The 72,089-nt window shown below is 35.8% G+C and overlaps 2 protein-coding genes across 3 annotated transcripts; both read left to right on the forward strand.

Moving 5' to 3' along the window:
- The first annotated feature begins 18,721 nt into the window (after positions 1 to 18,721).
- On the forward strand, positions 18,722 to 26,840 carry LOC142358583 (poly(A)-specific ribonuclease PARN-like). Of its 2 annotated transcripts, none has more exons than XM_075410004.1 (4): positions 18,722 to 19,191; positions 21,996 to 22,312; positions 22,456 to 23,114; positions 26,395 to 26,840. In XM_075410004.1, the coding sequence occupies exons 1-4, from the start codon at positions 18,734 to 18,736 to the stop codon at positions 26,734 to 26,736; spliced, it is 1,776 nt and encodes a 591-aa protein (XP_075266119.1). In that variant the 5' UTR covers positions 18,722 to 18,733; the 3' UTR covers positions 26,737 to 26,840. The 2 variants fall into 2 exon arrangements, with proteins under 2 accessions (XP_075266119.1, XP_075266120.1); XM_075410005.1 differs by having other exon boundaries at positions 21,996 to 22,135.
- Positions 26,841 to 26,899: 59 nt separating this feature from the next.
- Positions 26,900 to 42,855, forward strand: LOC142358584 (uncharacterized). The gene is made up of 4 exons (XM_075410007.1): positions 26,900 to 27,248; positions 27,642 to 27,928; positions 29,894 to 30,114; positions 42,617 to 42,855. The coding sequence occupies exons 1-4, from the start codon at positions 26,970 to 26,972 to the stop codon at positions 42,751 to 42,753; spliced, it is 924 nt and encodes a 307-aa protein (XP_075266122.1). The 5' UTR covers positions 26,900 to 26,969; the 3' UTR covers positions 42,754 to 42,855.
- The last annotated feature ends 29,234 nt before the right edge of the window (positions 42,856 to 72,089 follow it).

Consider the following 72,089-nt stretch of genomic DNA (forward strand, 5'->3'; position numbering starts at 1 on the left):
GAACAATTTTGAGTACACTGACGGAAACTGGGATCCTGAAATTCAAAAAGCGTTCATCCAAAGCGTGTTGGAGACACCTGACGATAGCGATATTGGCTACGTATTAGAAGTGGATTTGTCGTACCCAGATGAACTTCATGATCTTCATTCAGATTTTCCCTTGGCCCCAACAAAACAGAAAGTTGACGCATGCTGGTTGGGTGACTATCAGGAAGAGCTTTTAAATGATATGCAGATGAATGCGCCGCCTTCGAGTAACAAATTGATCCAGACCTTGTTCCCCAAAAAGAACTACATTTTACACTATCAAACATTGAAGCTCTACGTACAGTTGGGGTTGAAAATTGAAAAACTACATCGATCACTCGCTTTTAACCAGTCGAAATGGCTAGCGCCATATGTAAAGTTGAACACTCAGAAGCGAAAGCAAGCCAAGAACAAGTTCGAGGAGAACTTCTATAAATTAATGGTGAACAGCGCATTTGGGAAAACGTGTGAGGGGAAACGCAATCGCATAAAAGTAAAACTGGCTCGAAGTGAAGAAGAGACACTGAAATGGACCAGCGCTCCACAGATGAAGTCGTTCAAAATCATTGATGCGAACTTGGCAACGATAAGCTTGAATCAGACTGAAATAGAGTGGGACAAACCAACTATCGTAGGGGCTTGCATCTTAGATCTTTCGAAGAAATTCATGTACGACTTCCACTACAATACAATGAAGAAACACTTCAATTGTAAACTACTGTACTCGGACACGGACTCGTTTGTTTATGAAATTTTTTCAAACGACTTCTTCGCAGACTTGAAGCGGAAGACCACAGTGAAGGAGCTTTTCGATTTCTCAAACTTTCCAACTAATCACGAGATGTACGATCAAAGCAACGCAAGGGTGACACTAAAATTTAAAGATGAGATGGGAGGCAAGATGATTTCTGAGTTTGTGGGGTTGAAGCCGAAGCTGTATTCAATCAAACTGGCAGATGGTTAGTCAACTTTTTTTTTCAAAACCTAAAAAAGCCAAGAAAACAACAAAAAGCAGAATGAGTAAAGAAAAACCGGATAAAAAGTATGAAAAAGAGACCTAGGATTAAATTTCCAAAAAACGAAAAAAAAAGTGAAAAACAAAAACTAGAATGCACGAACTTCTATTTTAGGTCTTGCAAAGCAGTCAGCGAAAGGTGTGACTCAAGACGCCAGGCGCATGATGACACATGAATTATACAAACAAGTTCTCACAGGAGGAGAAACTGTTCGACTTATCAACACCAGAATTGCGTCGAGCAAACACCAACTAATGACAGTTGTGTGCAACAAGAAGTCACTCTCGGGATACGATGACAAGCGGTATTTTTTAAACGACAAGATCACAACTCTACCATTTGGCCACCACGCTCTGCGCGAGGAAATGTTCATGCGTAACGTAGTACAGGATCCAGATTGGGGTTCGAGTGACGAGGAAGAAACTGTTGTACACGTTGCCGAGTCATTAACGCCAGAAAGTCAACTACCAACTCAATACACAGGTCCCCAAATGTCAGCTGAAATCTGGTCTCCGCCGGATCCCGGTCTCAATCAGCGTGTTTACAGTGACGATGAGCTTGAAGCGGACATTGCAGATTTTGCAAATCTGACTCAACAAGTGATTGAGGGCGAAATTGAAAGATGTTCCTTTATAGACGATCAGGCTGCTGAATCAGGTTCGTCGCCTAGTCTTCTAGACCCAAGACCCGTATCCCCCATTCATGTTTCTACTAACTCTTCAACAGAAGAGCAACCCATCAACCATCCCGGACCCTCAAAAAGTATGAAAAAGTGCGCAAAACGAACGCTGGAGCTGATATCGGACAAAGAATCTATCAATGAAGATAGAATAAAGAAATGGAGAGTAGTACAAATTGACTCTGATAGTGACGACAATTAAATTCTGTGAACTAACTCTGCTTTAGTTTTTGTGACTTGTTTTGTTTTTCCCGTCTGAATAAAAAAGTCTTTTCAACTCGTTACAGAAAAATTGTACTGCATAAATCTTTTAAAGGTCCCGCATAGGCAGTTTCAGTTTATATCTAAGTCATTTTCATCCTCAGTACTTTCAATCCGTAGTATAAGTCTTTTAAAAGCTTCCATATAAGCAGTTGATCAATTTATATCTAAGTCATTTTTATCCTCAGTACCTTCAATCCATAGTATAAGTCTTTTAAAAGCTCTCATATAAGCAGTTGATCAATTTATATCTAAGTCATTTTTATCCTCAGTACCTTCAATCCATTGTATAAGTCTTTTAAAAGCTCCCATACTAGTAGCTGATCAATTAATAACTAAGTTTTTTTGTCCTCAGTACATTCAATCCATAGTATAAGTCTTTTAAAAGCTCCCATATAAGCAGTTGATCAATTTATATCTAAGTCATTTTTATCCTCAGTACCTTCAATCCATTGTATAAGTCTTTTAAAAGCTCCCATACTAGTAGCTGATCAATTAATAACTAAGTTTTTTTGTCCTCAGTACCTTCAATCCATAGTATAAGTCTTTTAAAAGTTCCCATATAAGCAGTTGATCAATTTATATCTAAGTCATTTTTATCCTCAGTACCTTCAATCCATTGTATAAGTCTTTTAAAAGCTCCCATTCTAGTAGCTGATCAATTGTTAACTAAGTCATTTTCATCCTCACTACCTTCAATCCATAGTATAAGTCTTTTAAAAGTTTCCATATAAGCAGTTGATCAATTTATATCTAAGTCATTTTTATCCTCAGTACCTTCAATCCATAGTATAAGTCTTTTAAAAGCTCCCATATAAGTAGTTCATCAATTTATATCTAAGTCATTTTTGTCCTCAGTACCTTCAATCCATAGTATAAGTCTTTTAAAAGCTCCCATATAAGCAGTTGATCAATTAATAACTAAGTCATTTTTGTCCTCAGTACCTTCAATCCATAGTATAAGTCTTTTAAAAGCTCCCATATAAGCAGTTGATCAATTTATATCTGAGTCATTTTTGTCCTCAGTACCTTCAATCCATAGTATAAGTCTTTTAAAAGCTCCCATATAAGCAGTTGATCAATTAATAACTAAGTCATTTTTGTCCTCAGTGCCTTCAATCCATAGTATAAGTCTTTTAAAAGCTCCCATATAAGCAGCTGATCAATTAAAAACTAAGTCATTTTTGTCCTCAGTACCTTCAATCCATAGTATAAGTCTTTTAAAAGCTCCCATATAAGCAGTTGATCAATTAATAACTAAGTCTTTTTTAACCTCAGTGCCTTCAATCCATAGTATAAGTCTTTTAAAAGCTCCCATATAAGCAGTTGATCAATTAATAACTAAGTCATTTTTGTCCTCAGTACCTTCAATCCATAGTATAAGTCTTTTAAAAGCTCCCATATAAGCAGTTGATCAATTTATATCTAAGTCATTTTTGTCCTCAGTACCTTCAATGCATAGTATAAGTCTTTTAAAAGCTCCCATATAAGCAGTTGATCAATTAATAACTAAGTCTTTTTTAACTCAGTGCCTTCAATCCATAGTATAAGTCTTTTAAAAGCTCCCCCATAAGCAGTTGATCAATTTATATCTCAGTCATTTTTGTCCTCAGCACCTTCAATCCATAGTATAAGTCTTTTAAAAGCTCCCCCATAAGCAGTTGATCAATTTATATCTAAGTCATTTTTTCCTCAGTACCTTCAATCCATAGTATAAGTCTTTTAAAAGCTCCCATATAAGCAGTTGATCAATTAATAACTAAGTCTTTTTTAACCTCAGTGCCTTCAATCCATAGTATAAGTCTTTTAAAAGCTCCCATATAAGCAGTTGATCAATTAATAACTAAGTCTTTTTTAACCTCAGTGCCTTCAATCCATAGTATAAGTCTTTTAAAAGCTCCCATATAAGCAGTTGATCAATTAATAACTAAGTCATTTTTGTCCTCAGTACCTTCAATCCATAGTATAAGTCTTTTAAAAGCTCCCCCATAAGCAGTTGATCAATTTATATCTAAGTCATTTTTGTCCTCAGTACCTTCAATCCATAGTATAAGTCTTTTAAAAGCTCCCATATAAGCAGTTGATCAATTAATAACTAAGTCTTTTTTAACCTCAGTGTCCTAAGTCGATTTATAACAAGCGGCTGGCGGTTGCGAACAACAAATATCTACGAAATTTCAACCCCAAAGCACCCTCAACCTTCATAGTGATGATTGATGCAAACAATTTGTATGGGGGCATAATGGAAAAGTTTCCATTGCCATTGAACAATTTTGAGTACACTGACGGAAACTGGGATCCTGAAATTCAAAAAGCGTTCATCCAAAGCGTGTTGGAGACACCTGACGATAGCGATATTGGCTACGTATTAGAAGTGGATTTGTCGTACCCAGATGAACTTCATGATCTTCATTCAGATTTTCCCTTGGCCCCAACAAAACAGAAAGTTGACGCATGCTGGTTGGGTGACTATCAGGAAGAGCTTTTGAATGATATGCAGATGAATGCGCCGCCTTCGAGTAACAAATTGATCCAGACCTTGTTCCCCAAAAAGAACTACATTTTACACTATCAAACATTGAAGCTCTACGTACAGTTGGGGTTGAAAATTGAAAAACTACATCGATCACTCGCTTTTAACCAGTCGAAATGGCTAGCGCCATATGTAAAGTTGAACACTCAGAAGCGAAAGCAAGCCAAGAACAAGTTCGAGGAGAACTTCTATAAATTAATGGTGAACAGCGCATTTGGGAAAACGTGTGAGGGGAAACGCAATCGCATAAAAGTAAAACTGGCTCGAAGTGAAGAAGAGACACTGAAATGGACCAGCGCTCCACAGATGAAGTCGTTCAAAATCATTGATGCGAACTTGGCAACGATAAGCTTGAATCAGACTGAAATAGAGTGGGACAAACCAACTATCGTAGGGGCTTGCATCTTAGATCTTTCGAAGAAATTCATGTACGACTTCCACTACAATACAATGAAGAAACACTTCAATTGTAAACTACTGTACTCGGACACGGACTCGTTTGTTTATGAAATTTTTTCAAACGACTTCTTCGCAGACTTGAAGCGGAAGACCACAGTGAAGGAGCTTTTCGATTTCTCAAACTTTCCAACTAATCACGAGATGTACGATCAAAGCAACGCAAGAGTGACACTAAAATTTAAAGATGAGATGGGAGGCAAGATGATTTCTGAGTTTGTGGGGTTGAAGCCGAAGCTGTATTCAATCAAACTGGCAGATGGTTAGTCAACTTTTTTTTTCAAAACCTAAAAAAGCCAAGAAAACAACAAAAAGCAGAATGAGTAAAGAAAAACCGGATAAAAAGTATGAAAAAGAGACCTAGGATTAAATTTCCAAAAAACGAAAAAAAAAGTGAAAAACAAAAACTAGAATGCACGAACTTCTATTTTAGGTCTTGCAAAGCAGTCAGCGAAAGGTGTGACTCAAGACGCCAGGCGCATGATGACACATGAATTATACAAACAGGTTCTCACAGGAGGAGAAACTGTTCGACTTATCAACACCAGAATTGCGTCGAGCAAACACCAACTAATGACAGTTGTGTGCAACAAGAAGTCACTCTCGGGATACGATGACAAGCGGTATATTTTAAACGACAAGATCACAACTCTACCATTTGGCCACCACGCTCTGCGCGAGGAAATGTTCATGCGTAACGTAGTACAGGATCCAGATTGGGGTTCGAGTGACGAGGAAGAAACTGTTGTACACGTTGCCGAGTCATTAACGCCAGAAAGTCAACTACCAACTCAATACACAGGTCCCCAAATGTCAGCAGAAGTCTGGTCTCCGCCGGATCCCGGTCTCAATCAGCGTGTTTACAGTGACGATGAGCTTGAAGCGGACATTGCAGATTTTGCAAATCTGACTCAACAAGTGATTGAGGACGAAATTGAAAGTTGTTCCTTTATAGACGATCAGGCTGCTGAATCAGGTTCGTCGCCTAGTCTTCTAGACCCAAGACCCGTATCCCCCATTCATGTTTCTACTAACTCTTCAACAGAAGAGCAACCCATCAACCATCCCGGACCCTCAAAAAGTATGAAAAAGTGCGCAAAACGAACGCTGGAGCTGATATCAGACAAAGAATCTATCAATGAAGATAGAATAAAGAAATGGAGAGTAGTACAAATTGACTCTGATAGTGACGACAATTAAATCCTGTGAAATAACTCTGCTTTAGTTTTTGTGACTTGTTTTGTTTTTCCCGTCTGAATAAAAAAGTCTTTTCAACTCGTTACAGAAAAATTGTACTGCATAAATCTTTTAAAGGTCCCGCATAGGCAGTTTCAGTTTATATCTAATTCATTTTCATCCTCAGTACTTTCAATCCGTAGTATAAGTCTTTTAAAAGCTTCCATATAAGCAGTTGATCAATTTATATCTAAGTCATTTTTATCCTCAGTACCTTCAATCCATAGTATAAGTCTTTTAAAAGCTCTCATATAAGCAGTTGATCAATTTATATCTAAGTCATTTTTATCCTCAGTACCTTCAATCCATTGTATAAGTCTTTTAAAAGCTCCCATACTAGTAGCTGATCAATTAATAACTAAGTTTTTTTGTCCTCAGTACATTCAATCCATAGTATAAGTCTTTTAAAAGCTCCCATATAAGCAGTTGATCAATTTATATCTAAGTCATTTTTATCCTCAGTACCTTCAATCCATTGTATAAGTCTTTTAAAAGCTCCCATTCTAGTAGCTGATCAATTGTTAACTAAGTCATTTTCATCCTCACTACCTTCAATCCATAGTATAAGTCTTTTAAAAGCTCGCATATAAGCAGTTGATCAATTTATATCTAAGTCTTTTTTGTCCTCAGTACCTTCAATCCATAGTATAAGTCTTTTAAAAGTTCCCATATAAGCAGTTGATCAATTTATATCTAAGTCATTTTTATCCTCAGTACCTTCAATCCATAGTATAAGTCTTTTAAAAGCTCCCATATAAGCAGTTCATCAATTTATATCTAAGTCATTTTTGTCCTCAGTACCTTCAATCCATAGTATAAGTCTTTTAAAAGCTCCCATATAAGCAGTTGATCAATTAATAACTAAGTCATTTTTGTCCTCAGTACCTTCAATCCATAGTATAAGTCTTTTAAAAGCTCCCATATAAGCAGTTGATCAATTTATATCTGAGTCATTTTTGTCCTCAGTACCTTCAATCCATAGTATAAGTCTTTTAAAAGCTCCCATATAAGCAGTTGATCAATTAATAACTAAGTCATTTTTGTCCTCAGTGCCTTCAATCCATAGTATAAGTCTTTTAAAAGCTCCCATATAAGCAGCTGATCAATTAAAAACTAAGTCATTTTTGTCCTCAGTACCTTCAATCCATAGTATAAGTCTTTTAAAAGCTCCCATATAAGCAGTTGATCAATTAATAACTAAGTCTTTTTTAACCTCAGTGCCTTCAATCCATAGTATAAGTCTTTTAAAAGCTCCCATATAAGCAGTTGATCAATTAATAACTAAGTCATTTTTGTCCTCAGTACCTTCAATCCATAGTATAAGTCTTTTAAAAGCTCACATATAAGCAGTTGATCAATTTATATCTAAGTCATTTTTGTCCTCAGTACCTTCAATGCATAGTATAAGTCTTGTAAAAGCTCCCATATAAGCAGTTGATCAATTAATAACTAAGTCTTTTTTAACCTCAGTGCCTTCAATCCATAGTATAAGTCTTTTAAAAGCTCCCCCATAAGCAGTTGATCAATTTATATCTAAGTCATTTTTGTCCTCAGCACCTTCAATCCATAGTATAAATCCTTTAAAAGCTCCCCCATAAGCAGTTGATCAATTTATATCTAAGTCATTTTTGTCCTCAGTACCTTCAATCCATAGTATAAGTCTTTTAAAAGCTCCCATATAAGCAGTTGATCAATTAATAACTAAGTCATTTTTGTCCTCAGTACCTTCAATCCATAGTATAAGTCTTTTAAAAGCTCCCATATAAGCAGTTGATCAATTTATATCTAAGTCATTTTTGTCCTCAGTACCTTCAATGCATAGTATAAGTCTTTTAAAAGCTCCCATATAAGCAGTTGATCAATTAATAACTAAGTCTTTTTTAACCTCAGTGCCTTCAATCCATAGTATAAGTCTTTTAAAAGCTCCCCCATAAGCAGTTGATCAATTTATATCTAAGTCATTTTTGTCCTCAGCACCTTCAATCCATAGTATAAGTCTTTTAAAAGCTCCCCCATAAGCAGTTGATCAATTTATATCTAAGTCATTTTTGTCCTCAGTACCTTCAATCCATAGTATAAGTCTTTTAAAAGCTCCCATATAAGCAGTTGATCAATTTATATCTAATTCATTTTTGTCCTCAGTACCTTCAATCCATAGTATAAGTCTTTTAAAAGCTCCCATATAAGCAGTTGATCAATTTATATCTGAGTCATTTTTGTCCTCAGTACCTTCAATCCATAGTATAAGTCTTTTAAAAGCTCCCATATAAGCAGTTGATCAATTTATATCTAATTCATTTTTGTCCTCAGTACCTTCAATCCATAGTATAAGTCTTTTAAAAGCTCACATATAAGCAGTTGATCAATTTATATCTAAGTCATTTTTGTGCTCAGTACCTTCAATCCATAGTATAAGTCTTTTAAAAGCTCCTATATAAGCAGTTGATCAATTAATAACTAAGTCATTTTTGTCCTCAGTACCTTCAATCCATAGTATAAGTCTTTTAAAAGCTCCCATATAAGCAGTTGATCAATTAATAACTAAGTCTTTTTTAACCTCAGTGCCTTCAATCCATAGTATAAGTCTTTTAAAAGCTCCCATATAAGCAGTTGATCAATTAATAACTAAGTCTTTTTTAACCTCAGTGCCTTCAATCCATAGTATAAGTCTTTTAAAAGCTCCCATATAAGCAGTTGATCAATTAATAACTAAGTCATTTTTGTCCTCAGTACCTTCAATCCATAGTATAAGTCTTTTAAAAGCTCCCATATAAGCAGTTGATCAATTTATATCTAAGTCATTTTTGTCCTCAGTACCTTCAATCCATAGTATAAGTCTTTTAAAAGCTCCCATATAAGCAGTTGATCAATTAATAACTAAGTCTTTTTTAACCTCAGTGCCTTCAATCCATAGTATAAGTCTTTTAAAAGCTCCCCCATAAGCAGTTGATCAATTTATATCTAAGTCATTTTTGTCCTCAGCACCTTCAATCCATAGTATAAGTCTTTTCAAAGCTCCCCCATAAGCAGTTGATCAATTTATATCTAAGTCATTTTTGTCCTCAGTACCTTCAATCCATAGTATAAGTCTTTTAAAAGCTCCCATATAAGCAGTTGATCAATTTATATCTAAGACATTTTTATCCTCAGTGCCCTCAATCCATAGTATAAGTCTTTTAAAAGCTCCCATATAAGCAGTTGATCAATTTATATCTAAGTCATTTTTGTCCTCAGTACCTTCAATCCATAGTATAAGTCTTTTAAAAGCTCCCATATAAGCAGTTGATCAATTAATAACTAAGTCTTTTTTAACCTCAGTGCCTTCAATCCATAGTATAAGTCTTTTAAAAGCTCCCCCATAAGCAGTTGATCAATTTATATCTAAGTCATTTTTGTCCTCAGCACCTTCAATCCATAGTATAAGTCTTTTAAAAGCTCCCCCATAAGCAGTTGATCAATTTATATCTAAGTCATTTTTGTCCTCAGTACCTTCAATCCATAGTATAAGTCTTTTAAAAGCTCCCATATAAGCAGTTGATCAATTTATATCTAATTCATTTTTGTCCTCAGTACCTTCAATCCATAGTATAAGTCTTTTAAAAGCTCCCATATAAGCAGTTGATCAATTTATATCTGAGTCATTTTTGTCCTCAGTACCTTCAATCCATAGTATAAGTCTTTTAAAAGCTCCCATATAAGCAGTTGATCAATTTATATCTAATTCATTTTTGTCCTCAGTACCTTCAATCCATAGTATAAGTCTTTTAAAAGCTCACATATAAGCAGTTGATCAATTTATATCTAAGTCATTTTTGTGCTCAGTACCTTCAATCCATAGTATAAGTCTTTTAAAAGCTCCTATATAAGCAGTTGATCAATTAATAACTAAGTCATTTTTGTCCTCAGTACCTTCAATCCATAGTATAAGTCTTTTAAAAGCTCCCATATAAGCAGTTGATCAATTAATAACTAAGTCTTTTTTAACCTCAGTGCCTTCAATCCATAGTATAAGTCTTTTAAAAGCTCCCATATAAGCAGTTGATCAATTAATAACTAAGTCATTTTTGTCCTCAGTACCTTCAATCCATAGTATAAGTCTTTTAAAAGCTCCCATATAAGCAGTTGATCAATTTATATCTAAGTCATTTTTGTCCTCAGTACCTTCAATCCAAAGTATAAGTCTTTTAAAAGCTCCCATATAAGCAGTTGATCAATTAATAACTAAGTCTTTTTTAACCTCAGTGCCTTCAATCCATAGTATAAGTCTTTTAAAAGCTCCCCCATAAGCAGTTGATCAATTTATATCTAAGTCATTTTTGTCCTCAGCACCTTCAATCCATAGTATAAGTCTTTTAAAAGCTCCCCCATAAGCAGTTGATCAATTTATATCTAAGTCATTTTTGTCCTCAGTACCTTCAATCCATAGTATAAGTCTTTTAAAAGCTCCCATATAAGCAGTTGATCAATTTATATCTAATTCATTTTTGTCCTCAGTACCTTCAATCCATAGTATAAGTCTTTTAAAAGCTCCCATATAAGCAGTTGATCAATTTATATCTGAGTCATTTTTGTCCTCAGTACCTTCAATCCATAGTATAAGTCTTTTAAAAGCTCCCATATAAGCAGTTGATCAATTTATATCTAATTCATTTTTGTCCTCAGTACCTTCAATCCATAGTATAAGTCTTTTAAAAGCTCACATATAAGCAGTTGATCAATTTATATCTAAGTCATTTTTGTGCTCAGTACCTTCAATCCATAGTATAAGTCTTTTAAAAGCTCCTATATAAGCAGTTGATCAATTAATAACTAAGTCATTTTTGTCCTCAGTACCTTCAATCCATAGTATAAGTCTTTTAAAAGCTCCCCCATAAGCAGTTGATCAATTTATATCTAAGTCATTTTTGTCCTCAGTACCTTCAATCCATAGTATAAGTCTTTTAAAAGCTCCCATATAAGCAGTTGATCAATTTATATCTAATTCATTTTTGTCCTCAGTACCTTCAATCCATAGTATAAGTCTTTTAAAAGCTCCCATATAAGCAGTTGATCAATTTATATCTGAGTCATTTTTGTCCTCAGTACCTTCAATCCATAGTATAAGTCTTTTAAAAGCTCCCCCATAAGCAGTTGATCAATTTATATCTAAGTCATTTTTGTCCTCAGTACCTTCAATCCATAGTATAAGTCTTTTAAAAGCTCCCCCATAAGCAGTTGATCAATTTATATCTAAGTCATTTTTGTCCTCAGCACCTTCAATCCATAGTATAAGTCTTTTAAAAGCTCCCCCATAAGCAGTTGATCAATTTATATCTAAGTCATTTTTGTCCTCAGTACCTTCAATCCATAGTATAAGTCTTTTAAAAGCTCCCATATAAGCAGTTGATCAATTTATATCTAATTCATTTTTGTCCTCAGTACCTTCAATCCATAGTATAAGTCTTTTAAAAGCTCCCATATAAGCAGTTGATCAATTTATATCTGAGTCATTTTTGTCCTCAGTACCTTCAATCCATAGTATAAGTCTTTTAAAAGCTCCCATATAAGCAGTTGATCAATTTATATCTAATTCATTTTTGTCCTCAGTACCTTCAATCCATAGTATAAGTCTTTTAAAAGCTCACATATAAGCAGTTGATCAATTTATATCTAAGTCATTTTTGTGCTCAGTACCTTCAATCCATAGTATAAGTCTTTTAAAAGCTCCTATATAAGCAGTTGATCAATTAATAACTAAGTCATTTTTGTCCTCAGTACCTTCAATCCATAGTATAAGTCTTTTAAAAGCTCCCATATAAGCAGTTGATCAATTAATAACTAAGTCTTTTTTAACCTCAGTGCCTTCAATCCATAGTATAAGTCTTTTAAAAGCTCCCATATAAGCAGTTGATCAATTAATAACTAAGTCTTTTTTAACCTCAGTGCCTTCAATCCATAGTATAAGTCTTTTAAAAGCTCCCATATAAGCAGTTGATCAATTAATAACTAAGTCATTTTTGTCCTCAGTACCTTCAATCCATAGTATAAGTCTTTTAAAAGCTCCCATATAAGCAGTTGATCAATTTATATCTAAGTCATTTTTGTCCTCAGTACCTTCAATCCATAGTATAAGTCTTTTAAAAGCTCCCATATAAGCAGTTGATCAATTAATAACTAAGTCTTTTTTAACCTCAGTGCCTTCAATCCATAGTATAAGTCTTTTAAAAGCTCCCCCATAAGCAGTTGATCAATTTATATCTAAGTCATTTTTGTCCTCAGCACCTTCAATCCATAGTATAAGTCTTTTCAAAGCTCCCCCATAAGCAGTTGATCAATTTATATCTAAGTCATTTTTGTCCTCAGTACCTTCAATCCATAGTATAAGTCTTTTAAAAGCTCCCATATAAGCAGTTGATCAATTTATATCTAAGACATTTTTATCCTCAGTGCCCTCAATCCATAGTATAAGCGTTTCAAAAGCTTCCGCGCTATCAGATGGAAATGAAAAAAGTAGCTGATGTTTATTGTCAAACAACAATTCCTCTTTGTCTCGAAAAAATTAGGAACATGTTCATAGTTACCTCCGTAGATCATCTGTGTCGATTGTAGCAATCTGTCATAATCTACCCTACAACTGGTCTAAGTGTCTAAGTGAACTCAGTGAGTGTTTGTGAATGGTGGTGCGTGTTAAAAGTTTGTGAACTGGTGCCGTCTAATTTTCGCAATGGGGTTTCTCTAAACCAGCAAGGTCCGCTTCTCAATCATTGGGGTTGCCAAAGTTAAGAAGGCAAGGAGTTTACTGGCGTCAAGCGAGTACAGTTCCTGCTACTCTTTAGACTGTTTATCTCAAGACTTTGTACTCCAGACAAGATATTAAAATTAATTCCTAATATATATAGAATTTATCAACAAACAAAAATATAAAGGTGAGCAACATCAGAAATTGGTGATGAATTAAAATGCCATGAGACAAAGAGGAGAGTTTTGAAAATATAAACCCCAAAAAACTGGTCAAAAAGATGAAAAAATTAAAAGGACTAACTGAATTATTCCTTTCCTGCAGTCGGTTTCCAACTTCCTCTCCTCGTTGCTCTCCAACTTGCTCTCCACTTTGCACTCCCTTTTGCTCTCCACACTACTTTGTTCAGCCACAAAAATGTCACCAATACCCTTGATATGTACAAGTTAAAACTCGCTTAGGTATCCACTAGGTAGCTTAGGATCCAATACACAAGTTATTTTTCACCATTTCTCTTGATATGTACAAGTTAAAACTCGCTTAGGTATCCACTAGGTAGCTTAGGATCCAATACACAAGTTATTTTTCACCATTTCTCTTGATATGTACAAGTTAAAACTCGCTTAGGTAACCAGCAGGTAGCTTAGGATCCAATACACAAGTTATTTTTCACCATTTCTCTTGATATGTACAATTTAAAACTCGCTTAGGTAACCAGCAGGTAGCTTAGGATCCAATACACAAGTTATTTTTCACCATTTCTCTTGATATGTACAAGTTAAAACTCGCTTAGGTAACCAGCAGGTAGCTTAGGATCCAATACACAAGTTATTTTTCATCATTTCTCTTGATATGTACAAGTTAAAACTCGCTTAGGTATCCACTAGGTAGCTTAGGATCCAATACACAAGTTTTTTTCATCATTTCTCTTGATATGTACAAGTTAAAACTCGCTTAGGTATCCACTAGGTAGCTTAGGATCCAATACACAAGTTTTTTTCACCATTTCTCTTGATATGTACAAGTTAAAACTCGCTTAGGTAACCAGCAGGTAGCTTAGGATCCAATACACAAGTTATTTTTCACCATTTCTCTTGATATGTACAAGTTAAAACTCGCTTAGGTAACCAGCAGGTAGCTTAGGATCCAATACACAAGTTATTTTTCATCATTTCTCTTGATATGTACAAGTTAAAACTCGCTTAGGTATCCACTAGGTGGCTTAGGATCCAATACACAAGTTTTTTTCATCATTTCTCTTGATATGTACAAGTTGAAACTCGCTTAGGTATCCACTAGGTAGCTTAGGATCCAATACACAAGTTATTTTTCACCATTTCTCTTGATATGTACAAGTTGAAACGCGCTTAGGTATCCACTAGGTAGCTTAGGATCCAATACACAAGTTATTTTTCACCATTCCTCTTGATATGTACAAGTTAAAACTCGCTTAGGTATCCACTAGGTAGCTTAGGATCCAATACACAAGTTATTGTTAATTGTTACCTTCATTGTTGAAAGTCAAAACTTGATTAAATACCGCTTGAGGAAAATTTTTTTCTGCTTGACAACTCATTGATAAAAAATGTAAGCTGTCTATTGTCAAAAATTACAACTCAGTTTCTCTGGAACGGTTCACCAGAATTATCTTTATTAGCTTTACCTAAGGTTGAAAATACTCGTACCAAATTTTATTTAAATTTGAAACATCGCTTCATAAGATTGTTTGCAAAGGTTTTCACAACCCTGGGTCTTTGAGTTCTTTGAGTCTTTTTTCTATTTTTCTTCAAACGGAACCGAGGTTGCGATACTTGCGCTAATATTGCTCTTGGTTCGCTCTGGTTGTCGATCGTAGGCTGTATATAATCGCAGTCTATGTTTTCCTGGTCGTTGTTTGTCGTGTCTTGTTGGGAGTTGTCAGTCATGATCAAATTAGAGTCGAGATTTTCAACTATTTCTGTAACCAATATTGGTTCCTGTTTCTCGTCAAGATCTCCTTCATCATCAGATAGGACAACCAGAAGCACCACCTCTGACTCGTCATGCTCGTCCGGGACTCTGTCTCTATTGGAGTGTGTTGAAGGTAAACAGTTGGAACAACTGCAGGGATTGAGATCAATGAAGCCAGTGTTTTGACAATGTTCCATTTCTGAGTTTGACTATTTTAAAAATTTGGCAAACTTCAAGATCCTAGCTATTCAAAAACATTGACCTTGCAAAAGGTTTTAGAAACACTTCAAACCATTGTTCGATCACTATTTATGTTTGATACAATTCGAAAGGCTCAAAAATATAAAATTCAAGAACATAGGTTTGCCAAATTTTTGTCACCCGTGTCAATTTGCTGATGATAAGCCAAAATAAAGAATCAAAATTTGGTTTCTTTCACTTTGGAATGTTATGCGATGAAGTGTGAGAAAAATGATTAAACAAGAATTGTATCTCAGTTGTCTAGACAAAACTCAAAGGTATTTGAAAAATGTACGCCGGTTCTCTGTTGATATGGTTGTCTGAATTTACCGAAGTCGATGATTAGTACCTAAACAATACGGGAAGTAACAAACTTTTGAACTATGGGAGTCCCTTATACTGTTCTCGGTAAAATTAGACAACATCGAAACTTATGACCAGGTAGTTAACAGAATAAATAGAACGGGCTTCGTCATTGTTAGTCCAAAACAATAAAGCTTATGAACAGTGGCTAGATTGTAAAGCGCTGTAACTAAATAAATAGAACAATAATTAAATGAGTTCAAGCGGAGAACGAAATTAACCTTAGTTATAAACATTGGCTAGACGAGGTTGCAAAGGGATGTAAACAAAAAGAACAAACAGTTAAACGAGTTCAAGCGGAGAACAGAATTCAGCTAAATGTTCGGAGTACCGAAAGTCAAAAAGCCGAAAAAAATCTCTAATATGAATATTAATACCATACCCTCCCTTGGATGGGGGGATCAATTCTAAAATTTTTCGAAAATTTGTATTTTCGGCCAAAAATGAGGGGGTCGGTTTTTTACAGTGCGTGACCCCCCCCCCCCCCCTAGTACTACTACTAGTCATTTACTTATACTATTTCTATTGATCATTCGAACTAATAACTGTTCAGAAAAAGAAAAATTTTCAAAGATCAGTATCAGCGATTGTTTGATTATAGCGAGAATCCCGGCAATTTTTTTAAAAAATGTTTTGTCCCGATTCTATATCGCTGCTAGCAAATACTAGACTGTAGTACTATTTTCATGATTAATATTTTATCAGCTGAAAGCGTTATTTTTCACTAAAATTTAGTCTAGTTGTCGCCAGTTTTGAAAGGTTTTCTTTCATCTTTATTTCATCCTTATCATGAGTGTCACTCTTCCTCAAAGGCTTGATTTTTTTGTTCGTTAATGAGTTGAAGACAGCTTTTTTAATTGCTCTCGAACGAACTGTGAAACAAATTTTGTAAACGCTTGTCTTTTTATGCAAGTGTCTTTTTTGTCCTAGAACATTTTGTCTTCTTGACTGGCTTGCTTGAATTTCTTTTTGAGTGATCTAACCTGATCTCTTTCGAAGTAAAATTTGTTGCTAATATAAAAGTGACCGTGAGCAAACAACAATCAGCGCCATTGGAGCTGCCTTGTTAAGATGTTGGACTAGAATCCATGACGTCCTTCGTTCGAACCCCTGGGATCGGTTTTTTACACCCATAAAACAGGTCTAAGCTAAACCCCTCTAAATTAAATCGCTCTGCCTGTCGTGTCAATGTCTATCAGATTTCATGTTTTTAGTAAGCCTGAGTTCTTTTGGAAGTTTTAATTGAGTTATCTCTTTTTCTACCAATAGTAAGAGTCGGAATAATTTTTAATAGCTCTTGGACAAATTTTGAAGCAATTATTGTAAAGGATTGTCTTTTTCAAATGCAAAATTTTCGTTTGACCGTTTTTGCGCTTTTGTTCTAGAACATTTTTTGTCGTCTTGAGTGAGTTATCCGCGCGTGAATTCTTCATGTTTTAGTGATATAGTTTGCTCTCATTCCGAAGTTAAATTTGTGCTGAAGGAAAAAGGTGAGTGGTTGAAACATGAAGTCAGGGGTTTGAACCCCGCCGGGGTCGTTGTCTTTTGCGCCTATAAAAAAATTTTGAACGGAACCCCTCTAAATAAATTGCCCCATTTGTCGTTTCAGAGCAAGTCATCCGACGTTAGTTGGTTTAATTTATGTTAGTTATTGAGCTGAAATGTGTACAGTTGGTACATTATAACAAATGATATAAAAACGATGGAACAGAAAATAAACCAATAAACCAATCCTTTGTTTTTACTGCTGTTCAATGATGGATTTTGTGATGCAAAATTTTCTTTTCAGAAATATCAAGGGTTGTTCGCTTGGTAGCTTTTTAAATTATGGCAGTAAAGAGGAAAATGAATAAAATGTTGTATGAAATATTATTTTGTTGCTAATGTAAAAGCGGTTGTGATCGAAAAATAGTCTAAAGCCATTGTGGCCTTGCTGTTAAGATATTGGACTGGCATCCTGGTGGGCGTGGCTTGAACCCCTGTTGGGCTGGTGGTTTTGCAACCGTAAAAAGTTTCTAAGCTACTCCACCTGTAAATAAAAACGGCCCGCCTACTGTTAGAGAGCATTTCGTCTAACGTTGGTCGGTTTATTTTTGTAAGATTTTGCCTGTTTCAATGAAAATAGGTCTACTGTCACATGACATAAGCATAAACAGCAAGGACTAAGCATGTCATTTTGCAACTTATTGTTTGTTGTAACAATGGCTGTTGATTAGTAATGCGTAATGACCAGGATGCGTAAAAGTTTTATGAAAAAGTCAGTGACATTCTCGTTGTGGTGCATATTTGAATATTCTCAGTGGATTAGCATTCATTAATGTCTGTAACTCTTGGCGCAAGTCGAGTTAGGGTATAAAAATGTGCCGAGATGCTGTTCTGAGGATGTAGCGAGGTCTGAATATAAATATTTTAGGAAACGTTGCACAGTTTTGAACGTTATCTGCTCCTGGGCTCAAGTTTTTAGGGCTGTTCGTAAGACTTATGACCAATTGACTGTTAAATCTCATCTGATTATTTTATCAGTTGGGGGTTTAACTAAGGGGTGCTTCAAAAGATTTTGACTGCTGGCTAAACTTTTTTCGCTCGGAGTCGTTTGAGGTGATTTTAGGTACGTTTTAAGTATTTTAGGCATGTTCAGATTTGTTCAGTTCTGTCGAAGACGCTCAAGGTCGTTGCCAGAACTCTTCCAGTTCTGCTTTTTTAATGGAAGTTACTTCAATCGTAAAGTCAAAAACGGCACGTAGAAAATATATAGATGTTGGTTTGTAACTTTATTTTCTTAACGTGGTTGCTGATGCTAAAAGTTATGATTTTTACTGTTATATTGTTTTTACTGTTATTTTGTCTCTTTCAAGATATAATTCAAGAGCCTTGAAAAATAGTAATATCTTTGACATGTTTATTGAAAGAGAATTTCTTTTGAATTTCGTTCGAAGATGTGAAAAAATTTTTGAGTTTTTCTAACCTATTTGGGTCAGCTTCTTTCTGAGGTTACTTGTTATCTAAATTTACCGTTAAATTCATTGAGAAATTGCTTCTAAGAAATTATCTTTTCATGTCAGATGCATCTTTCGATAGCAACATTTTGTTTCAAACTTCAGGAAGTGAGGCAATCAGTTTTCGTATTAAGATAGTTTGTCTCTAAAATGTCTCCTCTGCTGCCTATTTTATTTGGCTGTTCTTTTGAGTACGTGCTGGGCTCAAGTTGTTTTGTTCATTTCCATAAGTCATCGCTCTATATTTTAGATCTAAACATGGTTGATGTTACAAAGTTCAACTTTGGAGCGATCCGCAAGTCTATAAAAGATGTGATAGACTCGTGTGATTTTATTGCGATGGACCTCGAATTAAGTGGCCTCAACGAATCCAACTCCAAGAACAGTTCGGACTTGCCTGAAAGTCGGTTTCTAAAGTGTAGAAGAGATGTACTGAAATACAGTCCCATACAAGTGGGAATTGCATGTTTTGAGTACGACGCATCTCAAAAGAATAAGTACATTGTTCGTCCATATAATTTCTACGTATTCCCATATCACAACAGTTTTCAATATCCTGAGAAGCGGATTCAGTTTCTGACTTCATCAATGTGTTTTCTGTCAACGCATGGGTTTGATTTCAACAAGTGGGTCAACAGTGGGATTCCGTTCCTTTCAGTAGCGGATGAGAAACGGATGAAACAGCAAGCAATGCAGTCATCGGAAAATATGCGAAAAGGAGCTTGGTTTTAAATAAGTTGAAAAAGAATTTAGTTGCAGCATCTCTAGTCTGTTGAAATTGTAACCCTCGACGAAAACTCGGATCTAATCGTTCACGAATGCCGCTATTCTTGTGCCATTAGATAGTTTTTTTGTTTCGGTCGGCTTGCAGATATGTTTTGCACTCTTATTGATCGCAATGCAATAATCTTGTATGCTTTGATCAATTGAGTTTTTGGTGGGCAAAAATGCTCTTTGCAGAGCTTGTATCGAATTATATTTAAAAATTATGCTTGTTAACAGATCTATGAGACACTTGCGCAAAAATTTCGAAAAAAAATTTATGAGAAAAGCTCGTAAATTGTTTAATATTTTGTGATCTCACATTAGAAATGACATCGAAGCTGATTTTCTGAGGAAGAAATAGCTCTAATTATTTGTTTTGGCACATCAATATCTCATTCAAATTGCTTTTAGATTTTTGCTGTATACTAATAAACCATAACAATATGCAGATTTTGCGATCGGAATATGGAACGAATAAAAGTTGATTCTGAGAAAAATATTCCTAGTTTGATTTGCAACATTTCACAACTGCGAGAGATTGTCATAAACTTTTTAGTTGTGCTGTCAATTTTTTTATCTAAAATTATACATAAATACTGACCATGGTCGGTATGCTTAATAAAACTTACTTACCAAAGAGGTTGAGAGCGACAGTCTTTTTCAAAACTCATCAGGTTGCTTTGGTCTTAGTTTACGGTCAATTCATTTTAATTAAACCGTTCAAAAGATTTCATAGAAACTTCAACAAATATTTGTTGTTTTTTTTGTACTACTTGAAGAAGAAGTCAACAAATTTCGTTGCATCTTTTTTAGTTACCTGTTATATGAACCGAAACAATTTTTGTTCTTTTTCCCAATTCTTTTAAGTAATTCCCTCCTAGGTTTAATACGACAATTTTAGGTTTGTTTTGTTACCTGATTGCTTTTTTGTGTTGTGATTTTTTTAACACTATTTTTCATTTGTAGCCTGGGTTTTTAATTGACTTTTTCCTCCTTCAAGGAACAAACTTTTCAACAAGCTTGCCTATGGTTGTTGAGACGGATGAAACTTCTCGTCAACAGAAGGCAAATGAAGATTGTTTTTTGACAAGCATGATGCAAGAACGAAAACTTGAAGGGATTTTCCGACTACTCACGTTCTCAAAAATTCGGAAACCAAACATCTTTTGCTATAGTGTTTTCGATGTTCAAACTTTTCAAAGCGAACAAGGCAAAATGATCGGGTATTGTATTAATCAGTGTTTTTGTTGTTTATGTGTTCAATGCAAGTTTTGCTTTGAGGAGTTACTCTAGTAGGATATTTATTGAATATATTTAAACCAATTGACGTGGTAAGATTCGAATACTTGTGATTTGTTGCTCCTATGATATCAATATTGACGTTCCCGCATATTAGCTGTTCTCCTTTTAAACTTTTCAAGAACATAGGATGTTCAAATAGATCTGGAAATGCGTTGAGTTTAAAAGATGGAGGTTTGCATGCCACTCTTACGGCTTGCAATACTTGGCCACCTGTAATATACTCCAAATTAATATCGCTTTTTTGATTTTACTCTAAGGCCATTTTTCGAAAACAAAGCACAGCCTCGCCCTGTTTTGGATGTTTTTGACAATAATGGGCTGATATCCATCTTTTTGATATAACGTAAGTGCTTGAACTTTATCACTCAGACACGTTTCTTAAAGAGCAGTAACAGTTGGCTTTTCAAAAAAAAAACCTCTGAATGAAGCTAATAAACTGGTCATGATGGCATCTGTATGAATAAACCTTGCTCCAATTTATTAGAAGCGAAAGAAAGTGACAACCAAAGCGAACAAAGAATCAGAGAACCTCCTAGGTTTAAACCTCCTAGGTTTAATACGACAATTTTAGGTTTGTTTTGTTACCTGATTGCTTTTTTGTGTTGTGATTTTTTTAACACTATTTTTCATTTGTAGCCTGGGTTTTTAATTGACTTTTTCCTCCTTCAAGGAACAAACTTTTCAACAAGCTTGCCTATGGTTGTTGAGACGGATGAAACTTCTCGTCAACAGAAGGCAAATGAAGATTGTTTTTTGACAAGCATGATGCAAGAACGAAAACTTGAAGGGATTTTCCGACTACTCACGTTCTCAAAAATTCGGAAACCAAACATCTTTTGCTATAGTGTTTTCGATGTTCAAACTTTTCAAAGCGAACAAGGCAAAATGATCGGGTATTGTATTAATCAGTGTTTTTGTTGTTTATGTGTTCAATGCAAGTTTTGCTTTGAGGAGTTACTCTAGTAGGATATTTATTGAATATATTTAAACCAATTGACGTGGTAAGATTCAAATACTTGTGATTTGCTGCTCCTATGATATCAATATTGACGTTCCCGCATATTAGCTGTTCTCCTTTTAAACTTTTCAAGAACATAGGATGTTCAAATAGATCTGGAAATGCGTTGAGTTTAAAAGATGGAGGTTTGCATGCCACTCTTACGGCTTGCAATACTTGGCCACCTGTAATATACTCCAAATTAATATCGCTTTTTTGATTTTACTCTAAGGCCATTTTTCGAAAACAAAGCACAGCCTCGCCCTGTTTTGGATGTTTTTGACAATAATGGGCTGATATCCATCTTTTTGATATAACGTAAGTGCTTGAACTTTATCACTCAGACACGTTTCTTAAAGAGCAGTAACAGTTGGCTTTTCAAAAAAAAACCTCTGAATGAAGCTAATAAACTGGTCATGATGGCATCTGTATGAATAAACCTTGCTCCAATTTATTAGAAGCGAAAGAAAGTGACAACCAAAGCGAACAAAGAATCAGAGATGCGCAAGTAATCAAAGACGCCGAAACTGAGAATGCCTGCTTTTTAAAAGCAACTCGCGACAAACTGAAGCTTCTCAAAGAAGATAATGCTGAATGTGAGTTGAGAGACATCAACTCTTTTGAACGGAGATTGGTGTTTAAATTAATATCGGCTGAGTTTCATGATGACAATCTGGTTGCAATTTCTAAAAGTGTAGATGACCAGAAGGACAGCAAAGCGAAGTATATCCTTGTAAAGAAACTCAGCATTGGGTCAGAGGGTTCCAAAATTGGTAAATTGATTTTTTATCATTAACAGTGTAATTTGTTTTTCTTCGTGTTAAGTTTGATAAGTATTGAATTTGAGGTCTATCGAAATCTCTTTTAGCTCAAAAGCTTAACTTAATTAGTCAATATATTTGAAATTGCGTTTTAGATTTTCAGCTGAAAACAAAGCTGGATGAATTGGAAATGTGTGTGGGATTCACGCATATCATGAAAATGGTCTCAGAGTCGGGAAAAGTTGTAGTGGGACACAACATGTTATTGGATATCCTTCACTTGCATCACACCTTTTTCCATCCAGTACCAGAAAATTACGAAGATTTCAAGATATCAACAACTTCAATATTCCCAAAATTGTGTGATACCAAAGTTCTCGCTTCAACAAAGCCGTTCAAAACGTATCTGAGCTATACTGGATTGGAACAATGCTACTCAGCTGTTTTCCAGAAACCGTTTAAGAAACCTCCCGTTGCTTTCGCTGAGGGTTTTGATAAGAAATATTGCTCAGGAAACGCTGCCCATGAAGCCGGATATGATGCGTATATGACCGGCTGTGTTTTTGTCTCCTTTTTGAATTATATTGGATCTCTGGTAAAGCCACCAAAACAACATGTACCTTGTAGTAGTGATTTATTGACTCCATTTGTGAACAAAATATTTTTGATGCGAATCGTGGATCTATACTACATGGATTTGAGCAATGATGACGTCATTCCTACTCGTGATGATATGTTCTACTTGACGTTCCCAGAACAGTGGAAAACGAGGGACATCGTAAAGCTGTTCGAAGAATTTGGAACCTTTACAAAGGTAGTTGTTCCGATCCCACTTCGTGCTCAACTGGGTTTTTTAGTTCATTCAGTTTGACTGATCGATATAATCATCATAGAAAGTTGTGAGTGGTATCCGAGATTTTTGAATTTCCTTTTTGAGCAGTTATTAAGGTTTAAATTTTTGTGAACATAAATGTGATTTGACGTTATTTCGTTCACTTCTAGCGTCATTTTTGTTCAATTTAAGATTTTTTTGGAATGAAATTGTGGTTTCAATTTATATATTATGCCAAGAGTACGCATTTTTAATAGACGCGCAAGGATTCAGTTTATATATTATGCCAAGAGTACGCATTTTTAATAGACGCGCAACGATAGAAAGGCTAGTTTTAGTATAATCGTGGATGCTTTACAATCAAAAGGATTCAATTTGTATTGGCGGCTGTTTTTGTAAAAAATATTTTTGAATTTTTTAAATTTCAAATTGTAACGGCTGCTCTCCTATCAAAGTCGAGTAAAACTTTACACCGCCCAGTTCGTTTCAGCGGTTTTAAATCTGTCCGGGTATTGTGTTTTTGCAGTTAACTTTTGTGAACTGTATTATCCGCTATACTGTAGATTACCGTTGCATTACTTGTTGCTCAATTACTCCTGATAACTAATTGCTCAGCTTTGCTGTATAACAAACTTTTTTCTCTCAGAATAACAAAATAATTCAAATTGAAACAATCAAATTTTGCTCGAGTTTTGGTTAATAACTCAACTTATAAATCGAAATAGCAAAATCCCAGATGTACAGCTCTAGATAACTGTCTTAGGAACTGATTGGGACAATGTGTTTTTATAATCAATGTCTCAATATTTTCGGAGACCTCTGAGCGATAATAATCAAAGTTAACAAATGTAACAGTTTTCGCACTTTGTGCTTTTTAATTCACTCAATTGCTCAATAACGCAATCAGTGAACAACGCTAGGCTTCGTTAAAGCCAGTAAGAGGAACTGACTCTATGCTTAGCACTTTGTTCCTCAGAAAGAAAATTTTGATAATATCAAAGTCAATTCTCTTTTCACAAGTCAAAGTAAAATTAAAACTGTACAATCATTAATATGATCTACAGAAACAAGACACGATAACAAGTAATTTACCGCTCAAGAAAGCGTGCTTCAATACGCACTGTATGTCAGATTAGTAAGACAAAATTATTAAGTTTCCTCTGATTTTTGGTAGTTCAAGCTCTATTTATACTGCCGTACATGTCAAAATAGCATCTCTGATTGGTTGTAGATTACTATGTCGTATTCGATTCTCTGAATATACTGAGTTTGGATTCGGGATACCGTATACGGTGCCCCGATCTCTCTGAATTGGTATGAAAATCGCAAAATTCATCGAATCTGGCTTACCAAGTTGGGTATCTCTTGCTCCGTTTGAGCTAAATTTGTGAGATTGTGAACACTTTGAATACGTGGCAATAATAGCGTAGTTCGAATTTGAGTTTCAGTTTAACTTCATGTATCACGATTGTGTATAGCGAATCTGTATAGCTTCAGTAGAATGTAGCATTAAATTTTGCTTGTCATGCTATTCTGGCTTTAATGCTTGGAATGACCGTGAAGCGCTATTCACTGTGGTTATTGAGTTAGTAAGCTCAGCCGCCACACAAATAATGGCAAGTCGATTATCATATCAAGATTTCATTACAAACAGAATCAATCCAAGTTCAAATGATGCCCAATGAGCATGAAGTTTGTTCTCAGAGAACAGCTCATGTTTTGAAGTGTCGACACAATGTTTTCCTAAATTTTTAGTAAATTTTTTCTGTATTTCTTACACTTTTCGTAGTCCTCCTGTGTCATTGATAAAAATTTCATTTGTTTTCCAACATGGAATAAGTTTACCTATGTAAAGCTTTGAGTTGATACCGAATAGCAGTTATAACTTTGAAAAAAAAGTTTAATTGTTCAACTGTGCCTCCTTCTTCTTTTCTTATTTCTGTCAACCTGAGGCTCTGTCAAACTAATGATAAGACCCCTCTATTTTCTAGTGAAATGAAAGTTAGCGGTGGGTGTTAGAAATGGTGTTAGAAAGGGTTACAAATAAACACGTCAAAAATATTTTGATTGAATAGTTTATGCTTTTGAAAGCTTCTATTTTTTTCTTGCATTTTTTGAATTTTGTCTGTTTTTAACTGTTTTTCTCTTGTTGTAGACGTCGGATGAATTCTGAATAATGGAAAAGCGTGATCGTTTTGAGATAAGCGTGAACCTTTTAAGGCCTTAAGTTGCCTGTTCGGGGTTTCATAACTGTCATAAAGGTTTTATTAAAAGTTTGTTTTTTTATAATTGTTTTTCTGTAATTTTTTTTGGAAGTGTTGTCTTATCACAATGATGACAAGACCCATTGTCATTGAAAAAAAACAATCAAATTTATAAAAATTGACTGAATAGATTGTTTTGAGTGGCTTCAAAAATTTTCTCGCACTACTTCTTTAGTCGGAATAATTATTCTGATTGGTATTTTTGATTAACTTGGAACTTAGTGATCAAAGACAGGAGCCATGTTCTTGCGTGTAAAGCCAAAATCAAACTCCCTGTTGTTTTTTAAAGGATGTTTTCCGACTTGGACATTATGTGTTTTCAAAAAAATGGCCCCGTCAATTACAGGTCCCATTGATGTTCAATCGAGACCAAGTTATTATATTTTTTCCAGTTAAGACCAAATAATTTTGGCGTCTTCAATATATGGTGATTTTGTAATTTTTTTTGCAAATTTTTGGGATTTCTGTAGTCTAATCAATCTAGTTTTGTCTAGCTCTCATGCCCATATAATGCGGCAAGGCATTGTCTTCATTTAATTGTTTGTTTGTTTTGCAGTTTTTAAACACCAATTATTTTTGAACAGTATGTGAATAGAAGGAGAGTTTCGTATCTCCTCTTCATTTGGTAGACAATTAAGAAAATTCCAATTCATTTGGTAGAAAATTTGGATTAGCAAGGTTGGAACGTTATATGCAAACGCACATTACCGAGCCTTCTTTTTTGAATAATACTTTTTTATTAATATGAAGCTTTTACGTGCCCTGAGATAGATTCTTTTTGGACAAGAGGAGAAGGTGGAATATAGAAACCCATTTAGAAAAATTTGAAAGGTGATTTTGTCTACTGAGCTCCATTTTTGCGTAAAGTGCGCTGATTTTTCAGTATGTTTTGCCGCGTCTTTCAAATTTTCTGAAATTTTGCAGACGAGATTTTTCAACTATATCAAGCATGAAGCGTGGAGTTTATTGCGAAGGCGTTTTGTACTTTATGTATTTAGATCAATTGGATCGATGACACTTCTTGCGTAGCCCAGGTGGAAGGAATGAGGGATCCAGCCAATACTGTAAAGAAATCGGTTCTACTACGGGGAGCTGATGTCGAAAACTTTTCAATATCAACATTCGCGGAATACATGTTGCAATGTAAAGCAGAAACTGAATCTAGGGCAAATGGGAGTAAAGTTAACATGACCAAACGTGCGAATCAGGGAAGCGTAGACCTTGAGACTTCTTTATCATCCGCTAGTCTTAAAAGGTCATCTGATAGCAGTGTTGGTGAGGATATGGGAGAACTTGTTGACTCGCCTGAGCTGACAGGCAAAAAGATCAGAACTGAGTGATAAAAATTGTTGTTGTCTGTTTTGTTTTTCAAGACTTACCTTTAATATTTTTGCTTTCTATTCATTTCAACAGTAAGCTAATCTAATTGAGGGGTATTAATTGAGTTTCTCAAGTAAAGTGAGAAGTGAAGTGGTCAATTGGCTCAAATTTGCTCGGCTTTTATTGCTGCTGAACTTATTTATAACAACACGTGTACAATGCTGTGTCTTAGCCTATTTGAATTTAAGATTCGATGGATGATTTTTTTGATGATTTGCAAAGAACGCCGCGTGTTCCGAACGTTGACAACTCTACAACGGAGACGGAAAATGTTAGCAACAGTCAAGAGCCAGGAGTTAATGAGGAGGGCAACCTTAACAAGGATTCCAATGGTGCTAGTCAACAGACGTCTGTGGATGGCACTATTGAGAATCAGTCTACATCTTTGAAAAGAGAGGATTCAAAAGTGAAGGACGTAGCTGCGATCAAAGGGATGCTGAGTGAAATGGGAGTTAGCCATTATGAGCCTGAGGTTTGTTTTTTATTATTAGTAGTTTTCCAAGTTTGTTTTCAAGTAGTAGAGTTTTTTATATTATTTTTGACTGTTTTCCGTGTCTCACTTGATTTGAAATATAACAAAGAGCCGTCAGTCTTGCGATTCGGGTTTGTGGGCCTTTCGGGTTTGACAATTCAAGCAAGTTTTTGGGCTTTAGCATTTGCAGCAAATTTTTGCATGCAGTCTTGTGACCAGAGGAGTTCCAACTACTCTGAGGTTGTTTGTTCTTGGTTCTAGTCCTTGAGCTGCATAATGACGATATTCACTTGAGAATGTGTAATCTCGGTATTAGTTTTCGAGAATGATAGTGTTAATGTGTACACGGATGACACTCCTGATTTCATTTTAACATAGATCTTCTGTGCTCAGGTTGTGGACAGTTTGCTAGAGTATGCATACAAGTACATGCACAGTGTGTTGGACGATGCCAGACTCTACAGCAGGCACGCGAAAAAGACGGAGATGGACGTGAGTGACATCAAACTGGCTCTGCAGCTGCGAGCGGGCCAAGATGTGGTGCAGCCAGTGCCGAGGGAACTAATGAGCGAGGTGGCCAAGAAGAAGAATTCGGTGGCTTTGCCGCAAGTGAAGAGTGGCTTGGGGTTGAGATTACCAACTGATAGATACTGTCTAATTCAGCCCAATTATAAGCTCAAGTTAGTCCTCTCAAGTTAATAACTGAAGGTCTTGGCTTTTTCAACATGCGTTATTTGCGCGTATTGTACGTTTTTGTGCAATCAACTGGACGTTTCGAGATAATAGCAATCTAATTAAAATTGGTTTTTCTGGTAGCTTGTATACGACAGTGATTATCTTTATTCATAGCCTTTTTGGTCATTAAACTTGTGCATCATGAATTAATGATTGCTGATGGTAATTTAAAAAATCTTTCAATAACCCAGAAGCTGCATTTTAAAAAGGAAGAGACTTGCTGTAAGAGTGCACCAAAGTCAATATCGAGAGGCATTGCTTTATTGTATTTGCGAAGCTGTAAGCTGAGCGTAGCTATATTGCGATGTTCTTGGTTTTCTTTAATTGCTCTCGAACGAAGTTTGAAGCAATTAGTGTAAACGTATTGGTCTTTTTACGATTTGAAGAGAGAGCAGTATTAACAGAAGTTTGTTCATGACTTGGATTTTGACTCAGCCCTAAACATTGTGTCTACCTTTTTGAAAATTTTCTGTTGAGTTTATCTTTATTTTTCGTTGGAGTCATTTCCGGTATTCCTTGGGGTCATTTCCGTATTCATTTCGTGGAGTCATTTCAAGTATTCTACAGGCTATGTATTTTAGCTGACTTTAAACTTGAATCTAGACTTGAATTTTGACTTCTTTTCGAGCATTTACCTCTGTTTCTGAAAGTTGACTTCTGTATTCGCTTGGATTTAATTGAATAATTAAGATCTGGTGGTAATATTTCAGGTGAAAAGGTCATTTTGAGAATTTTAATCCCACATAAGTCCCACCTACTTATCTAAACTACAGATCAACCACCTACCTATCAAAGATCCTTTCAGCTATCAGCTATCTCCTACCTAAACTCGCCACCTACCTATCCACGCCTAAACATCCCCCTAACCCCTCCCCCTCCTACACCACACATTCGTTACTTTGGTTCTTTCTAGCCATATATTGCTCTTGCTCTTTTCTTTTATTAAAAAAAAATTCTGAAACAGGTAGGGTTGGTTAAGAGTTTTATTGCATGACGCTTCGATTTGTTTACGGTATTCCACCGGCTGTTTTTATGCTAATTTTTGCCAGATCGTTTTCGACTTTCTGAATGACTTTTACGCGCGTGACTTCGTTTTGCGTGATCTAAACTCTGTCATTTGTAAATGTTAGCAGGTGAATTCAAGTAGAGGCCGTTCTCAGCGCCGAAAAAAGTGCGAAAACTAAAAAGTGCGCTGAAATGTATTTTTGTTACTCCAAATTTTATTGGTGAGTATAGTGGTAGATTAAAAACCGTCTGAAGTGCTTTTAATGAATTTAATTACTCCCCCACCACCTACTGAAGGAGGTTGCTCTAGATTTGAGCATTCACTAGTTGTTTGAGGACAATTCTTCCGAAGTTGGTGGGTTATGTTTTTGTTTCTTCGTCTGACGCTTTTTTTGTTTTAATTTCATGGCAGAGCTGAAAGTCAAATTTTCCGATAAACTTCCTCTCACTAAGGCATTTGCCCGGGTGAAGTAGTTTCTCACCCTCTCTGCAAAAGTATTTAGATCATTTGCGCGATTAAATTTTGATCATACGTGACTTATTCAATAAAATGAGTTACCTCACTCAACAAAAATGACTTTTGCACTTAAGTTTAATCTGAATTAGCTGAAGGTCAAAGGAACTAAAATGTGTAATAAAGGTCCTTGATAAAAAATGCTTCTGCGGAGTTAATTTTAGCAAACCTTAAGAATTTGTCGCTGAATGTTTTTACATAATATTTAGTGCGGCGTCGATAACTTGTATCTGTATCTCTTTCTATCTGTGTTATACGGCACGCAAGTCTATTTTGCAGCTATTCCGGCAATCTGCGGTCTATGTTACAATATGTTGTTGTTTTCATTACGTTTTACACTGGAGCAGTTCATACATCTGTGCTTTTTGGCAATAATGAGTTCTTATTTTAGACACCTTCCCGTTATCAACACGGCAACGAGGGCTGAATCAAGTAAGCCTTATGTACGACACCACAGCCGACAACAGGCATTAGGTGGTCAGTCGAATGCAGAGTATCAGAAAGCGTTCCGACCCATGAGCTATCAGTCTCCACTTGGGAAGCAGCAGCAACAACCTCCTCACGGGCAAACAATCAATGTAACACCGCACACTCGTCATCAGTTTCACTCAGGTTTGCATTATTCTGCTAAACTGCCATATCGATGCTTTTTTATGGCAAAATTTCATTAAATTAAGATTTTTTCTCAATATTTATTTTGCAAAAGAAGAGTTGCAAAATATGAAAATAAATTTTCCGTAGTCGAGAAACAAAAAAACTTATAACATTCCAAAGTACACTACACATATATAACGCAAGATCGACGCTACCAGGACGCTGTTGACCCTATGGTTCGTTTCCAACCGCATGTTGGAAGAGTTGTGCAATTTTCAACTGTTCTCAAACGAAGTTTGTATCAATTATATTAGTCCTGTGCTCTTAAGCGATTTTTCGCTTGACCGATTTTTCGTCTCGCCCATTTGACTTCTCGAAAACGGGATAAACAGGTAAACGCTCGGAGAGCAGCAAGTTCTCTTAGAGCCTTAGACCTAAACAGTACCTGAAAAATGTTATCCAACCAAATCTGTTTTGGGGTGTCAATTTCATCGCTCCCGCACACCACCATTCACACGCCCTCCTCTGCCTGGCGGTTTGGATCCCACTCTCGTCCCAGCTCTCCAAATCCTACCCCCCCCCCCCCACCACCACCACCACTACCCCCCCCCCCCCCCAACGCTAGCATCTCTGAGCCCCAGCAGCGTACTACCGAAGCCAACCGCTCGCCGGTCGTTTGAGTGCAATTTGCCTGACCTTAGTCGGTTGTTTTTTTTCGATTCCAAAAATTTGAATTGTGTTGGTGCGCTCTTTTTTACAAATCGAAGAGGAGTAATGGTGACCTATTTTAACTCATTAGAGAGTTGTCTTTTTAAATTCAATTTTGAAGCAGGAAATGAACCGCGGGACAAATATTGTAGTGGTTGGATTGATAAAAAATGGAGAGTAGAGTGAAAAGAGAAAGGTTTTTTGATCGTACCGATGATTTTGAGAGAGCGAAAAACTGGGGTAAAAATTCTCTAAGCGAGCAAAAAAAATTTGCGTGCGGCCTTTTCGGTCGTTTTTTTTATTAATAGCCGCCCTCATCTTCTCAGCCGGCTATTATTGCGCTCGTATTTTTTTTACAATTCAAAGAATTTGAATTGTATTGGGGCGCTGTCTTTTTTTTAAAGATCTGTTCACACATTTTCATGATTTTTGAAGTCAAATTGGAGTAGTGATTTTGGTCACGCCGAAACAGGAAATGGAGCGAAAAAGCGAGTGGTTTTGCGGCGTTGAATTTTTTCGCTCTAATTTTAAAGTAGAGTGAGAATATGGTGTTTGAACAAAAATTCGCTTTATCGGTAGTAATTTTTTGTTCACATGCGGCAATTTCACTTTGATTTTTACTGTTTTTTCGATTTTTTGGATAGGATTTTTTTCTAAATGATTTTTCCAATCCATTCATAGTCCGTTCTAGGTCTAGTTTTCTGTTTAGTCAATGAAAATTCTTTGAATTGTACGTCAGGACTTGTCCTGCTATGTTTTTTTTAAGATCTGCTCACACATTTTCATGATTTTTGAGGTCAAATTGGAGTGGTGATTTTGGTCACGCCGAAACAGGAAATGGAGCAAAAAAGCGAGTGGTTTTGCGGCGTGAATTTTTTCGCTCTAATTTTGAAGTAGAGTGAGAAAACGGTGTTTGAACAAAAATTCGGTTTCTCGGTAGTGGTTTTTTGTTCACATGCGGCAATTTCACTCTGATTTTTACTGTTTTTTTTTTCAATTTTTCGGATCGACTTTTTTTCTAAATAGTTTTCCCAATCCATTCACAGCTCATTCTGCACCTAGTTTTTTGTTAGAATCAAAATTACATATCTCACTAGTGGTTTTTTGTTCTCCCTAGCAGCATTTTGACATTGATTTTCTTTAATAGCCGCACAGCTATAGCTGCGGCTATTATTGGCCTTCTCTTTTTTTTTATTTCGTCGTCATGATTTTTGTTACGACCATATGACGTCACAGCCACTTTTTGTTTATTCGTTCATGCAATTTCAATTGCATGTGTGACGTCATTTTTCGCTCTTAGTGGAGCGAGTTTTTTCGTTCATGCGCGTGATTAAATTTTTGGTCACACTTGACTTACCTCACTCTCAAAAATGACTTCCTCACTTTAAAATTGACTTTTATTTACTTTAATTCAAAGAGATAAGGTCAAATGGGTGTGTGTCACTCTAAATGAAGGTTATTTGAGATCAGCTAATAGAGGCAGCAATAACTTGTACAGATTTTTAATCAAAATATAACAGATCAGCCTTCAATGAAAAGACAAATTTTTTTGGTCTGTCTTTTTTAATGTTTTTTTTAGACTGCCGATCTACGAATCTATTGCGGCTATTTTCTGGCAATCTGCCAGCTATGTTTTTTTTCTGATTTTTTTTTTAGAAATGGTTTTTCCAATTCACTCATTGTCTGTTCTAGATCTAGTTGTTTGTTTAGTCAATGAAAATTCTTTGAATTGTACGTCAGGACTTGTCCTGCTATGTTTTTTTTACTTCGTCAAACTTTTTTTCGCTTTACCATTTTGCCGCTTTTTCGACATTTTGCGTGAAATCTTTTTGACTTCTCTAGGCTAGTTTCTCTCTTCTCTCATTATGCTAAAAGTTAATTTGAATATCAGTTGCTAGCAAAGCAATTCAAAATGAACAGAGTCGTTAAAAAATTTAAGTCAGAAATAGAAACGGGATAAACCCATAAAGCCCAATTTTAGATGCCCGTTATTTGAACGTCGTTCCTATAAGTCTTAGTTACCACCTCTAATGCTTATTGGTGTTGATAGTAGCCCCTGTAGCCTCTGTCTATAAGAAACAGAACTATGTTCAACTACGAAATGCCATCAAAATAAATCGGACTTAAAAAATATTTTTGTACAAAAATCTTTTTTTTTTCAATATATTCTATTCGTTCAATCCCAATCATGCTTATTTGAAGGCGGCTATTTTCCGGCAATCTGCTGGGTATGTTTTAAGTATTTTGCTTAATAGGTTACGATATGTTGTGGTTAGAATATTGGTAATGTTATCAAGGCGTATAAAATTGTATTAATAATTTCAATGAATTTTAAACTAATTTGGAGCTTTTTGGATTTTTTAAGAATTTTGAAGATGTTCCAGCGATTTCTGTCAAGTGTTTTGTTTAATTTCTTTATTGGGATTTCAAATGATCGAAGCTTTGTGAATGTAAGATAGTTTTTGCGATAAATATGACAAAAGGTGAATTCCTTTCTTTTTTTTCAGAGACCTTTAAGATCTACTAAAGCACCTAATAAAGATTCTAAAATATAGTGCGTCCAATAAGTTTTTTTCAATTTCACGAGAGAAAGCTCATCATTAGTGTAAAAGCCTATCGTTATTGTGAAGGCCTCTAGTTATATTGAATTATTTTTCTGGATATTAAGTTAGTTAATATTTAATTTTAAGTACTTTTTTATTTTTATCTTAAATAAAATTGATTTAACTGGGTTTCTCCAGCTGGTCTTTTAGATGGTAGTTATATCAAAGGCTAGATTTTGGTGATGATGGGTCTTCGATTCGACTCCAGAAATTCTTCAAGAAAACCAAAAGTTTAGTTACATAAATTTTCTAAAGTTGTTTCGGTAGAGAATTTCGAAGAGCCGATAGATGAAAGAGCTTTTTTGTCATGCTTTGTTTTGAAACAGAGCGAGAAATGAGAATAAAAAAGTTGCGATAAACAATTGACTTTTTTTGCTCACGTGCCGCTCTTTAAAGTTTTTATTTTTCTATGACGTCTGAAAGGTATAATTTTCAGATCGTTTTGGAAGCTTTGAAGATTTTTGTTTATTAAAGGGATTTACGCTAATTCAAGGATTTTTTCTATTTTTTCGGGTTTTAAGACTATTTTAGATCGCTCTTACTTTTGACTTCATTTAAGTCTAATGCAGGTAAGCGGTTTCTATTACCAATTAAATAGAGGTTTTTTCGGTACCAAGCAATTTCTTAGAATATACGCATAAAATTGAGGAAAAATGATGCATTTTTTCCGAGTTTCTTAGTTTTCCCCTTCGTTTCAAAATGAGATTTGTGTGCACTTATAGTGGCTTGTCCAAAGTTGTGTGAGCTATTTTTTGTCTCTTATGAAACGATGAATTCTGTTTGTATTTTTACAAAATTAAAACCTATATAATTTATTGGCTACATTTTTTTTTTGTTTTAACTTAGATTGTTTCTCTAATTAATGTATATCTCCATCTGATGCTTTCAGATTTATGAGCCATTTTGTCCCCTTTTTGCCATTTTTTTGTATTCCCCTTCAACTTTTATAACATTTTGAGAGCTTTATGGATGGACCTTGTTGATCGGGTGGTGGCTTTGCTCGTCATTGGATTTGATTGGTTTTTAAGGTATGTTTGATAGAGAGCATTGTTTAATTTTAGTCAGATTTTGCCTCGTGTTCATCTGTTTAACAATTCAAGGTTGTACAGTGTAATTTTTGAAATAATTGATGAATATTTTCGGTTAATTGCTCTCAAACCAAGCTTGTCTTTTTTCATGCGATTTCACGCATTCGTCAGTAAAAATGGGATGAAGAGATGGCGCTCAGAGTGCATTAATTTTTCTTATAGCCTTTCAGCTCATTAGTCTCAAAGTATGCGATTCACAGAAATGTTTTGGAGAATTATGGTGTCAAGGGAGGTTCTTATAGGTCGAGCCCCCACACCTCACCCCCTGATATTAGTCGGCTATGTTTTGATTTTTTTGTAATTGCGTTCTTTTAACTGTTTATTGTATCTAAATTAAGTGTATTGGGTGGGTCCTTGATTGAGCAGAATAATTTTCAAAGGGATTTTCAAAGAAATTGTTGTGAAGTACCGTAGTAGCATTTTTTTATATTTTTTTTACAATTTCTTGATTTTCCTTATTTTTAATTTCCCTTTCCTCGATTTTCTCTGTAAGTTCTTTTCTCTGTTTTTTTCTATCAGTTTGTAGTCGATTACCGCTTGAAAATTATTTTGTTTTCAATTTTTGCCAATAGTTGTTTTGCAGTCGCAACTTGTGAAGACAGTGTTTCGGATATTTATAATTTTTTTGTTATTCTTTGGTTTTTCATTCTAATTCTGCTGTTTATTTCAAAATGATAAGTGTAGTCAATAAGACAGTTAATTTTTTAGCGCGAGACTTTTTGAGTCTCTACTTCGGTTCGGTTCAGGGTCTTCCGGGTAGTTTTAAGATCTGTTGAGCCTTTTTCAGTTTTTTGTCAACGATAAAACAGAAAATTGTGATTTTAATCAGGATGTAGTTAGTAGTCAGAGTTATGAAGATAGTAGTTCTATGGCGTAAAATCAGTATTTAATTACTTTTGAAATGGTGTTTAAATAGCTTTTTGGTTTTTTGGTGCAAGGTTTTTACGTGCGACAATTTGACTTCTGCTTTTGTTGTTTTCGTCATGTTCTGCGCAAAGTTTTTGCACATTTGCTCCTGTTGACACCTTAATAGCCAACTAATGGCTTTTATAAATTCAACTCCTTTTGTTTTAATGACTTATTCGTGATTTCTCGATTTTGCACGTTTCTATAGTGCTTTTTGTTGTCGTGTTTCTGATTATTGACAGGTCGCAGTGGGGTAAATTTGAGGTGATTGACCGATTTGAATCAAAATCTAACTGTTTTAACGACTTTGACAATAAATGTTTTAAAAAACATTTTTTTTTTGTTTTTTATTTTTCTTTGACTTTATTTAAATTTTGACAGCTCTCATTGCATCTCATTTTCATATAGATTTTGTTGGTTTCTATTGATATGTAATTTCTTTCACAACCCTGACAACTTGTTGACAAGAAACTTTGTTATTTTTTAATGGCCGCACAGCAATAGCTGGAGCTATTATTGGCTTTCTCTTGGTTTTTTACAATTCTCTTGGTTTTTACAATTTTCATGATTTTTGAAGTCACATTGGAGTGGTGATTTTGGTCACGCCGAAACAGGAAGTGGAGCGAAAAAGCGAATGGTTTTGCGGCGTGAAATCTTTGCGCTCTAAGTTTAAAGTTGAGTGAGAAAACGGTGTTTGAACAAAAATTCGCTTTCTCGCTAGTGGTTTTTTGTTGAGTTTTTTCTAAATTGTTTTTCCAATCCATTCATAGTCCATTCAAGGTCTAGTTTCCGTTTAGTCAATAAAAATTCTTTGAAATGTACGTCGGGACTTGTCCTTTGTTTTTTATTTCGTCGGCGCGATTTTTGTTACGACCATATGACGTCATAACCACTTCAAATCTGCTTTTTGTTCATTCGTTCATGCAATTTCAACTAAAGTACGTGTATGACGTCATTTTTCGCTCTTAGTGGAGCGAGTTTTTTTGTTCTTTTGCGTGATTAAAGTTTTGGTTACACTTGACTTACCTCACTCTCAAAAATGACTTCCTGACTTTGAAATTGAAATTTTCTTACTTTAATTCAAAGAGATAAGGTCAAATGGGTGTGTGTCACTCTAAATGAAGGTTATTTGAGATGAGCTAATTTAGGCAGCAAAAACTTCAACAAACTTTTAAAATCAAAATATAACATGTCAGCCTTCAATGAAAAGCTTTTGAGTTTTTTAAATGCTTTTGAGTTTTTTAAATTGTTTTTTTTTGTCTCTTAGTCTCATTAATGACAGGTTTAATTGCCACTCTAAAAGGCTATTAGCTGATTTTATCTCATCTTTTTAATTGAAATATTTCGGTTTCAACAAATTGATGTTACTTGGTTCCAAAAACTATCGGTTTTTTTTGCTTCTGTATATTTTATTACTTTACCACGTAGTCTCTTGGAAATTAGGTACCTTGGCTCTCTATTGAGTCAGATTTAAATTTTAATTAATTGCCTCTATTTAAGTCTAAACCGTTTTCACGACTTTTCACTTCTATTTTTTTTATCTAACCGTTAAAATTTAGTTGCTTCTATTTATATATGACCGCTTTCACAGCGTTGTTGTTCTTTTGCGTCTATAAAAACGAAAGAATAAATACGATCAATTTTATTAAGCGAATGGGACAAGCCTAAGACTTTTGAGGTGAACATCATTAGGACTGAAAATTGTACAACCATTAGTCTGGAATTTGATAATGAAAACTGCATCTATGTTATGTTTTTAAGTTTTACGAATAATTTTGTCCACTGTTGTATAAAGACGATGATGATGATAATTTGTCAACAACAAGAACAAAAGTATCTATTCCGCGCGCACGGGCGCTAGTATAATGAAAGAGAATGAAGAGTTGATCGTTCAGATCAATTAATTCAAGGTGAGAATCCGGTATTCATTGTTCTAATTGATGAACATCGTTCAGTTAGAACATTTTACTGTACTTGTTAAGTGTTGGTATCAAGTTGGAATGAGCTTTGCTGTAACATATCAAATAGTACTTAAATTTTTGTCCTTGTAGCGTGTGATTGATAAGTAGATAACTTTTTTTGCGATAAGAAGCCAAGGCGATTCAATGGACTGGTGTTGCGTTGAACTTAGGTTACGTTGGATTTGTGACTTGAGTGTCAACTAAAGCCAGGATTATTATCTTGTACTTCTGCTGGCTGTTGTATTCGTTTGCGGGTTTTACTGGGTAGTTGTTTGCTGGAGAAGATTTTGAAATATTAGCTGATGCGCTGGGCATTGCATAGTTTACTTTAGAGTATATTTACTTCTAATTTGGTTAAGAGGTTAAATACTTCGTTTGTTAAGTGTTTACTTGATGGCCTTTTAGTGATGGCGACTGCTCTTTGAATTCAGTTCTTAGATGATGTAGTAAAAATTGTTGAGTCAGTTCATCGCCAAAGTTTTTGTTGCGGAAACTTTAATTGTTGAAAAATGTAGTAGAGGGTAGCATAATATGTTGGTTGTACTGAGCTAGATACCGCTTGGTCAAGTTGCTAAACTCCTGATTGAGATTTTGAAGTCGGCGCGATTTTTGTTACGACCATATGACGTCATAACCACTTCAAATCTGCTTTTTGTTCATTCGTTCATGCAATTTCAACTAAAGTACGTGTATGACGTCATTTTTCGCTCTTAGTGGAGCGAGTTTTTTTGTTCTTTTGCGTGATTAAAGTTTTGGTTACACTTGACTTACCTCACTCTCAAAAATGACTTCCTGACTTTGAAATTGACATTTTCTTACTTTAATTCAAAGAGATAAGGTCAAATGGGTGTGTGTCACTCTATATGAAGGTTATTTGAGATGAGCTAATTTAGGCAGCAAAAACTTCAACAAACTTTTAAAATCAAAATATAACATGTCAGCCTTCAATGAAAAGCTTTTGAGTTTTTTAAATGCTTTTGAGTTTTTTAAATTGTTTTTTTTTGTCTCTTAGTCTCATTAATGACAGGTTTAATTGCCACTCTAAAAGGCTATTAGCTGATTTTATCTCATCTTTTTAATTGAAATATTTCGGTTTCAACAAATTGATGTTACTTGGTTCCAAAAACTATCGGTTTTTTTTGCTTCTGTATATTTTATTACTTTACCACGTAGTCTCTTGGAAATTAGGTACCTTGGCTCTCTATTGAGTCAGATTTAAATTTTAATTAATTGCCTCTATTTAAGTCTAAACCGTTTTCACGACTTTTCACTTCTATTTTTTTTATCTAACCGTTAAAATTTAGTTGCTTCTATTTATATATGACCGCTTTCACAGCGTTGTTGTTCTTTTGCGTCTATAAAAACGAAAGAATAAATACGATCAATTTTATTAAGCGAATGGGACAAGCCTAAGACTTTTGAGGTGAACATCATTAGGACTGAAAATTGTACAACCATTAGTCTGGAATTTGATAATGAAAACTGCATCTATGTTATGTTTTTAAGTTTTACGAATAATTTTGTCCACTGTTGTATAAAGACGATGATGATGATAATTTGTCAACAACAAGAACAAAAGTATCTATTCCGCGCGCACGGGCGCTAGTATAATGAAAGAGAATGAAGAGTTGATCGTTCAGATCAATTAATTCAAGGTGAGAATCCGGTATTCATTGTTCTAATTGATGAACATCGTTCAGTTAGAACATTTTACTGTACTTGTTAAGTGTTGGTATCAAGTTGGAATGAGCTTTGCTGTAACATATCAAATAGTACTTAAATTTTTGTCCTTGTAGCGTGTGATTGATAAGTAGATAACTTTTTTTGCGATAAGAAGCCAAGGCGATTCAATGGACTGGTGTTGCGTTGAACTTAGGTTACGTTGGATTTGTGACTTGAGTGTCAACTAAAGCCAGGATTATTATCTTGTACTTCTGCTGGCTGTTGTATTCGTTTGCGGGTTTTACTGGGTAGTTGTTTGCTGGAGAAGATTTTGAAATATTAGCTGATGCGCTGGGCATTGCATAGTTTACTTTAGAGTATATTTACTTCTAATTTGGTTAAGAGGTTAAATACTTCGTTTGTTAAGTGTTTACTTGATGGCCTTTTAGTGATGGCGACTGCTCTTTGAATTCAGTTCTTAGATGATGTAGTAAAAGTTGTTGAGTCAGTTCATCGCCAAAGTTTTTGTTGCGGAAACTTTAATTGTTGAAAAATGTAGTAGAGGGTAGCATAATATGTTGGTTGTACTGAGCTAGATACCGCTTGGTCAAGTTGCTAAACTCCTGATTGAGATTTTGAAGTTGTGCACTAAGTTCAGGCCATCCACTTTACGGTTCCGCATGTTCTGGTCATTGATTAAGAGGTTTCAATTGTACCTTATCCTGAATTGATTTGGATGCTTGTATGATTTGCTCTGACGCATTTGTCAAAGCTAATAGATGTTTGTCTGTTTTTGTTATATGCTTTGTTTTTATAAGGCTTAGTATTATGTTTAAACAGTTTAAAAAACAAGCTGTCGACAAAAAAGCTTTCCGCATTGGTAAAGTATATAAATTGTTTTCCTGTAAGTTTCAACAAACCTGTCGATGAAGAAGTCAGTTGAAGTAATGGAAGTTGAACAAGAAGTAATTATAGTAATTATTTAAACGTTTAATTAAAATTGTTTATTCCTGAATGCACTGAAGTTGATTATAAGTTTCTTAATGACTCCATGAGTTCCTTAAGGACTCTTTCATATCAAAGATAAGCTTAATTGTGTTCCAGAATTTCTGCTTTTTTATATGTTAATAGGAGCTTAAATACGTGTAGTAATTATGCTCTCACGGCTTTCATCAACTATACGTGGTTGAAGAATAGCGGGTCCTCTACTAGATTGGTTATCTGTGTGGTGAATTGGAAACATCAATTACCATCCTGAACAACTAGGGTTGATCTATTGTTTTTAGACCTGAGAGTGTCTGCATATGGGATCGTAAGTTTATGTTCTTAGAGTATTGTTGTTTTGTCATAAAAACTATTGAGAATTTGTAAACTTGAATGAAATTCGGTACAGTTTAATACACTGTGTAACATTACTGTTTGCTTTGAGAAGCATAGATCGGTTTCTTGTTACGTCTAACACTTTGAACGTGGATTTTCATGAGAGATCATTAGTGTATTGAGAATAATTGAGCACTCTAGCTTGAAATACGCCTTAATTTAATGGCGAAGATGGAGGAAATAGATAAGAAGACCGAATGCTGAACACATGGAGTAAGCATTGTGCAGCTTTGATCTGAACTCCAAATTGAGGCAACTGAGAAATGCGTTTTTTCCCAAATACATTGCTTGCAGGCCTTCTTTGACTGTCGAAATATGGGAATAATGGATGCGTTGCGCGAAACAAATTTTTCGGCCTGATGAGGAGTGACGGGATTATTTCAGATCTCTTACGGAGTTTTCGTACGAAAAACAGGCATCAGTGTCCCACTCGTGTCAGCAGTTTAGAGAAGCCCAGTATGGGGTAACCTGATACAGTTGTACTTGGTTTGGGTATTTTTTGTCGAGCTTGAACGTATTCAACTTCAGATCGATAAGGTCATACAGGGGCGTGGCACCACTAATAGTCAATTGAAAAGTGCACCGAAGTTGGTTTTGGGTTTTTGTTGCTCTCAAACAAAAGTTGAGGTTTGTAGCAGTTATATTAGTCCTGTAGTCTTTTTAATGCAATTTTTGCTGCATCATTCTTTCGTCTGACGCATGTTACGTTTCGTCCTCAAAAACTGAATAAACAGGTAACGCTCGGAGGGCATTTAAATTCTCTTACGCCCAACCAGTCTGCGATTCACCAAAACTGTTTTGAGGCCACAATTTTTGGGGTGGAGGGCGATTCTTAATATTAAAAGTTCGACCGCCTCAGTCACACACCTCGCCCCCCCCCCCCCCGTGCACCCTCTTCCACTTGACAATTTGAACCCTCCTTTCGTCAAGCCCTCCCAAGAATGCACTTCGCTCACCTCAACCCTAATGCACGCCGTAATGCTATTGCTATTATCCCTAAGCCCCAAGTGGGTGCTACCAAATGCAACCATTTGTCTGCTGTTTTAGAGTAATTCGCCCGACGTTAGTTGGTTATGTTTGTTAATTATTGTCTTCTATCATTGGCCTCAAAAGCAATTGTAAATGTTTTTGTCGGCTCTTTTCGTTAAAGAATTCAGCATTCAGCTTACATACAACCAGCATTTTGTTCACTATTCAATTCTTTTACTCAATTGTGTGCGTGACGTCATTTTCACTCCCCTTAGGTTAAGTTTTATTCATTTGCGTGACGATTTTTTTGGTCATGCATGACTTTCCCTCATTCTCCAAATCAGGTTTGCGTGCCTAATTTGAATTAAGCTTAAGTGGGGATTCTTATTCTAATCAAATGTTTTTCTTTGAGGGCTCCTTTTAGAAAGAGTTTGAAAGCTAGACAGTTTATTTGAGCAAAATAAAACATAAAAGCAATTGATATGGAAACTAAAATAGCTCCCAATTATTTCGTTTTTTTTTTAAATTGTTTCGTTTTGTTTTCTCTTGTTATTTTGAGACCTCGTGTCTGGGAAGTAGTCGTAACTTTTTACTGGCAATTTGTTTCTTTCTGGCTATATTTGTTCCTTGAATGCAGCCAACATCGGTTTTAACAATTCGTTCATTTCAATTTTTGCGCGGAATAGATTTTAGGAAGTCTTTAAGCATTTGCTTGACTGGCTTTTAATGTGTTTTCTAATAATATAATAATTTTTAGAATTTAACAATCAGGTCACTATAAGTCAACTGAGTTAGCGCAAAATCAGCTCAGTGATCACTAACATTTGAACCTTGCACAGCTCATTGAAATTGGAGGACAAATATATCGATCAGCCAAACTTAATTAGACAAGGAACCTTGTGACCAGTTGACTCTAATCAGCCGGTCATAGCAGGGAACACGAACTTGTGGATCGGTAGCGTCAGTACCAAATGTAAATTCATGCTGTCGAAAAAAGGTTTTTACTTATTTTTCCAAGAACCAATCAAAATCCTAGTGGAAGGAATTGTATCTCGTAGTTTTATTAGCGTCACCTTATTTGCGCAGGTAAAGAAGCTGGAGCAGCAAATTTCAAATTTACTGGATCCTATCCTACTTTTTGAAAACAATACAGTTATTTGCTGTGTGTGATTACACTCAGATCTCATTAAATATTTTTGATTAAAATTTTGTTTCTGAATCTGTCGACTGTTGTTGATTTCAGGTGCAATGAACAGTCCAGCTGCGATGATGAGCCATCCCACTGTACACCATCAACAGCATCCACCCTCACAGCAGATATCACTAAATTCGGCTCCGGTTCACTTTTCGAACTCACCAGTCACCAACAACCCCAGATAGCAATAAAGCATTTTTGTCAAAACATCGTCTTTTCTGCTACTCGAGCAAAATACCTCTTTAATTAAGTCGACTATTCTATCAAAAAAGTTCACAAATCGCGAGGACGATGTTGCCATAGTTAATCGAGTGAACAGTAGAGCCAACGTTTTTGCCAAGATCGTTCCATTTTTTGGGAAATATTTTCTGGATTGCCTTCTTTCAGAAAACAATTGCTCAAAATCGGTAAAAAGGGCCTATTTACCATTAAGGTACCTGTTTTTAGATTATTGACCGCTATACGGCTGCTCCTTAATATAGGTAACTCAACGAAAGGGTTACTTCGAGAGACCAAATGTGTAAGCGCAAAGGTTCTAAGTTGATGATTTTGAAAATTAATTGTATAAAAATCTTAAATATTTTGAAATCAACAACAATGACTTTGAAATTTTTTAAATGCAAGACAAGAATAAGGTTGCAATGTTCAATTGAGTTAGAAAACTTTCGGTGTGTAATATACGTTGCCGAAACCAACTAACTTTGATCGGCGTAATAGTTTTGTAACAATTTTGGTATCGGGGTTCAATATATCAAATACTTGTTTAATCAAATATCAATATCAATAAATCAAAATAATATCAGAATAATAGTTCAAGAAAAGTAGTTCAACTTTTCGTCATCTCGAAGTGAGTAGTAATTTCGTTATGAGCGGAGTGTTGAATAATTTAAAGGTTTTGCATTTGTTTTCAGATCAATATAATATAATTGAGTGACTTTAACATGTGGTTAAAAATGACTTGTTAAGAGTTGCTTATTCAAAGAAAATTCTTTGCAGTTGCTTCTGCGTCAATAAAAATACTGTAGAATGCCATTTTTTTGAGCGAATGCAAATTGGGCTGCAAATTTTGCAACTGTAAATTTAATAATCAAAATTGAATCTATGTTATAATTGTTTTACGAATAATTTTTTCCACCGGCTTACGAAGAATTTCTGAATTGTTAATAGCGGCACAGCGATAGCTGGGCTATTATTGGCCTTCTCTTGGTTTTTTTTTACAATCCAAAGAATTTGAATTGTATTGGGGCGCTGTCTTTTTTAAAATTCAAAGAATTTGAATTGTATTGGGGCGCTGTCTTTTTTTTCAGATCTGTTCACACATTTTCATGATTTTTGAAGTCAAATTGGAGTAGTGATTTTGGTCACGCCGAAACAGGAAATGGAGCGAAAAAGCGAGTGGTTTCGCGGCGTGAACTTTTTTAACTCTAATTTTAAAGCAGAGTGAGAAAACGGTGTTTGAACAAAAATTCGCTTTCTCGCTAGTGGTTTTTTGTTCACATTCGGCAATTTCACTCTGATTTTTACTGTTTTTTCAATTTTTTGGATAGGATTTTTTTTCTAAGTGGTTTCCCCAATCCATTCACAGCTCATTTTAGGCCTAGTTTTTAGTTTGAATGAAATTTTCATAAAACGCTAGTGCTTTTTTTTGTTCACATGCGGCATTTTGTCATTGATTTTCTGTTTATTTCTTATTTTTTTGTTCTGATTTTTTAAAATGGTTTTCTCAATTCACTCATTATCCATTCTAGGTCTAGTTTTTCTGTTTAGTCAATGAAAATTCTTTTAATTGTACGTCAGGACTTTTCCTGCTATGTTTTTTGGTCATTATGATTTTTGTTACGACCATATGACGTCACAGCCACTTTTGTTCATTCGTTCATGCAATTTCAACTGAATTGCATGTGTGACGTCATTTTTCGCTCTTAGTGGAGCGAGTTTTGTTGTTCATGCGCGTGATTATGTTTTTGGTCACACTTGACTTACCTCACTCTCAAAAATGACTTCCTCACTTTGAAATTGAATTTTATTTACTTTAATTCAGATAGGTAATTGAGATAAGGTCAAATGGGTGTGTGTCACTCTAAATGAAGGTTATTTGAGAACAGCTAATAGAGGCCGCAATAACTTATACAGATTGTTAATCAAAATATAACAGATCAGCCTTCAATGAAAAGACAAATTTTTTTGGTCTGTCTTTTTACTGTTTTTGTAGACTACTGATCTACGAATCTTTTGCGGCTATTTTCTGGCAATCTGCCAATTATGTCTTAATTTTCACAAGTCTGAGAGACGTTGTTTGTGTTGCGTTGACTGGTGAAACTAAAACAACTTGATTTCACTCCTCATTTGCTCAAAGGCAAGAACTCATTTTCTATAGAACTGAAAATTTTCCTAAAAGGCCGGAAGCCTAAAAAAATAAAGTGAAATTCTAAATTTTCCAAACTTTTCTCAGGAAAAAATCAGATCCTAAAAATATCTGATATGAATTTTGCGCTGTAAAAGACCATCCAAAATTCATTTTTTGTTGACGTCGTTTTTACTATGGTATTAGGGAGGTTCAATACATAGTGCAAAATTTGAAAAATTGATAATTACAGGAAAAAAATGTAGCTCAGAAATTCTCTGAATACTGATTCCTTCACTGCAGAAAAACGCCTGATGTTCCTCTAATCGCAATTGCTACGGAGTTGCAATTGCTGTTGTGACACGACTATATTCATTTTCCAATGTTTTTCAAAACCAGCCTGACAACTATTGCAACGATTGATTTGAAAAATATTCATGAAATACATACTCGAATCAAAGAAGAGTATAAGGAATATAGCCAAAGGTTTATTTATTTTTATGCGACATGTCTTTACTTAGACCCTGATATTAAACTTGAAGTTGCTCTAAAGTTGAGACCTTGTGGAGGCCTTATCGGAATAGACAATTCGTCCTTGGACCCTCATTTGACGTCATATAAAGTACTTCGATTACATGCAATCCTCCACGATGCTTCCGGATTCATTCATGATTATAGTGACAAAGGAACTGGTTACCCATACGTTTACATCGTCCAGTTACAAGCGCGTATGTTGCTCACCCGACTGGTTTACTTTTTTGTGTCTTTATAAAAATATTTAAACGTTCAGTTTGCTGGAATGTTGAGACCGGATAATAGTGTTTTAGATTTCGAAGGCTTCCGTCACAAAAAGTGAGGTTTCATTATAAGCGAACTGTCCATTTGTTCAAACGATTATTCGGACACAAACCTATTTCTTCGACCAGTTTCTTTTCAATCACTCTGCAAGCAAAAGAAAATCACATAACTGAGTAACAAGATACTTACAATGTGTATCTTGGGACAGGTGGAAGTTACCCTTACTGATTTTTGTCGCAAATTTTTACATCAATAAAATTCTTTTCCCATCAGCTAAATTTTACGGGAAAGGAAAAGAAAAGACACAGACCCTGCAAAACTTTCTGCAGAATGAAGATACAAAATTAGAAACGCTGTTATGTCCAACAGTTGAGGAAAGTTTATCTCCAGCTGAGAATTTTCATTTTACCAAACAAACATGAGAGAAAGCCTTGTGCAGAGAAAAGCCCATTTGTACCACTATTGGATATTTTAACCAGCCAATGAGTTCTCGAGCGGAGAGAGCAACTCCTTCAGTTCTTCGAGCGAATTTATCTTCTTTGACAGTTTTTTGTTAAATAGCAAGTGATAATCAGCTATCAGTCACTTTTCAGAAAGAAGAAAATGTAGACTGTCGAGGACAAACAATTCTGAGGAATCAACAAATAACTTAAAATTTAGCAAAAATTGAAACTGAAGAAATACTTTTCGCTGCTAGAATGCTTTCAAATGTACCATGTCTTTACAAGAAAAAGCTAAAAGGCTGAATCTAAGACTCCTACCCACTCCCAAGTATCCAGTGGCAGTTCAAATGGTCCTCGATGATCAAGCCCTACCTGAAGAACATGAAGTTGTCAAACAAGGAAACGTATAGTCAATCGTCTAGTGTGGTAGCAAATATGGATATCGAGCGAACTACAAAATAACCTACATAAAAGAAGATAAAGATTTACAACTGTTGAATGGTTTCTGGTTGATAAAATAATGAAGAGAACACTTAACTAACATAATCTTATAATTCATTTTTTGAACAAACTTTAGTGATGAGTGTTTCAGAAGACCAGATAGACATCGTCGTAGGTGCAGGTACAACCGACTTAGTGTTCGATGAAAAAAATTAAGACAGACAGTCTTGGAGGTTTTGTAACTCGAGACTGCCACGCTCTGAAGTTGTTTACTTTACACAAGTTTCAATCATAAGTTTTCGTATTGCAGTTTCTTTGAACAAATTCGTCTTTTTTCCATCTTGATTGTGAGGAATCAACATTTTGCTTCTCTTTGCTTTCGTGTACAGTTGTATATGCGCTTCACAAGCCCAAGCTATGAACAAAATAATTTCAACTAATGATAGACTTTTCATGGCAGTTTGTGGACCCTCAGGAAGTGAAAAAACGGAACTTATATTTCATTTTGTTAGGGAATACTTTTCTCTCAAAATTTAAATCATTTTACTCTTTTCGTCAACGTGGACAGCCCCAATTTCAAGCAATAGAGCGTAAACTAAACATTTATTTCACAATGTTTTTAGGATTTGATCTCATTTCACAACTAGAAATCTGTCTGCTAGTTTTGACAACTCTTGAGCAAATTTTTAATGATAAGGTGTTCTCAAAACTTGCAACAGTGGGACGTCACAGGAACATAATTGCAATGTACGTTAAAGACGATTTATTTCAACGAAGTAAATGGTCTCGAACAATCGATCTGAACACATCTTTTTATTCAAATCACCTAGAGACATACAGCTTAATTTTATCGGTAAACACTACCACCACCAACACAGATTTTTTGAGATATAGCTATGAACTTGCAACAAAGCGGACGTTTGTTCATTTGTTGATTGATTTATATCCAAAAACATCCGACTCCATGCGATTTTGGTGCAATATCACACCACCTGGCCCTTCAATTTTTTATTTACCTTCATGATAAGCTGAATTACAAACCTAAAAAATCAGAAAGAGCTGTGTATGCTGAGGCAAATGCTGGAAATGTCGGAGAGCAGGCTAATGGAATTTATTAAAGTGGCACCAAAAGGCTTCATTATCATTTTGTGTGAATGTTTTCTAGATGTTGTCAATGGTAAGGTTCCAGTAGATAAAAAATTACTCAAAAACCAAGAACATTCTTGTCGTAGATTTCTGTCAAAAGAAACAAGTTTGAGAACCAAACCTAACCTGCTTATAAAAAAACTTACAAGTTCTCAGAACCGTAGTTCTCTCCTGTTACATTTACTTGAAGAGCAAATTTTATATATACTCTGAAGAATTTATTTAAATACCAAAAAGGATGTTCATTTCGAAAGAACCCACACGCACAGTCACTTCTAGAAAATCCGATATATCATTAGAAAGCTACGCAGCGTTCTCTTACAACGAAGAAACCAAAAAAACATTTGACGGAAAATGAACTACCCCAGAAGAACCTAAGCTCGAAACAAAAACGCGCATTTTGAAGCATTTTGATGCGAAATTGAGCCAGAAGTCAAAAAACAAAATATCAGCTTTTGATTCGATAATGGCAAAAATAGAGGTAATGGAAACAAACACAAGTCAAAGAGCTGAAATCGTTCTCAACAATTTTTTCAGTTCAGAAACGGTTTCCATTGCTGAGCCGAGTGGTTTTCTTCATATTTCATATTAGAGATGAGCCTTTGGGTGTCAAAGTAACAGAATTTATGTACAATTTACAGCAACCGACGAATCAATTGGTTTAAATTTGTACACAAATTTGAGCTCTAAATCCCTCCACACTTAGTATCAAACACTCATGCCAAAAAAGTTGTGAAACAAGTTTACAGCGAAGAATAAGATGTATTTGAGTCAAGTCAAAGAGAACGAGCGCAGCAACAACAAAACAAAGTCGACAAAGCACAACCATTCAAAGTAAATCCTCGGAATCAAAATCAAAAGACCAAAAAAGTCAAAACTATCGAATCGACAGATTAAAAGACTTAAGACAAAATTGGGCTCGCTACTAAAGATGTCAATCTACTTGATAACTTCTATTCCAAGGGTCCAGCATCTTTTGGAAGCTGGCGATGGAAAAATTCGAGCAAAATTACCTGAGATTAGTAAAAATTTATTTGGAAACAAAACTATCGCTCACTAAATATTGTGCTAGGCGCCTGAGATTTCCAAGGTTGAAGGTATTTGTTAAGGACTTGAATGAAATTTGGTTGATCGAGCTTATGTTGATAAATTTGCAAAGTACAATCGTGACGTGAAGTATCTTCTGGTTGCTGTTGATTGCTTTTCAAGGTACTTACGAGTTGAACCATTAAGAACAAAGTCTGCATCTGAAGAGGAAACAGCTTCAAAAAAATGATCAAAGTTGAACAAGCAAAAGCAGTTTGAGTAGATGATGGTACTGAGTTCTTGGGAAAAACTCTGCCAAAAACGCGGAATTCCTTTATACAGCACTTTCAGCGAAAAGGAGTCAGCTATTGCAGAAGGAAACATTCGCTCACTCAAAAAAATCATTTGCAGATATCTCGAGAAGAAGTGGACTTATCCCTACATTAATAAATTGAACCAGTTTGTGAACATCACTAATCCACGTGTTAATCGAGTAACTTAACTAGCACCCAATAGTGACCAAAAAAGACGTCACAAAACTTGTCTCACTAGTTGCAGAAAATTAAACAATTTTAAAGCGTAAATTATACGTTGGCGTTTTCGTGAGAATTTTGAAAAAAGAGGAAACATTTGGAAATGGTTACAAGCAGCAATTCACGGATGAAGTTTTCGAAACTATTTTGGTATTCCAACATTAAATCCTCCCACATACTCTCTAATTGACGCAAACAAAGAAATGATTGAGGAAAAATTTTATCAGCCTTAACTCCTTCTAATACGAGTCTCCTGAGCATAATGAGGAACAATCTTTTTGAAGGTGATTTTTCTGTTCATGTTATCTCTACTGCATCAATGGACTTTTTCAAAGAAAACACATTAGAAGCCTTCAGAAGTTTCTTTCATGATGAAATCCATCTTACCGGAGTGTGGCTTGTTGCAGACGTAGCAATTAATTTTCCAACTAAAATAGAACACATCACAAACGGGTAGCTAACTTCTTACGTTCTCCTTTAAGTGGTTTTGAAGATCGCCAACGAGATAGCTCTGGAGCCAATGTCATATCGCGTCCATACAAGGATGGCCAATTAGGTTTTCTGCCAGGAGTTTTTGTTATTGTGTCACAGTTGTTAGCTACCATTAAAAGAGCTGTTGGTTTACCAAAATTTTCATTCAGAGAATTTAAGTTCTGTTAAATTTGAAATTGTCTGTCGAAAATAAGAGAAAATTACGTTTCCCAGCGTTGAAATTCCAAACTTTATTGGTTTCAAGGGCATCCCTGACGGGTGAGGAACACATTGGGTACAAAATGGAAACAATTGCAAAGAAACTGATGCAAAACAATGACATCAAGGATTTTTTGGTTGACTTTCTAGCTGATTTTTGCGCCGGGAAACATTTGATACTAATTTGTACAAACACTATTGAGGATCAATGCGTTGGCGATGCAAAAGCACCTTTTTTTACGAGTCATTAATTCATAACAACGGTTGAGAAACGGCAGCGTCTATGAGCTTGAACCAAAACATTGATTAGTTTTTTTTTTCAGATTTGGACTACAAAATTTGGGGAATAAAGCAGTGGAGTCATACTACCCCAATCAAGCATCTGCATTGCATTATTTTTCTGGAAACTATAGACAAAGAGGCAACGGCTTTGGAGCTTAAGCAAGTGGTATTGAACGAATTGGGGCCGGTTTACAGCCCTAATAGACCAATGTTGGTGTTTGACGATGCAGGAGATCAAAACAATTTCATTGATCTCAAAAAATTTTTCCCGAAGTTAAATGCGAAATTGTTCAGTCCTCTGACACTGACTTGCAATGTTATGCTACGGCTTTAGCAGATAAAACAAAAGCAGACGCCCCTATGTTTGCAACAATGTGTTACATACGTTGTTTTCTGATGTACTGTATCCGCGAACGGGTTGACAATTTTAGATGCTAACCAAAAATACGAACAAAAGTTCTATTGAAACCGGATTTTACATAACCAGGATGCGAAAAACATGCCTGGCTTGCAAGGGTACTCATTGGAGCAGACCCGGGGAATATTACAGCAACTGAGCCAACTCGACGGAAAGATATGGCTAAAGAGTCTACTGAGTGTACATTTTATGGCAGTGGCAGTTGACTTTTCCACATGTGTTCGACATCTTGTAAGTGGAGTGGCGTTACGAATTTTATTTCTACGTTCGTTTGACGGTTTTGTTATATTTTCTGATGATGCTGCAAAATCATATAAATTAAAAAATAATTGAAGCAAATTTGTACGTACGAAAAATGACGCTGAATGATGATTCTGCAATTGCAGACTTTTCTTAGCCCTAACTAAAAACAATGCCATCTGCTGGTTTGATGAGCTGGAAACGAGAGGACATTTTTGGGAGAGAACCCATTGGAAGACTTGCTATTTGTTTGAATGCAAACGAAGCTTTCCTGGGAAGCAACTTGCTGATCCCTTTCCACTATCGAAATTTCGATCTTGAGCAAATTTGCATTCATCGTAATGCTCTCCCAGTTGCTGATATCCTCATTTCAACCACCGATGATGAACGTCTTTATTTCAATAGAATGTCCGACTTAGCTTATATTGACAATGGGAATTGAATAAGTCTAACAGACCACCCAAATCATTTTTTATGTTTTTCGATTTGACCAGCAACAAGCAGGCGTCGCATTTTGGCTTTACTCAACCAGAAATTGTTCAATTTCTTTTGAGCTCAAATTTTCACCTGCTTTGCCTAATAACATCGAAATTTTTGTCATTGGTGAGAAAGCCAGCTTGATTTATATCAATTCTGCTCGGCCGGTTTCAGAAAATCATGTTCTGCCTAATTGATGGACGAAGAGTTGTCATTCAGAGGTGTCAACGGTTGAAATACAAATTTATTAGTTTTTGCTTCTGATGATTTTCCTCTAAAACTCTTGAATAAATTTCATCATAATTAATGTATCAACTTCAGATTCAATTGGAACGCATTCATTTCTACTTCTGAAAGAGAAATCAGAAGTACATTTTCGCAGATCACTTGGGACAAAGCTTTTTCTCATATAAACAGTTTCACGTGAGACTTTCTTTATCCGTTGATATTCACAAAGTGTATGAACTATGAGAAATCAGCCGATACAAAAAAACTCAATTCTTTGTGGTTTGTATTGTATCTATATTGCTCATTTTTTAGTGAACAAGGTGTTTTTAAAATGAGTGACGTTGATTTGCCTCGTTTTGCGCTTCATATGATATTCTTAGACTACTACCATGATTTGATAAAAATGTTTTTTCAAAACTTTATTTTTCAAAAACTAAGCGTACGCAAAAAACATTTTAAATATCTAATTTCTCATAGCAAGTCACAAAAAATTCCATTATTTGGCAAAAAGCACCAGAATGAGGACCATACAAAATGTTTTCAAACCTCCGTTGTTTCCGTTGATGACCAGTCAGTTTGTAATTGCTGATTCAATGTTTTCTCAGCATTATCCAGAGATTTCTAAGCAGCAGTTCCATTTTGGTGGCAATTTTTGATCATGGCTATGGCATTGTTCAAATTTGGTAAGCGATTCCGAATGGCGGTTGCTTCTCCTTTTGTCGGAGGTGCTGAATCTTTGTGTTCCACACCTGGTTTGAGTTTTTCGAAAGTCTCTCCAGTTGTATCCGCTGTAGTCACTTTCGAAAATAAATTTTTGATAATGAACTTATAAACATCAGACACATCAAACAACACAATAATGGTTAGAGTTTAACACTTCACAAAAGCCGTTTTCAAAATGCACGCAATCAGCGTGATTTCTGGCAAACATTGAATATGGTTTCTCTTCTGAAACGAAAAGCCTGAAATTCTTTTGAAAATGCTCAAAGTAGCTCAACCTTTTTGTCAACATGATTCTTTTATTCAAATATTTCGTGCTGGTCGTCTTTTTGCTTTAACTTTGGTTTCTCTGCTGGCGGTGCTTTACTTGTTATGTCAGTATCATTTGAATTTTTAGCAGTGGATCGAATCTTTGTGATTTTTTAATCAATTTTTCAAACTCTGGAAGTCAGTGTCATTTTTTGTTGAAATTCATGGTCATGTTCAGTTTCTTTGTGTAATTTTTATAACAGACATAACTTCCAGTTTTTTAGACCAAAGACTTGCTCTGACCAAACGTTTTCCAATTTGAGAAACGTCAAATTGGGCGTCTCCAAACTCAGCGTCTTTCTCAGCTGTAAATGGCATTGTAAAATTCTTTTTAGAACTCATTGTGTCAAACTGTTTTCCTTTGAAAATGAAATACCAATGAATTTTTTCTGGAAACCAAATTTGAACGCACACACACACATGCTATAAATAGACTTCTTCAACTGATAAGAATAATGTGTAAAATATAACGTTTAGCTACATGGTAACTGCATTTTTAGCTACTTGTGTAGCGAACAGAAACAGTAATTGCAAACCGCCATGTGTCAAACACAATTTTCTCTCTAATATTTCCAACAAGCAACGAGATTGTCAGTGCATTCCGTGTTATATTCTAGGTTGAAAAGAAAGCCTGAAACCCATATTTTCACGTTTGTTGAATTGATTAAACTTTATTATAAGGCAGAATTATTTGACCTGGAGTGTGTAAGTAGATTTTATTTAGGAGTGGAGCTATTAAATAAAACTCTTATACTTTCTTGAAAATCTATACGTTTTAGAAACAATTTAAAATCAACCATTGCGCTTACATGCATCCATAAAATTTGCCATTTTGTTTGGATTTTGTTCACTCAAATATATTTTTTTTATTTTTCAACTTTTGCGTCGCTAGTGAATTTAAGAAAAATTTAAACTTGCCGTTTTACTTTACAACCTTTGTTTAAAACTAATCTATCAAAAACTAGAAAAATTGTCATTGTCCTCACAGAAGGTAAAAATTTTTGGGAAAGAACACTGGTGTATCAAACGTATCATGAGAACCTCATAGTAGTTGTCCAACAGAAGCGGTACAACGACAAAAGTTGAATGGAATGCACTCACTCCATTGCTCGCTCCCGAAAATATTTGCTAAATTCATGGCCAAGTTACCCGAAAAATCAACAACAGACCCACACGGAGGCACAATTTTTACTTCTGGAGGCATTATTCCTCCATTTAAAATCACGGATAATCTCTCATCATACAATATTCCTGATGTACCTGAGAACGTGAAAGAAATATGATTACGATATGGTACCCATTCTTTGAAAATCAACTCGGTGCAGTATAAGCTTGCGACAACTTGGCTGATCTCTGGGGTCTAGCACGATCACCTGAATCACCTTTTCAGCGAACTCCACGTGCAACACCGTTGAGAGATCCTAGTCCACAGTATCATCAGTTGAGAGCAGTACGTCACTTCTCTCAAAATTGTGGGACAAACAAATCAGCGATCAGCAAAGTGAGAGTGCTCTTTTGGACAACCGTACGGGGCCGGTTTTTGAAACACAGTAGAAAACGTCAGAAGAGAGCGAAACAACAACAGAACCTGAGAAGACTCCACTTAACAAAGAAACTCCAGGTGTATTCAACGGTCGGAGAAAGAGGAGAAATTCAACAAGTGCGAGAGAACTTTTCATAATCTCTAACTTTCTTGTAACTAATCGAAAATTGCAACACTTAAAAAGCTTGTAAATAATTTCTGGTTCACTTATCCCAGCCCAATTTCTTAGCTGTTGTTTTTAAATTTTATTGCTAAGACTGTTACAAAATTTCTTTTTCAATTTTCTCAACCCATGTTTTTTGCTGTTGTTTTAATTAAAACTAAATTGTTTGAGATTTCATTCTTTAAAAAAAACAGTTGAAACATTTTCAACATTAGACAAAAATGATTAAAAAGAAAAGTTGATTCGTCAAACGCTGCGTCTTTTCTTATTGCTGCTGAGGACCGAAGTATTGAGGACAGCCAGAACAGTTGAGGCAAAAATTACTTTAATTCAACCGCAATGTTTTTCAAAAATCTGTATAAAGTTTTGTTTACCTCCGCGTTTTTCAAAAGTTTCGAATTGAATTGTATGTAACAGCTTCAGATTTCCTGAGGCACTAAAGGTTTCGTGTCTGGTAGTGGGGTTGATAGTTTGCCAAGTCTGGATTTGAACAAGAAATTGTAAATTTTTCGCGAAATTTTCGTTTTAGTCTGATATCGGTATACAGCGCAAAACCTTGAGAAGTCGATTTTTTTTTCAATTTTTTTAAAAGGTGATAAAATATTTAGCAGAGAATGGACACAATTGACCATGCTGTTAGTTTCTGAAAAAGAGAAATTTAATCCTCATAATTTTTGGAGTTATCTTCACTTTTTGACGAAATTTCAAAATTGCATATTTTAGGATTTTTCTCAACTTATCTCTAAAACTGGATATTCGATTTTGGATTTTTCATTCTGAGCTGTCAGAAAACTGTTTTTGGATTATGCTAGACCAATTTCAGACTTATAAATTTTGTTTTTGTTTCGATTTTCTCTCATAGTTACCTTGATTTTTCTTGTGCACATAGGGATGAGGCGATAAACCTTGCTGCTAGTTCTTGAAAACAAAAATATTGTTTTTTTTTCAACTTTTTTTTTGAAGTTATTTTCAATTTTTAACATATTTTTTTCAAAGTTGGGTCGTCAGTTTTTTTTAACTTACCTCAAAAACTGGATATAGGATTTTGGATTTTTCATTCTGAGCTTTCAGGTAACTGTAAGAAGGAAAGCGAATTTTTTTCATGATTTAGTAAGTGATCAAAACTTGAACAATTTTTTTTTTGTGCACAGATTTAGAACCATATCGCAAAAGTTTTCAAAAACTGACCAGATTTGTTTCTCAGCTGAGATTTGTCGCGGGAAATAAAATCCATACAACTCACGCCCCTGCTCTGTAGTAACATATCGGTAACTTGTTCAGTTTTAACAAGTTTTAAGTTTCAGTTCTAAATATGAACCCCTAAAGCCTTGAAATTATATAAACATTGTTAACGTGGGCGTTCATGGTTAGATCTTGAATGAATTCCCTTAGCTTTTCCCTGACCTAACTTTGAATTATAGCGCCAATTGCAAGCAATAAAATCTACATGCCCGTTCATGAAGAACATTCGTTGAGAAAGGATTCGAATTAGCTAAACATAGACAATGGAAGCGATGGTAACTGCTTTCTGTATTGCTATACAGCTGGATACCACATAGTTTATAAAAAGGGATCTCAAGGAAATTCAAGCCAATGTGTTCAGGTAAAAAAATTTTTTCATTTACAACACTTTTGACTACTAAAAATTAGCCTTTCGAAGGAAAAAACACTTAAATTTTTTGAAGAACTCCATTATCTAATATCAAAAAATAGGTTGATAATCCCCCCTGAAAACCAGTTCCTTTTGCTCTGGACTTGCTGCTCCTAGAGAACGAACAGATCTACCACAACGGACTTATTGTCAAATTAATGAAACTTCTCGCGGAAGTCAAAGGAAAGGAGTATCGTGATAGGAACGAGGAGTGTCGGAATTGTTTTAATGTATGTTCATCAGCACAGGTACTCATTTCTCATAAAATTTCTCAAAAGGCATGTCTGGAAAACGATTCAGTACAAATAACAATGCCCACACTCGACAAAAATAATCAAAAGTTCCGAGAACTATGCAGCTAGGTGGTTTTCAATATTTGTGTTTTACCTGGATCTGGAATTGCAGGCTGTGCCAGTTGCAACGGACAAAAATGAGCCAGCTTTTTCAAGCACTTCTGCATTAGAACAACATCTCCCATGCAGTTACTGCATGATTGTTGTTGAGAGTGATAACCCTGAGTCCCTGCTTTTTGATATATATACACTGGACCCGATTGTATGGAACGCTTTGCTATAAAAATAGAGAAACTTGCAAAACATTTCTATCAGCAAAAGCGGAAACTCTCATGTTTTCTTGGGACAGCACCTCCAAAAGACACATCAAAATGTTGGATTTCTAATGTTGATTTCAACAATGATAACGAAAAGGTAATAAACTTCTGCCGCTTCAACGGGCAATTCATGGGTTACGCGCATGAGTGCAATCTAAAATGAAGAACGTTAAATTACACTCAGTGATCGCCCACAATATGATGAACTATGACTTACATCATATTATTAAGTCTTTACACTCAGCCTCGACAAAAATCAGTCAGCCTCAACAAAAATTGAAGTTATACCAATCAATGATGAAGTTTAGAGCACTCAATTTTGGCTTTTTCATCCAAACACGAAATTGCAACCAAGATGAAGTTGCAGTGAAGATCACCTTCGCTTTATTGACAGTTCCAAATTCACGCCTTTTTAGCTTAGATAAACTGGTTCAAAGTTTAACCGACACAAAATTTTCTCTCCTAGACAATTTCTATCGGGGCAATACAGACGAGGAGCGAAAACTGTTAATGAAGAAAGGAGACTTTCCTTACTCATACGTTGACTCATTCAGTAAGCTGGATGATCTTTCCCTTCCAAGTCTAAAAAACCGGGAGAACAGTTTAAAAGACAACAATATTGACACCAATGAAGGACCCATTCAGTTGAATAATATTTTCGAGCTCAACTGTAAAAGCCTCAAAGAGCTCCTCGAACTTAATTCACAGGAGATGTTCTCCAGTTAGCATGCTGGTTTTAGGAGCAACAGTCCGTGTGCTATAACACATACGGATTGCATTGTTCCCAATTCTATACGTCCTCAAATTTTTCAAGAAGTGCCTGCTAAAACGTATGTGAACCAGAACTTGAGCTACTAACTGATTCTTAGTTACTTCACATGAAGGCGAGGATGATGCGTGGAGGGCTGCAATCTGTGTTCAGCTCAAGACCAGAGGTTGTCAACAACACCATGTTGCCGGAATTTGATAAGTCGAAAGATGTTTCAGCAATAATCTACATTGATGCGAATAATCTTTATAGTGGCAGTATGCTCCACTACCCATTGCCACTGAATGATTTTTTATTGCTCGTTGAATTCATTTCATTGGGTGAAATATTATAAACTGAAGATGAGGGGGATTTTGGTTTCCTGGTTGAAGTCGGCTTGGAGTACCCTGACAAACTACATGATAAACATGCAGACTATTCACTTGTACCAGACAAGGAACCAATTGATCCCCTAGAATTGAGTGTGTTTCAAACTTCTCTTAAAAACAACCTTAAATTGACTGCAACAAAAACCAATAATATGAGACAGACCTTCCACCTCATTAAAAACTATGTTCACTACCGTAACCTGAATTTCTTCTTTAAGAACGGCATCAAAAATACCAAGGTTCTATAAGCTGTAAAATTCCAAAAATTGAAGTGCCTTTCAAGCTACATTGCACTCGACACGCAAAAACGACAAGCGTCCACCAAGTTTGATCAAGATCTCTACACTAACGTCAAATCTGAGCTTTGGAAAATTTGCGAAACCGAGTTTCAGTTTAGTTTGTCAGAACAGAATAGGAACTTCTGAAGGCAACTTCCGAAGGCAATATTTCATTAACCATAGACAAAAAATTGACTGTGATCACTAAGAAAAAGCAGCCTATCATGTAAAACAAACCAACAGTTGCTGGTGCCTGCCTTTTACAGCTTCCAAAGCTCTCTTGATGGAGTTCCACTATGTAATATAAAAACAAACCGATTGTTCTGCTGTATTCAGATACACTCTTTTTGATTTACAAGCTGAAAACCAAAAACTTCTGTAACGACTTGGAATTCTATAACGGTGCCCTTAAACCAAAACTGCTGCACTCTATTCTCGTTGCTTACGGGCAAATAAAAATGTCTGAAAAGGAACCGAAAAATTTGCCCGATCCAATTTGAAACCTGAGATATTCAAAAAGACGTTAGAAACCGGTGATCTAGTGAGAGTGGCAAACATCAAGTTTAACACCGACAAACACCAATTACAAACTGCTTGTGTCAACAAAGTTGCGCTGAGCGAATTTGATGACAAAAGATATATTAGCTCGGATCAAAAAACATTTGAACAGTTTTCGTTGAGGGATAAGTACTTTACAAATAAAATGTGCGTCAAAACTGATTGGAATACGGAATTGAATGAGTCGTACAGTGTGGTTGAACTTACCGAATATGGCGAGAAATCAGGCTGGGACACTCCTGATCCTGACTTTCATCAACCATCGTATTTTAATGAGGAGTTAAATGATGTTGTCGACCTTTTGAACCTATCTGTTCAAAGTGATGACTCTAATAATGAAATCAATAACGCCTTTATTCTGAAGGAAGCTGGGGAAAGCGCGGATAATTCTACCAGCAGCTGTGATAGTTCAACTTAAGTAAACTTTAGCAAACGAAGAAAGAATTAAGTTCTTTCTGAGAAGGAAGAATCCCCAGACGGATAGGATTTTCACCTTAAACTTTGGTAAGTGTCTATTTACCAAACAACACTTACAGTTTGAAAGTTGTACACTATAATATTTGCGCGAGGCAAATTTTAGTTCTCTATTCTGAACTTGGACTTCAATTACGCAGCTCTGAACTTTTGAGGCGGGCGTGCTTGAAATTCCATACACTGTTTTTCTGTTTCAGTTTTATTCTTTGAAGTTGGTAAATTCTTCAAGCTATAACTGAAACAAACTCTCAAAATCATTTACAACATACAAAACAATTAAATTGATTTCCATCACTCCTCTGATTTTCTGGAAAATGTTTGTCTAATTGACCCTACAAACATTTTGATTTCTCTCAACCATTTTATCCAAACCTAATCCAAACCTAATCAATATTGCAATTTATCTGAATTTCATTTGTTGAAGTTTTCACGAGTTTAAAAAAGCATTCAAGATCTAACGAGTAACTTGCCTCAACATGGCGATACAATGCCCACACTGTTGAACACAAGTCTGCAATCGGCGGTCTCTTAATAAGCATCTGAAGAACATCCTTAATATATTTCCAGATGTACCAACGTTTTGCTGTTTCCATTGCTCTGAGAAAGCACTAAGCTTGCCGACGCTGCGCAAGCTTTCATGTTTCTCAGTAGCTGACTTTTAAAAGTGTGTTACACTTGTTGGGTATGTTTTCAAACAAAGCTGGACTATGCGGAGCATGCTAACGAGCATGGCCTGCCATTATTGGACTTGGAAGAAGATGAGATTGACTTGTCAAGACCAACTCAATTCAATCAGCGGTGGTGTAAACTGCTACGAGTTTCAACCGGAGGAGTAAGAGTTGGACATAATTGAATACGTGTCCAGAAAGCTTGATAAATTGTCAAGAGTTATCCAAACACACACACACACACACACACACAAATTCCCCCAAAAGCTTCAGTTAAACGTTGAAAGGACGCTTCAGAAGCCTTCAGAGGAAGAAACTGAAAAGGTTAGCCTGATCTTCAACACAGAAACAATGACTATATCATTCTGGGATTTCATGTGAAAGCTATGAATCATTGACAACATAGTGTCTAAGCTTGTAATCTCAAGCTATGGAAGTGGCTGGCAGTTGATCTCTATAGACAAGGTTACCCTGAAACCAGCTAGATGCGTTGCAGTGCGCAGTAGCGGCTACATGCAGTTTCATGAAGGACATTCGTTGAGAAGAGATTCGAATTAGCTAAACATACACAATGGAAGCGATGGTAACTGCTTTATGTATTGCTATACAGCTGGATACCACATAGTTTATAAAAAGGGATCTCAAGGAAATTCAAGTCAATGTGTTCAGGTGATAAAATTTTTCATTTACAACACTGACTACTAAAAATTAGCATTTCGAAACAGAAAAAACACATGAATGTTTATCTAATATCAAAAAAATGGTTGATAGTACCCCCTGAAAACTGTTTCAAAAAATTTTGCTTAAGGTACGACAAGAAACAGCTACTGCCCCTGAGGTTGTAAAAGGAAAACCATTTCCTTCTGTTCTGGACTTGTTGCTCCTAGCGAACGAACAGATCTACTACAACGGACTCATTATCAAATTAATGAAACTTCTAGCAAAAGTCGAAGGAAGGGAGTATCGTGATAAGAACGAGCAGTGCCGGAATTGTTTTTATGTATGTTCATCGGCGCTGGTACTCATTTCCCATCGAAAAGTAGGTCTGGAAAACGATTCAGTACAAATAACCATGCCCACACTCGACAAAAATATTCAAAAGTTCGAGAACTATGCAGCTAAGTGGTTTTCAATGTTTGCGTTGTACCTGGATCTGGAATCGCTGGTTGTGCCAGTTGCAACGGACAAAATTGAGCCAGCTTTTTCAAGCACTTCTGCATTAGAACGTTATCTCCCATGCAGTTACTGCATGGTTTTTGTTGAGAGTGATAACCCTGAGTCCCTGCTTTTTGATATATATACACTGGACCCGATTGTATGGAACGCTTTGCTATAAAATAGAGAAACTTGCAAAACATTTCTATCAGCAAAAGCGGAAACTCTCATGTTTTCTTGGGACAGCACCTCCAAAAGACAAGTCAAAGTGTTGGATTTCTAATGTTGATTTCAACAATGATAACGAAAAGGTAATATACTGCCGCTTCAACGGGCAATTCATGGGTTACGCGCTTAGCGAGTGCAATCTAAAATGAAGATCGTTAAATTACACTCAGTGATTGACCACAATATGATGAACTATGACCTACATCATATTATTAAGTCTTTACACTCAGCCTCGACAAAAATCAGTCAGCCTCAACAAAAATTGAAGTTATACCAATCAATGATGAAGTTTAGAGCACTCAATTTTGGCTTTTTCATCCAAACACGAAATTGCAACCAAGATGAAGTTGCAGTGAAGATCACCTTCGCTTTATTGACAGTTCCAAATTCACGCCTTTTTAGCTTAGATAAACTGGTTCAAAGTTTAACCGACACAAAATTTTCTCTCCTAGACAATTTCTATCGGGGCAATACAGACGAGGAGCGAAAACTGTTAATGAAGAAAGGAGACTTTCCTTACTCATACGTTGACTCATTCAGTAAGCTGGATGATCTTTCCCTATAACACATACGGATTGCATTGTTCCCAATTCTATACGTCCTCAAATTTTTCAAGAAGTGCCTGCTAAAACGTATGTGAACCAGAACTTGAGCTACTAACTGATTCTTAGTTAGTTCACATGAAGGCGAGGATGATGCGTGGAGGGCTGTCATCTGTCTTCAGCTCAAGACCAGAGGTTGTCAACAACAGCATGTTGCCGGGATTTGATCAAGCGAAAGATGTTTTACCAATAATCTACATTGATGCAAATAATCTGGTGGAATCATGTTCCACTACCCATTGCCACTCAAGGATTTTGTGCTCGTTGAAGTCGTTTATTTGGGTGAAATTTTATGAACTGAAAATAAGGGGGATATTGGTTTCCTGGTTGAAGTTGATTTGGAGTACGCTGACAAACTGCATGATAAACATGCAGACTATCCACTTGTACCAGACAAGGAACCAATTCATCCCTTAAAGGATTTATAAGCTTGGATCGAAACACATTGGTACACTTGTCGTTGAGAGATGAGTACATTACGAAGAAAATGTGCGTCAAGACTGAGTGGGATACGGAATTGAATGAACAGTATAATGTAGTCGGATTTCCCGAAAGTGGCGAGACATCGGGCTGGGAGACATCTGATCCTGGTTTTCATCAACCATCGTATTCTAATGAGGTAAATGATGTTGTCGACCTTTTGAACCTAACTGTTCAAAGTGATGACTCTAATAATGAAATCAATAACGCCTTTATTCTCAAGGAAGCTGGGGAAAGCGCGGATAATTCTACCAGCAGCTGTGATAGTTCAACTTAACTAAACTTTAGCAAACGAAGAAAGAATTAAGTTCTTTCTGAGAACGAACAATCCCCAGACTGATAAGATTTTCACGTTAAACTTTGGTAAGTGTCTATTTACCAAACAACACTTACAGTTTGAAAGTTGTACACTATTATATTTGCGCGAGGCAAATGTTAGTTCTCTATTCTGAACTTGAACTTCAATTACCCAGCTCTGAACTTTTGAGGCGGGCGTGCTTGAAATTCCATACACTGTTTTTCACATCCGTGCTCAGTTATTTTTTTTTGTTTTTCAGTTTGAATTTGGTAAATTCTTCAAGCTATAACTGAAATAAAACTCTCAAAATCATTTCTCATACAAAACAATTAAATTGATTTCCATCACTCCTCTGATTTTCTGGAAAATGTTTGTCTAATTGACCCTACAAACATTTTGATTTCTCTCAACCATTTTATCCAAACCTAATCCAAACCTAATCAATATTGCAATTTATCTGAATTTCATTTGTTGAAGTTTTCACGAGTTTAAAAAAGCATTCAAGATCTAACGAGTAACTTGCCTCAACATGGCGATACAATGCCCACACTGTTGAACACAAGTCTGCAATCGGCGGTCTCTTAATAAGCATCTGAGGAACATCCTTAATATATTTCCAGATGTACCAACGTTTTGATGTTTCCATTGCTCTGAGAAAGCACTAAGCTTGCCGACGCTGCGCAAGCTTTCATGTTTCTCAGTAGCTGACTTTTAAAAGTGTGTTACTTTTGTTGGGTATGTTTTCAAACAAAGCTGGACTATGCGGAGCATGCTAACGAGCATGGCCTGCCATTATTGGACTTGGAAGAAGATGAGATTGACTTGTCAAGACCAACTCAGTTCAATCAGCGGTGGTGTAAACTGCTACGAGTTTCAACCGGAGGAGTAAGAGTTGGACATAATTGAATACGTGTCCAGAAAGCTTGATAAATTGTCAAGAGTTATCCAAACACACACACACACACAAATTCCCCCAAAAGCTTCAGTTAAACGTTGAAAGGACGCTTCAGAAGCCTTCAGAGGACCTTCAACACAGAAACAATGACTATATCATTCTGGGATTTCATGTGAAAGCTATGAATCTCATTGACACCATAGTGTCTAAGCTTGTAATCTCAAGCTATGGAAGTGGCTGGCAGTTGATCTCTATAGACAAGGTTACCCTGAAACCAGCTAGATGCGTTGCAGTGCGCAGTAGAGGCTACATGCAGTTTCATGAAGGACATTCGTTGAGAAGAGATTCGAATTAGCTAAACATACACAATGGAAGCGATGGTAACTGCTTTCTGTATTGCTATACAGCTAGGTACCACATAGTTTATAAAAAGGGATCTCAAGGAAATTCAAGTCAATGTGTTCAGGTAATAAAATTTTTCATTTACAACACTGACTACTAAAAATTAGCATTTCGAAGCAGAAAAACACATGAATGTTTATCTAATATCAAAAAAATGGTTGATAGTACCCACTGAAAACCGTTTGAAAAAGTTTTGCTTAAGGTACGACAAGAAACAGCTACTGTTCCTGAGGTTGTAAAAGGAAAACCATTTCCTTCTGTTCTGGACTTGTTGCTCCTAGCGAACGAACAGATCTACTACAACGGACTCATTATCAAATTAATGAAACTTCTAGCAAAAGTCGAAGGAAGGGAGTATCGTGATAAGAACGAGCAGTGTCGGAATTGGTTTTATGTATGTTCATCGGCACTGGTACTCATTTCCCATCGAAAAGTAGGTCTGGAAAACGATTCAGTACAAATAACCATGCCCACACTCGACAAAAATATTCAAAAGTTCGAGAACTATGCAGCTAAAAGGTTTTCAATGTTTGTGTTATACCTGGATCTGGAATCGCTGGTTGTACCAGTTGCAACGGACAAAATTGAGCCAGCTTTTTGAAGCACTTCTGCATTAGAACATTATCTCCGATAACGAAAAGGTAATAGACTACTGCCGCTTCAACGGGCATTTCATGGGTTACGCGCATAGCGAGTGCAATCTAAAATGAAGATCGTTAAACTACAGTCAGTGATCACCCACAATATGATGAACTATGACTTACATCATATTATTAAGTCTTCACACTCAGCCTCGACAAAAATCAGTCAGCCTCAACAAAAATTGAAGTTATACCAATCAATGATGAAGTTTATTTCTCTCAATTTTGGCTTTTTCATCGAAACACGAAATTGCATTCAAGATGAAGTTGCAGTGAAGAGTACCTTCGCTTTATTGACAGTTCCAAATTCACGCCTTTTTAGCTTAGATAAACTGGTTCAAAGTTTAACCGACACAAAATTTTCTCTCCTAGACAATTTCTATAGGGGCAATACAGACGATGAGCAAAAACTGTTGATGAAGGAAGGAGACTTTGCTTACTCATACGTTGACTCATTCAGTAAGCTGGGTGACCTTTCCCTTCCAAGTCTAAAAAACCGGGAGAACAGTTTAAAGAACAACAAAAATGACCTCAATTAAGAACTCATTCAGTTGAATAATGTTTTCGAGCTCAACTCTAAAGGCCTCCAAGAGCTCCGCGAACTTAATTCACAGGAGATGTTCTCCAGTTAGCATGCTGGTTTGAGGAGCTACACCGTGAGCTATAACACATACAGATTGGACTGTTCCCAATTCTATACGGCCTCAAATCACAAATTTTTCAGGAAGTGCCTGCTTAAACGTTTGTGAAGCAGAACTTGAGCTACTAACTGAATCTTAAATACTTCACATGACGGTGACCAGAGCTTGTCAACAACAGCATGTTGCCGGAATTTGATCAGTCGAAAGGTGTTTCATCAATAATCTACAGTGATGCGAATAATCTTTATGGTGGCATCATATTCCACTACCCATTGCCACTCGTTGTGCTCGTTGAAGTCATTTCATTGGGTGAAATATTATGAACTGAAAATAAGGGGGATATTGGTTTCCTGGTTGAAGTCGATTTGGAGTACCCTGACAAACTACATGATAAACATGCAGACTATCCACTTGTACCAGACAAGGAACCAATTGATCTCCTAGAATTGAGTGTTTTTCAAACTTCTCTAAAAAACACCCATAAATTGACTGCAACAAAAACCAATAAGATGAGACAGACCTTTTACCTCAAGAAAAACTATGTGGTTCACTACCGTAACCTAAATTTCTTCAACAACGGCATCAAAATTACCAAGGTTCATCAGGCTGTAAATTTCCCACAATTGAAATGCCTTTCTAGCTACATTGCACTCGACACGCAAAAACGACAGGAATCATCCACCATGTTTGATCAAGATCTCTTCAAACTAACGTCAAATTTGAGCTTTGGAAAGTTTTGTGAAAGTTGACAGAGTTTCAGTTTAATATGTCAGAACGGAAGAGGAACTTCTGAAAGCAACTTCCGAAGGCAATATTTCCTTGACCATAGACAAAAACTTGTTTGTGATCACTAAGAAAAAGCAGTCTATCATGTATAACAAACCAACAATTGCTGGTGCCTGCATTTTAGAGCTTCCGACGCTCTTCTTGATGGAGTTCCACTATGTAATATAAAAACAAACCGATTGTTCTGCTGTATTCAGATACACTCTTTTTGATTTACAAGCTGAAAACCAAAAACTTCTGTAACGACTTGGAATTCTATAACGGTGCCCTTAAACCAAGACTGCACTCTATTCTCGCCGCTTACGGACAAGTAAAATTGTCTGAAAAGGAACCAAAAATTTTGCCAGAGCCAAATTGAAACCTGAGATTTTCAAGAAGACGTTAGAAACCGGTGATCTAGTGAGTGGCAAACATCAAGTTTAACACCGACAAACACCAATTACAAACTGGTTGTGTCAATAAAATTGCGCTGAGCGAATATGATGACAAAAGATATATCAGCTCGGATCAAAAAACGTTTGAACACATTTCGTTGGGGGATAAGTACTTAACAAAGAAAATGTGCGTCGAAACTGATTGGTATACGGAATTGAATGAGCCGTATAGTGTGGTTGAACTTCCCGAATATGGCGATGCATCGGGCTGGTACACACCTGATCCTGGTTTTCAACTATCTTATTCTAATGAGGAGTTAAATGATGTTGTCGACCTTTTGACCCTATCTGATCAAAGTGATGACTCTAATATTGAAATCATTAACCCCTTTATTCTCAACGAAGCTGGGGAAAGCCCGGATAATTCCACCAGCAGCTGTGATACTGCAACTAAAGCAAGCATTAGCAAACGAAGAAAGAAAGCAGCTGATGTAAACAGAAACTATTCAATGGAGGCAAGAATCTTGTTTCTAGAAACTCACATTAAGCTCTTTCTGAGAACGAAGAATCCCCAGTGATTTCAATGAAACTCACCTGTGCCTTTATTGAGGATTCTGACTCTGATTGATTGAAAAATACTTTCTTTGTATTGTTAATGTGTACTTCTTTTATAGAACGGAAAGTTAGATATACAAAGTAAATTTTTACAGTATACTAATGGTCTTTTGTTGAAAACGCTGAAAGAAAACCTTCTTTAAGAAAGTGGCAAGACATGGGCTGGGAGACACCTGATCCTGGCTTTCATCAACCATCTTATTCTAATGAGGAGTTAAATGATGTTGTCGACCATCTGGTGAAAGTGATGACTCTAATGAAATCAGTAACCCCTTCATTCTCAAAGAAGCTGAGGAAAGCCCCGATAATTTTACCAGCAGCTGTGATAGTGCAACTTAAGCAAACATTAGCAAACTGAGAAAAACAGCTGATGTAAACAGAAACTATTCAATGAAAGCAAAAATCTTGTTTCTAGAAACTCTGAAAATGTAGATTAAGCTCTTTCTGAGAACGAAGAATCCCCAGTGATTTCAATAAAACGCACCTGTGCCTTTATTGAAGATTCTGACACTATTGATTGAAATATACTTTCTTTGAATTTTAAATAAGTACTTCTTTTATAGAACGAAAAGTTAAAAGATATACAAAAATATTACTAATGGTCTTTTGTTAAAAAAGCTACTTTAGGAAAGCTGTCCATTCTTCCGATGGTATAACCCTCGGGCTCTACAGGAACAATTGTGTTTCAAATGATCTTCAAACTCGTTCTTTTATAAAAACGCTTGCTTGAAAATGGACGGATTTGATCGAATATTTTACCAGAAACTACGGTCGGATAACTAAATAGAGGGTTGACGTATTTTTTGTGATAAGTATGTTTCGAAAACTGGGAAACATTAATAGAGGTTTTTCAAATCTATGAGAGTATTTTATATATCGATTGATATGATATTTTACGAAGTTATTTTATTTTTCTTCGTCCGTTTAAAAATTGAAACGCATCTTTTACTTTTATACTTGTTCATTTCAATCAGAAGCTTTAGCGTTTTGTTAAATTTTATGGCGGACAACTTTTGGTTCAGAGTAGAAGGGGAATTTTGTCTCTATAGGGCCCCAAATTTGAGTTTTCACTTTTAACTAGGACCACCAGACAGAAAGGATTTCATTCCAATCTTTTATCAACAAACCGATCGATTCCTACACAAAGAGACCTGATTCTTATTACTCTCTAAAGTTTAAACTTCCTGACAGCGTTTGCCGGCATAAATTTACTTTTATCTTAATTGGCCCGCTTTTCCATACCACTGCAAATTTTTTCCCAAATCCATAAAGCACCGCATGCCCAATTGTTTTTTTTGGAAATCAGTTTCCCAGAGACATCTCCGCTTTGAATTAATTCCTCATAAAATCCCCACTGTAAACAATATTTGACATGTTTTAACAATTCCCCGCTTTCAAAACCCAGTAAAAGTTAAATTTATCCCAAATATGCCCCTGAAAAGAATAAATCAATTCTCCTAAAGTTGTATTCCCATATCCGAAATAAACAAACTACTGCTGGCATTTTGGAGCTTCCGAAGCTCTTCATGTTGAAGTACAACTATGTAATATAAAAACAAACCGAGTGTTCTGCTGTACTCAGATACAGACTGTTTTTGATTTACAAGCTGAAAACCAAAGACTTCTATAACGACATGGACTTCTATAACTTTGCGCCCTTAAGCCAAAACTGCACTCTATTCTCGCCGCTTACGGACAAGTAAAATTGTCTCAAAAGGAACCAAAAATTTCGCCCGAGCCAAATTGAAACCTGAGATATTCAAGAAGACGTTAGAAACCGTTGATCTAGTGAGTGGCAAACATCAAGTTTAACACCGACAAACACCAAATACAAACTGCTTGTGTCAACAAAGTTGCTTTGAGCGAATTTGATGACAAAAGATATATCAGCTTGGATCAAAAAACATATGAACACTTTTCGTTGCGGGATAAGTACTTTACAAAGAAAACGTGCGTCGAAACTGATGGGAATACGGAATTGAATGAGTCGTATAAGGTGGTTGAACTTCCCGAATATGGCGAGGCATCAGGCTGGGACACACTTGATCCTGGTTTTCATCAACCATCGTATTCTAATGAGGAGGTAACTGATGTTGTCGACATTTTGAACCTATCTGATCAAAGTGATTACTCTAATATTGAAATCAGTAACCCCTTTATTCTCAACCAAGCTGGAGAAACCCCGGATAATTCTATCAGCAGCTGTGACAGTGCAACTTAAGCAAACATTAGCAAACGAAGAAACAGCTGATGTAAACAGAAACTATTCAATGAAACCAAATATCTTGTTTCTAGAAACTCTGAAAATGTAGATTACGATATTTCTGAGAACAAAAAATCCCCAGTGATTTCAATAAAGTGCACCTGTGCCTTTATTAAAGATTCTGACACTGATTGATTGAAATATACTTTCTTTGTATTGTTAATGAGTACTTCTTTTGTAGAACGGAAAGTTAAAAGATATATAAAGTTAAATATTACTGTATACTAATGGTCTTTTGCTCAAAACGCTGAAAGCAAAACCTTCTTTAAGAAAGCTGTCCAGTCTTCCGATGGAATATCCCTCGGGCCCTACAGGCACAATTGTGTTTCAAATGATCTTCAAACTCTTTCTTTCAAAAAGACGCTAGCTTGGAAATTGGGCGAATTTGATCGAATATATGTTATGAAAACTGGGAAACAAAAATAGAGGTTTTTCACGTCTATGACAGTATTTTATATATCGATTGATATGATATTTTACGAAGTGATTTTAATTTTCTTCGTCAGTTTAAAAATTGATCACAACTTTTACTTTTATACTTGTTCATTTCAATCAGAAGCTTTAGGGTTTGGTAAAATTACATAGCGGACACCTTTTGGCTCAGAGTAGAAGGGGAATATCGTCTCTATAGGGCCCCAAATTTGAATTTTCACGTTTAACTAGGTTCACCAGACAGAAAGGGCTTCATTCAAATCTTTCGATTCCTACACAGAGAGACCTGATTTATTTTCCTATCTTAAGTTAAACTTCCAGACAGCATTTGCCGGCAAACATTTACTTTTATCTTAATTGGCCCGCTTTTCCACACCACCGCAAATTATTTCCCTAATCCATAAAACAACGCATGCCCAAATATGTTTGGTTTGAAAATCAGTTTCCAAGAGACATCTCCGCTTTGAATTAATTCCTCATAAAATCCCCGCCGCAAACAATACTTGACATGTTTCAACAATTCCCCACCTTCAAAACCTAGTAAAAGTTAAATTTATCCCAAATATTCCCCTGACAAGAATAAATCAATTCTAAAGTTGTATTCCCATATCCGAAATAACATGAACTTACAAAATCCTAAAGTCTAAATAGGAATGAAAATCTGCCATATGACCTGTGAAAATATCATTTCAGAACAGGAATCAGTTTTTTGGTGGTGAAATTCTTTGCAGGGGGTCCGGATCCCCCTCCAGTCATGTAGCAGATAAACAAACTACTGGGTTTTGCATTGTTTGCTTTGAGTATATTTTTACTGAACTAATTGGCCACGCAGTTAAGGGTTTCGTGAAAATGTGTGCGTGGTAATTTTTGATTTTAACGATTATCCCTTCTTTGGTTTTAATTCTTAGATGTTTTAAAAGTCTTTACGTCATTTCATTGCCTAGGTTTGTGTTGAATTTTCTTCGTTGAAAAATGTAGCAAAGGGTAGCATAATATGCTGGTTGTACTGAGCTAGATGCCGGTCGGTTAAGCTGTCAAACTACTAATTGAGAATCTTTAAGCCAGAAATTTAACGTTGAGTACATGCCATTCACTCAAGGTACATTAAGAAAAACATGTTCCTTGTGATACTTCCTAAATTTACACCGTTTTCCTTTTTCCTAATCTATTCCTGAGTGTTATTTTGAAGTTGTTTTGTAAGTTTTCTTTCTTTGCGCCTTTAGTATTGCAATTAAATGTTAACAATAAAAGCATGTGTTAATGTATGCGTCATATAAGTTGATTGCAATAGTATTAGACGTAGAGCTTTCTCCTATAAATGAAACGATGGAACGTTTTGATCATTTTTATATTTTGTTGCATACTTTCAATTCGAGCTTGTATGATTCGCTGTAACGCATTTTTTGTTATCCTCAGGAGCATTTGGAAAAAAGAATTCGATATCGATGCTTACAAGATATTAAATATCAAGTGGGTAAGCCTTTGCGAAAGGTAATAGGTATTCGTGTTTTTAGCAATGTGCTTTGCTCCTAGAAGGCGTATTAATATTTTTTGGTATTTTAAGGAACAAGCTAACGAATAAGTTTTCAGTAGTTCATAAAGTATTCTTTTTTGTTACGGCAGCTATCGAGAGTTTGTAGACGTGAATGAAATTCGGCTCAATTTAATAAACTGGGTGACATTACACTAATGAGAGAGTATTCATTAGTGTAAGATCGAATGTTGACCACATAGATTGTGTATTGTGCAGCTTTGATCTAAACTCCAAATTGAAGCAACTTGAATTGCGATTTTTTTCCGCATAAATCTGCTTGCAGTCCTTCTCTGACTCTCGAAATGAAGGAATTTTGGATACTTTGCGCGAAACAAATGTTGTGGCCTCATGAAGCGCTGTGGGAGTATTTCAGATCTCTTTGGAGATTTTGTACGAAAAACATTAATCGGTATCCCACTCGTGTTAGCAGTTGAGCGGCCCAGAGTGGGGGCAGCCAGATAGAATTGCACTTGGTTTGAGTAATTTTGTCGGGTTTGCACATATTCAAGTTTTAATATATAAGTTCATTCAGGGGCGTGACACTACTAAAAGTCAAACGAAGTGCACCGAAGTTGTTTTTTTTGTATTGTAATAGTTGTGATTACTGTCCTGTTATCACGTTATTTGTGAACCCAAAAGCTAGCTATTTGAGCCCTCGCCTTTGATATGAACAGACAGCAATAGAGCCAAGCCCCCGCCAGGCGTTCAAGAGCTATTAAGACTAAAATAGATATGAACATCTGCTATATGTTCTGTAAAAATATCTTTTCAGAACAGGAATCAGGTTTTCGGTGTTAAATTTCTTTTCAAGGGGGTCCTGATCCCCCCTCCAGTCATATAGCAGATAAGCATACTTACTTGTGGGTATTGCATTGTTTGCTTTGGGTATATTCTTCTTTACTGCGCCAATTGGCCATGCTGTTAAATATTTCGTGAAACTGTGTACGTGGTAATTTTTTAGCGGTTGTCTCTTCGGTTACAGTTTTTAGATGATGTAT

Source organism: Convolutriloba macropyga, chromosome 2 (assembly GCF_964194025.1).
Source record: "Convolutriloba macropyga chromosome 2, txConMacr16.3, whole genome shotgun sequence".
In the NCBI taxonomy this organism is placed as follows: domain Eukaryota; kingdom Metazoa; phylum Xenacoelomorpha; order Acoela; family Convolutidae; genus Convolutriloba; species Convolutriloba macropyga.

Coding starts and splice junctions, on each gene's coding strand:
- LOC142358583 (XM_075410004.1), top strand. CDS start 18,734: ATGGTTGATGTTACAAAGTTCAACTTTGGAGCGATCCGCAAGTCTATA. Junction 22,313..22,455: donor GTCAGAGGGTTCCAAAATTG/GTAAATTGATTT, acceptor ATTGCGTTTTAG/ATTTTCAGCTGAAAACAAAG. Junction 23,115..26,394: donor AATTTGGAACCTTTACAAAG/GTAGTTGTTCCG, acceptor TTATGTATTTAG/ATCAATTGGATCGATGACAC.
- LOC142358584 (XM_075410007.1), top strand. CDS start 26,970: ATGGATGATTTTTTTGATGATTTGCAAAGAACGCCGCGTGTTCCGAAC. Junction 27,249..27,641: donor TTAGCCATTATGAGCCTGAG/GTTTGTTTTTTA, acceptor TTCTGTGCTCAG/GTTGTGGACAGTTTGCTAGA. Junction 27,929..29,893: donor CAGCCCAATTATAAGCTCAA/GTTAGTCCTCTC, acceptor TTCTTATTTTAG/ACACCTTCCCGTTATCAACA.